The sequence below is a fragment of the Pinus tabuliformis genome, chromosome 4_2, assembly GCF_031772625.1.
Source record: "Pinus tabuliformis cultivar Carrire ecotype Pingquan chromosome 4_2, CPIR1, whole genome shotgun sequence".
NCBI lineage: Eukaryota > Viridiplantae > Streptophyta > Pinopsida > Pinales > Pinaceae > Pinus > Pinus tabuliformis.
The window spans coordinates 18,806,170-18,878,258 of NC_142304.1; positions in this window are offsets into that span (position 1 = coordinate 18,806,170).

Here is a 72,089-nt window from a genome sequence, read left to right on the forward strand (position 1 = left end):
GGTGACCTTTGAGTGGATGAATGCACTGCCCGGTTGTATGCATGTTGTACATAAGGAAGTTTCTCGTCCCACAAATTGGGATGCTTGCCACAATAGCCCCAAAGTAAATGTATCATATTGCTGTTGAAAACCTCTATTTTCCCATCGGTCTGCGAATGAAATTTCGTGCTCCTCTTCAGCTTGGTGTCCATCATTCTCCATAAACTCGTCAAAAACTCTCAAAGGAAATAAGAGTCTCGATCAGACACAATGGATGTGGGCAACCCAAAGTGGACCCATACAAATTGGAAGAAGAGATGGGTAATATGCTCTATAATGATATGCATTTTACAAGCCATTAAGACACACATTTTGCTAAATCGATCCACAACGACATACAAATAGTCATGACCTCTCCTAGACAAAGGAAAATCGCCAACAAAATCCATTAACACACTTTCCCATGGATGACTTGGAACAAGGATTGGTTTGTAGAACCCCAATTTTCTATTAGTGGTCTTGCAAATTGAACACAACACACATCCCTCTATATATCGAGTCACAATATTTTTCATGTGAGGCCAAAAATAAAACCTCTTGAAATGACACAAAGTTTTCCCTACACCAAAATGACCTAACACAAGAGAGGTATGTGCCTCTCGGATTACATGTATTCTTTCATTGGTGGGGATACAAAGTTTACCAAGGTGGTACAACAATTTTCCTTGCAAATGGTAATAGTCTATATGCCATCCACGAGTAAGGTTTGCATAAATCTCCTTAAAATATTCATCATCAATATACTTTTCATCATACTAGGTAAGGCCAAAACAGGTGCAGTACTAATCTTCTCTTTCAGTGTATCAAAGGCTTTCTATTGCTTTCCTCCCCACTGAAAGGTTTGCTTCACACTTGTCAATGCATGCAAGGGGGATGCAATGACAGAGAAGTTGGAAATCAATCTTCTCCAGTATTGTACTGCACCCAAAAAGCTACGAACCTCTGTAACATTGGTGGGTTTAGGCCACTTCACAATTACATCAACTTTAGAAGGATCTATTTTTAACTATCAACCTCCAACAATTTGACCCAAATAAACCAAAGAGGTCGTACCAAATTCACACTTGGACATTTTAACATACAATTTTTATTTTTGTAAAACATCAAGCACCATTTTAGCATGAATCACATGATATTCCCATGTTCTATTGGAAACAAGAATGTAATCAAGATACACAAGTACAAAATCATCAAGAAAAAGCCTGAAAATATCATTCATCACCCTCATGAATGTGGCCAGAGCATTGCGTAGTCCAAATGGAATCATCAGCCATTCAAACAACCCTTGTTTTTTCTTGAATGCAGTCTTCCATACATCCTGTTCCGCAATCCTGACCTGATGATAGCCAGTGCGCAGGTCTAGTTTTGTGAAATAGAAAACATTTTTCAATTGATCTAATAAATCACCAATGCGAGAGAGAGGGTATTGATTCTTCACCATTATTTTGTTGATTTCCTTGTAGTCCATGCACATCCTCCATGTTCCATCCTTCTTTGGCACCAACACAATAGGTAAACTGCACAGAGAAGAACTTGGCCTTATGACCCCTTGGTTCAGTAATTCCTGCACCTGCTTCTTTATCTCCTCCATCTCAATGGCTAACAACCTGTACAAACCAATATTGCGTAAAGGACAATCCTACTGCAAGTTAATTTCATATTGGATCTCAAGCTTTGGAGGCAACCCACTTGGTTCCTGAAAAATCCCATTATAGTTAGAAACAAGTTCATATAATTATTTTTATGAGTGGGATCACAACCTTGGAAATATTCAAATGTCTTCGCATATTTTTCTCTCACAACCTTGAGCATCCACCCTTTGCTGGAATTGGTCAATCTCTTCATCAAACATGCACTTACAAGACTGACACTGATCTTGGCACAATGAGCTCTAATAATGTATTCCACCTCATCTTTCGTGAGATGATACTTGTTTTAATGGAAAAAGAAAACTGCTTTCCTGTCATACAAATATGGACTCCCTAATACAATTGCACAAATATCCAAAGGTAGAACATCAAGGTCAACTTCATCTACTAGTTTGGATGCAATCACAAATCTAGCTCTACATTGCTTGTTTACATGTGGTGGAGCTCACTATCATTGGACTCCCATTGAAAAAAAACATAGAGGAAAAATAAAAACTTACCTGCATAATGATGGAATTACTCAACCCTCTAGAGAGAACCCTAGCTGCCAACATTGCACCAAAGTAACTATGCCACAATAGGATGTGAATCACTTTGTTCCACCATGGTTCCACCTTGTACCAAGGTCCCAAGACTCCCCCTATAGAACCTTCTCCAGCACCAGCACAACACTCTACTTCCAAAGCTCAAAACCACCCATAGTATATTAGCCCCAATGACTGTGGTGTGGCTAAGGGAGAAGTTCACCCTATGCATCAGATACACTACCACCCACCATAACCACCTCCATCATTTCCCAAAACGCACAATTGAAGACTTGAACCGAGCAGACGATGATTATAATCCAAATATCCTTCATAATGTTCACCAAGAGCGCGCTAGGTGAATTGATCCCATCATACGATTTAAGCATTGATGATGCATATTAGAGCATTAACACCCCTAACTTGCTCCTCCCTTTCACCGATTATCACCCATCGGGATAAACCTTGTTAATTTTTAATATGTTATTCAACTTTCAATTTTTTTAAAATAAGATTATTTTTAAAATTCATTAAATCAATAAAATACCTTCAATGCTATATTTATTTCTACCTAAATTTATAAGTACAAAACATAGCATGAAGATCCATAGTCTTTCCTTAAAATGTGAGCCAATATATTTTTTGGTCACAAATAAATTAATGAAAATCTTGTTTATATTATGTCTAAATTTTTATCTGTATTAAAAATAAAACTCATAAAAAAATTTCATACCAGCATGAAAATATGACCAATTATCTTCTAAGTGATTTTTATACCTAGAATATTGCACTCCACACTTACCATTATTGCCTCCATGCCAACTGCTAAAGAATTGTGGATATTTTAAAGTAGGTTGCAACCTTAGCCAAGTATGCCCAATGCTTTCTAATTAAAACTTTTCCGTTAATTAGAATAATATTAGACAATTATAAATTATCTTCTATTGTTTATCTTTTCTAAAATTCTTTTCGCAATTTAAGTTTATGTTACTAAGAAGGGAACAAATTAGTTGTTTTGGATTTTTTAATTCGTAGCAAAGAAATATGCAATTTTATAACACAATGTTTACTAATTTGATTTTCCCTAAAATTGATAAAAATTATATTTTTTTATTCCTCGTAATAATCCTACCTTTTTAGACATTTATACTATGTTGTAATGAAGACCTAATCTTTTAAGACATTTACACTATGCTGTAAGGAAGGAAGGCATTTGATTTTAAGAGTTAATTTAAATTAAAAAAAATGATTTATCACTTTGTATCTCTTAAAAAATGATTTATCACTTTGTATCTCTTAAAAAAAATGATTTATCACTTTGTATCTCTTAAAATGAGTCACTAATGAGTTTTCTTAATGAATTCCTCAAATAATATTAGTCTTAGAGTAAATTTTTAATCAGAAACATAGCAAAATAATATAATTTTTAAAAACCTTCTTCCTTTTCCTTTAAAAATATATATCTTTTTTCTAAGAAACCAATCACTATGAAACCTAGAGTTTCGGGCCTTCCCATATAAACTTATTTTTTAATTTTCTCAGTTTATATATAATTTTCTATGATACTCGTTTTTTTTTTTTTTTTTTCTAGAATTATTTTTGCTTTAGAAAAGTCCATACAGCGCCAATTCCTGCCGATAATAGTGGTGAATGGTTATAATTAAATCGCCATTTTTCAAAATCCTATGAGCAAAGGATGACATGTTCTCCATAATATTAAATTTAATTTCTTAAAGCAAACAATGTCATGAGTAATAAAGAAATGTATTTAGTACTATATGCAAAATATATCTTCATAATATATTTCCTCATGAGTTTGGGGTTTATGCCTTTTGTTCAAATTATCTAACAACCAAATAAATATTATAAAATGTCTTAGTGTCTTATGTTGATTAAAACTAAATATTATTGAATGTATTAGGTTAATTAAAATGGTTAAAGATTAAATGAATTATATATTTTTTTATAATTTTTTAATAAATATGAAAATTAAATTAAAGTTTTTTTTTATTTAATATTTTAAAAATAAAATAAAATAGGCTAGCAATATAATAAGGTATTTTTGTGAGAGTGGTAAGAGTAAATGTTTATTTGATTATGAATTAGTTATTTTAGGTGATGTGGTTTTCTTTAAATAATGATGATAAGTCAATCTACATTTTTTTAAAAACCATAATAGGGAAATATTATATTAAAAATGTGTTGTAGCAAAAATACAAAATATTTACAAAATGATTCTTCTAATGAATCTAAAGTAAAGAGAGAAATGGAGGTACAATACTAAAGAGTTTGGTATATAATATAAATATTACATTTCACGATTTCTTGCAAGCATCCTACTTTGTAGAGATGTCTAAACATGTAATAGTGTTAAAAACATAACTAACAAAATGCATGTTGGCTATTGACCTCTTCTTGACCAACATCTAATGCTTGAACAACATTTAATGGGGTGAGTTTTGTTACTCAATGCCCATGGGTCCCATTGGGTGATAAATTATCTACTCTTCCTTTAACTCCATTTGCACGTCCTCCAATGCTTAAACGTTGTGTTGAATCCTTTCACCAAAAATTCCTCTAAAATGGTCAACAAATGAAATTCCATAAGTTAAACACATAGAGAGAAATTGCTTGTCGAATACACTATTGGAAACCAACAAACTAATGGCTAAAGAGCACCTTTTTGTTGAGCTAAATACAAAATATTGAAAGCAAGACATTAGAGCCGAGACATTGAAACCAAGGCTTTGAGACTAGGATCATGATGCAAAAACCAAAGTGCAAAGATCATGTCAAAAGGCTTGATAAAATTCTTTGAATCACCTTCAAAATCTATAGCGGTAGAATCAATATTCTAGACAAGTGACTCCATATTGAAGAAAGGTTTTACTTAGAGAATGAAGATTGGCTTGTTGCCAAAGTATAGGTGTAATAGTCTCCGAAACCCAACTACTCCATTATCCTACAATGTTGATGGAAATCCTTGAGATCACATTTAATAGGCATCATTGAGGTAAGAGCTCACATGTTGTAGTGATGGGGTACTAATCCTTCAAAGTCCCATCACAATGGGAGGTGTTTAATATGCTTGGAGAGGATTCATGTGAGAGTAAATGCATGTTCATTGTGTTATTCCATGCTTTAATAACTTTAGGGTATAAAACAAATTACTTCTCCCATGTTTTCTATAATTCCCCAATGCTTAGAGTGGTGGTTTTCTTTGCTATACTTTCTAAGTTGTGGATATGCTTCAAATGATAGAGTGAAATTTTGAGATGGGTGTTTGCCTCCTTTTTGGTTCAAGAAATGATCACTACAAACTTGTTATTCGATGGAGTTATTTTTCCTAGCATCATTTTAATAACAACAATGGAGATCTCACATTAACTTTTTTTTTAGACAAGGGAACTAACAACCTCTCCGGATATATACAATAGCCCGCAAGCCACATATATCATAAACTCATAGTTTAGCCTAGGACCAAGACATCCGAAGACCATGGGAACTAGAGCCGAGATCCCAGACTCCAACGAGATGCCTATCCTTCCAGCCTTACTATGATAGGCCATGTCTCGAAAGACTTAAACCCAGAGAGATGGAATGGAAAAACACCATCCCTACTACTCAAACTAAGCCATTAACGAAGATTTGACATTAACTTCTTCAACAAAAATAAAACTTTCCAAAAACACATAAACTTCTACTTAATTATTAAAAATTTGTCAAAACCCTAAACATAAATTAATTTGCATTTCTTTTAAAATGACAAAAAATCTCATCATACCTATTACTCAAATAAATCAACTTACATTAACTAATAACAATTAAAAATAATAAATTTAATATAATTAACTAAATTATAAAAAATCCTAATATTTATTAGAAAAACCACAAATGCAAACAAACAAACAAAAAAATACAATGAGGTCCTCTATTTCCTAATGTAGTTAATGCATGCTTCCAAGTCTCTCTCTTTAATATATGCTTTGAAAACTTCGAAGCAATATCAAAATCCGTGGAATGCTAATGCTATCATTTATTATAGCATTGCATTGTGTTTCAAGCCACATTAATCCCTTTTCCAACCATTCCTTCTATCGGGGACAACACATTCAAATTATATTATAAGTTAATTCAAAGAAAGTCAATGTGTAAGAACTTACTTTTATATTACATACGTATGTATAAAAGTTCATGTGTTGGGGATGAGGCATATATTTCAGTTTGAGTGGAATTATTAGAAGGTAATTATGGAAATTATGTGTTACATATTATTGAGTGAGTTTAATGGTTAAGAGTATGTATTTTTTTTTAAAAGATTATAGATTTAAAACTAGAGAGGTAGAGTATGTATGCATTGATAAATTAAGGAGTCAAATCTCTGCGTGGAAGTGGGTCCCTTGTCCCACAAACAAGAGGTCTTATACACTAATTTAATGTCTCGCTTGGCTCCTTGTCTCACAAACAAAAAAGTCTCATACACTAATTTAATATCTAACTTGACCATAACCTTAAAATTAGATGATGATAATAATAATAATTTGTACTCTCTACATTACCAACTCTCTTTTTCTAATCAAATAATTAAAAAATATTTTATATTGTTTAATTTATATAAATTAAATTTAAATCCATAAATTAATCAATATTATTATTATACTATATTTGACTCAGTTATCTAACTTTAATTTGACTTCTCTTGAAATTGTTTAGTTTCAATTTTTAGATGTGGTTTCCTTGTGCCCTTCTAATTTGCATTCTCTACATTGCCAACTCCCTTTTCTTAAATCAAATAATCAAATAATATTTTATATTGTTTAATTTGAATTTAGTTTATATAAATTAAATTTGAATTCAAAAAATTAATCAAGATTATTATTATATTATATTTGATTCGGTTATCTAACTTTAATTTGACTTTTCCTGACACTATATAGTTTCAATTTCAATTTCTTTAAATTTGACTTCCCCTCAAACTATATAGTTTCAATTTTACTTTCTTTAAATTAATTTAAAGGGAGACGAAGATGGGTCCCCTTCTAGTAATTTGCATTCTCTACATTGCCAACTTCTTTTTCTTAAATCAAATAATTAAAAATGTTTTATATGATTTAATTTGAGTTTAGCTTATATAAATTAGATTTAAATTTATTAAATTAATCAATATTATTATTATAGTATATTTTATTTTAATTTGATTTATCTTGAAATTATTTAGTTTCAATTTTATTTTCCTTAAATTAATTTAAAGAGATGTAGATATAGATTCTTTGTCTTACAAACAAAGTAGTTTCATAAATTAACTTGGTGTCTACTTAACCATAACTTTAAAATTAAATAAAATAATAATAATTTACATTCTCTATATTACCAACTCCTTTTTCTTAAATCAAATAATTAAATGATATTTTATATTATTTAATTTAAATTTAATTTATATAAATTAATCAATATTAATAGTATATTATACTTATGATTTAAATATTTTTAATTCAAACTTGTTCCTTTTTTGGGATTTAAATTTATAATTAAAAATATTTTTTTTATTTATTGAAAAAGGTGGAAATACTTTAGTAGGAAGATCTCAATCATTACTCCTATGGTTAGAGTGTTTTAAAATATATTGTATATCAAGATTTTAAATGAACATTTGAGTAAACGTATAATAAACAGTAAAATATAAAATAAGTTGAAAAAGAATGAAGAGAAAAAGATAAAATAAGTTGAAAAAGAATGAAGAGAAAAAGTGGAACCAGATTAGTTTTTTCAATATTTAAAAATACTTAAATAGATTACATAGAAAATATTAATAATAAATTACTTGAGTGAAACTTGATTAAACTAAACTCAATTTGAATTGACTATGACACATAGCAAACAATGGAATTAAATGTAATGACATCTAGCTCATAATAAAATTAATATCTCAACATCCCTTCTTAATCTCAACTGTTACATGTGGTGGCACTTACAATGCCTAATTGTTCTCTTTGAAATTCCAATACATTTTTTCCCAATGGCTTTGTGAAAATATATGCAAGCTGATCTTTAGAACCACAAAAAACAAGTAATATGTCTCCATCATTGACAAGCTCGCGGATGAAATGAAAACGTGTGTCAATGTGCTTGTTCTTTTTGTGAAAGACATGATTTTTTTATCAAGAAATTGTAGAACTGTTATCACAGTAAATAAGAGTTGGATCTTTTTGAACATCTGAGAGATCTTTCAATAATCTTCTCAGCCACATTGCTTGACAAGTTGTTGAATTTGTAGCTACATACTCTGCCTTTGCATAAGATATTGAAACAATTGATTGTTTCTTGATGTCCATGAGATCATATTGGTTCCAAGACGAAAAGTATACCCTAAGGTGCTTTTTTTATCATCTAAACTACCTGCATAATCATTGTCTATATAACCTGAAAGTGAACAATTTTCAGAATGTGTATAGAACAAACCATAGTCTAGGATCCCTACAATATATCTTAACGTCCTTTTTACAACCTTCCATTGAGAAATCTTAGGTGATCGCATAAACATAGAGACAAAACTAGCAGCAAACATGATATCAAGTGTAGTTGTAGTGAGATACAATAAACTACCAACTAGACTTTTATACAATGTGGGATCAACTGGTGGTGCTACATATTCTTTGCTCAACTTGGTGCCTTGAGAAATTGGTGTATTAGTTGGTTTGCAATTGGTCATTCTAAACTTTTGGATGATGTTAGTGGCATATTTTTGTTGACCAACAAAAATGTCATTAGCAGATTGGTGAATTTCAATGTCTAAGAAGTATTTCATGACCCCTAGATCAGTCATATCAAACTGTGTTTGCATTACTGCTTTGAAGTCATCTAAATTCATATTTCTTGTATAAAGAAGATCATCTATGTAAAGGCATACATTAAGAAGTTTACCTTCATGAGTTTTGGTATATAAAGTTGACTCATGGTTGGTTCTACAAAAACCACTTTTGATGAGATACGTGTCGATGCAACTGTACCAAGCTCTTGGAGCTTGTTTCAAGCCATACAAGGCTTTATTCAATCTATATACCTTATGCTCTTGTCCTAGAACTTCAAAACTGTAGAAATTCCTTGTAGATTCAAACTGCAGATTGTAATGTGCTAAAACAATTGACTTGAATCTAATCTACTCATCAGCGGAAACAATAAACGATCGATGAAATCACAAATCATACAAGAGAAAGAATTCAATCACACATAACAAAGCGATTTTTTGGGGAAAGCCACAACTAAAAACCATGCTATCTATATATTTCATTAATCAGAAAATATGAGAAGATTACAATGCTCAGAGCAACCTCTGCACTATCTCTATCTATCCCACTTCTTCTCAGACAATCTCAAGCCAATACTTAGCCAATTCTGCTACCTGCTAAGCTCCTATTTCCTTGCACAGTTCCCTTGGGAATTAGCCCATATTTAACTAGGAAATTCCACAATTATGAATTGCGCAATCCTCATATTCCTTCCTCTAATTGCATGCACCAACTGTACAATTTGGATGATTATACAACTAATAGTACATTGTCCCTTCACCCCAATCGCAATTGGGTAACTCTCAAATCTGACATGCATGAGTTATTCATGAGTGAATCATCAGTTAACTCGTTGAACACATGAAGCAACACCCCACTGTCTGACCTCCTACTAGTTCCTCCATTAGTTGGAACTAGTTTAACTCACTTTAACTCAATTAAACTAAATTAATTAATTACAACTCAAAATAAACTCAACCAGGGCTCCTATAAAGTAGGAGACACTCTACATGACTCAAGTTAGACGCTCAACTCGAATTAATTGTGCCAACTAAGTCAATTAACTTAGTTAACTATTACAAGTTGTCATGAGATGTGGAATTTAAATTTAATTCCTAATTTAAATCAAGGAAAAAATTAAATTAGGATTTTATTGTTGCATGTTCAGCACTCCCTCTCGACAAGAAAGAGATTTTCTACTACCCCAATCCTTCCTCTGTGAAACTCGAATTTGCATCTTGACAATTTCTTTCTCAAAATATTTGCATCATGCTCCTCTGTAGGAATGTACCCCATCAACATGATTCTCCTCCAAACAGAATCTCGTAGTGGTGATACCAGATGTCGATATGCTTGGACTGATCATGAAAAACTGGATTCTCGGAGAGTTTGATACAACTCAAATTATCATAGTAAATCACTGTAGGATCCATCTTCTGACCAAATAACCCAACAAGGATCTTCCTCATCCAGATATCCTCACAAGTTGCTTGACTAGCAGCCATGTATTCTACTTCTATTGAGCTGGGTGCAACTGATCTCTACTTCTTGTTGTACCAAGAAATAACTACTGACCTAATATTGAAGATTCCCTTATGTACTCTTCATGTCAGATGGACTTCTTGCCCAATCTACATCTGTGGAGCCTTGAAGCTTCACTCCATCTATCCGTTTATACCTAAGACCAAACTAAGTGGTGCCTATGAGGTATCTCAACACATGTTTAGTTGCCTTCCAATAAAGTTTGGTTTGCTTAACAATGGCTTGACTAAGTTGGTTAACTACAAAACACATGTCTTGTCGTGTGTTCACCAATTACATAAGTGAACCCACAAGTTGTCTATAAATAGTAGCCTCCACTACTTCACCTGAAGTAGCATCTCCATTCCTCCAATAACCTGCTAGAAGAGTCTCCATTGGTTTGTTTCTCTCCATGTGAAACTTCTTCAATATCTCGTTGGCATACTTTCCCTGAGAGACAAACAGTTCCTCATCTCCTTACCATACTCCATACCAAAAAAGTAATGCATGAACCCTAGGTACTTCATCTCGAATTCTCTTGGAAGATCCTCTTTGCAATATTCTATCAACTTCTGATCACTCGCTAGAATCAAATCATCAACATATAATACTATAATAAACAATTTACCTTCAACCACAATATGGTAAAGGTTTGTATCTGCTTCACTTTTGGTGAAGCCCAACCCAGTGAAATAGCTGTCAATTCTAGTGTAACAAGCACGAGGTGCTTGTTTTAGTCCATACATTGCTCGTTTGAGTCTGCACACATGCAACTCTTTGTTGAAGGCCTCGAATCCTTCCGGATACTCAATATACACCTCTTCCTCAATCATACCATGAGTAATGTTGTCTTCACATCCATCTGATGTATCTTCCATTCCATCTATGTTGTCAGTGCTAGAATAGATCTTATTGAAGAGTACATTGCTAGTGGAGCAAAGGTCTCATTGTAATCAATTCCCTCCACTTGAGAGAACCCTCTAGCCACAAATTTGGCCTTGTGTTTCTCTACACTCCCACTTGGAACTCACCACTGACTTGTCTGTTAGTCTTAGGGCCACTTCCCAAACATTGTTTCTGATAATGGATTCTTACTTCTCAACCATGGCATCAACCCATACTGGTTGTTGCACTGCTTCTTTGAATGAGGATGGCTCAACCTCTACATTCTTTCTTATTAGAGCCATGTAGCAAGTGTACCGATCTGGTGACCTTTTGTGCTTACGTTGTGATGTGGGTGCTCCCACATTCACTCTAACATCATGCATCAATCTATCAGCCTCTCTGGTGTGCTTCCTTCCATCTCTGCAAGTATATGCATGAGTGGGTGCTTCCAATCTCTGCTCCTCTACATGTGGCTGCTCCACATCATCCTGAGGTTCCTCCTTTAGAGTTTAAAGTTCCTCATCTGCATGTAAATGAAACTCCCTCTCAAGGTAACATCTAATGGCCTTCTCTTCATCAAACTTCACATCTCTATGAACCACTGTCATCCTGTTGGATGGAAGGTACGCCCGATAGTTGTGAGGTGTATCAGTGTACAACACAAGATCCTAAAGAGTGCCACATCAGGTTTCTTACCTGAAAAATCTTCTTCTGGTGTACTCATCTCGACAATTCGATGAGGGCTTATGTTCTACAAATAAATAGTTGTGATGGCATGCTTCAGCCCACAAGTGCAACGGTAGGCCCTCATCATGTAACATCGCCCGTGCAACTCCCACAATACTTTTTTTCTTCCTTTTAGCCACCCCATTTTGTTGTGTGTTATGATGTGCTATTAATTCTCGTCGAATTTCTTCTGATGTACATAAGTTATTGAATTAATTCGACACATATTCTCCATCGTTATTGTTTCTGAGAGATTTAACTTTTCTGCCAGTATCTTTCTTGAAAAGTTCTTTAAATTCACAAAATTTAGCGAACAGTTGATCTTTCTTCTACATGAAGAAAATCCAGCACTTACGAGAAAAATCATCAACAAATATTACTCAATAACTATGCTTGGCCATGGATGTTGTCAAGAATGGTCCACACACATCTAAGTGAACTCTATCAAGGATCGCTTTCTCTCGACTGTCTTTATCATGAACGAAGCTTTGGTGTACTTCCCCAATGTACACCCTTTGCATGTGTCTCTCTGCTCTAATGTACCCTTGGGAAGTCATGTAGAAATTTGTTTCATGATCTTCAAAGCTCTATGATGCAAGTGGCCCAATATTTTATGCCACAACTCACCAATGTATCGGCTTTGCACCTTCTATGCTTTTGTGCTCAAAGAAACACATTCTTCTACATCCAATTTTTGGAGGTTTTTCACCCGAACCTTGATCTGCATCACCTGTCCTGAGGCTATGTGATGAAGGAAATTCTTTCCCTTGTTAAATATCACATCGTAGCCAAAATCCTCCAACATGGCAACTGAAACCAAATTCTTCTTCAAATTCAGAACATACATGACATCTTTTAATTTGAGAGGAGAACCAGAATCCCTATGAAAGGTAAAAAAACCGATGTTAGACACACTATACCTCCCATCATATCCCATCTCGATGTGCATATGGAGGTCCTTCTCCTCCTTCACTGAAGAAATATTTGTTTCCAGTCATATGGAATGAGGCTCCACTATCTAGGTACCACACACTACCCATCACCGATGTCACCATGCAAGCAATGAGGGTGAAATCCAGCTCTAATTTTGAAGCAAGAGTTTCACCTGCTAATCCTCCTAATGGATTCTTACCGACCTTCTTGTGTGGACACTTTGTGGCATAGTGTCCCAGCTCATGACAACGAAAAAATTTAATATTCGACATGTCCTTCTTCTTGAATATGATTTGGAATGGGATGACTTCCCCTTCCCTTTCTTCACCTTTCTAGCTAAGGCACAGTTCTCTTCATCATCATGCTTTGATGAGGATCCTTCTATGGTGTTCCGTCGAATCTCTTCTTGTACCAAGTCATACCACAATCGCTCCCACTCTAGTAGCTTCTCCCTCCCATTACCTGAGTCCTGGTAGTTGTGCCAACTCTTGGGAAGTCCTAGAAGTGTTAGGCTCACTAGATCATCTTCGGCAAACGTAACACCAACACTTCCAAGCTCATCCCAACATTGGGTGAACTTTGTCAAGTACTTCGGTATTGAGTTGCCCTTCTCCATCTTGATCTTTTTGAGCTTGTCCTTCAGTTCCAACTTCATGTGGTCAATGTTGTTTTGAAATATTTTTTTCAAGGCCTTCCACATTGCAAATTGAGTTTCTTACCATGGAGGTTCGAGACAATATGATCTTGAACTCTTTCTAGGATAATCCTTCTCGCCTTTGCCACACATTTTCTCCACTCTGTAAGATCTTGAGCATCAACTTACTTAGGGATATCTTTGTTTATGAATTCCTTAAGCTCATTATCTTCCAACATTGCCTCCATCTTGTCCTTCCAAGCAATATAGTTCAAACTACCCTCAAAGGCATATTCGAGTCTCAATCCATAGAATGACATCCTGTTGGCTCTGAAGTATGATACTGCAAATTCGATTTCTCCTGCAAAAGACAAACTTGTATTCTCCTCTTCTATAGTGATTTCAACTCTTATACCTTGTAGAATTTCCATGTAGATTCAAACTGCAGATTGTAATATGCTAAAAGAATTGACTTGAATCTACTCTACTCATCAGTGGAAACAATAAAAAATCAATGAAATCATGAAGCATACAAGAGAAATAATTCAATCACACATAACATAATGATTTTCTGGGGAAAGCCGCAGCTAAAAACCCCTACTATTTGTATATTGCATTAATCAGAAAATATGAGAAGATTGCAATGCTTTTCTAAATCCCGAGAAACCTCTTCACTATCTCTATATATCTCATTGCTTCTTAGACAAACTCAAACCAATACTTAGCCAATTCTATTGCTTGCCAAGCTCTTATTTCCTTGCGTGGTTCCCTTGGGAATTAGCCCATATTTAATTGGGAAATTCCACAATTATGAATTGCGTAATCCTCATACGCCTCCCTTTGATTGCATGCACCACCTGTACAATTCAGATGAATATACAACTAATAGTACACTATCCTTGAACTCCAATCTCAACTGGGTAACTCTTAGATCTGACATGCATGAGTTATTTATGTGTGATCATTAGTTAATTGTTTGAACACATGAAGCAACACCCCATTGTCTGACCTCCTTCTAGTTCCTCCATCAGTTGGAACTAGTTTAATTGACTTTAACTCAGTTAAACTAAATTAATTAATTACAACTCAAAATAAACTCAACCAAGGCTCCTATAAAGTAGGAGACACTCTAAATGACTCAAGTTGGACCCTAAACTCAAATTAACTGAGCCAACTAAGTCAAATTAACTTAGTTAACTATTACAAGGTGTCATGAGATGTGGAATTACAATTTAATTCCTAATTTAATTCAAGGAAAAAATTAAATTAGGATTTTCTTGTTTCATTTTCAACAAAAACCAGGAGGTTTCTCTACATAAAATTATTCCTGCACTATACCATTTAAGAAAGAAAATTTTGCATCAAGTTGATAGACCTTCCATTTGTGTTGACTATTGTGGATAAAATAGTTCTAACAACTTCTAATATTGCTACTAGAGCAAAGGCTTCACCATAATTGACACCAAATTGTTGTGAGAATCCTTTGGCAACCAGCCTTGCCTTATGTTTCTCAATTTCTCCTTTTTCATTCAGCTTAGTATTATATACCCATTTTACACCGATTTTGGTCTTGTCTCTTGGGAGATCAGCAAATTCCCAAGTTGGGTTCTTCTCTATGGCAGTAATTTCTTGGTTCATTGCGTCAACCAAATTGTTTTCTTTAATTTCTTCTTCAAAATGGGTTCATTGAGATGAAAGAAAGGAAAACATATTATGTTGATCAAACTCATGCTTATGCTCATATATTTCTCTGACGCTTCTTGCTTTCTGATTGTATTATGAAGATGTTGAATCACTATTGGATTCATTGCTTGAAGATGTATCATTTTAACAGTGGTATCACTCTTCTTGAACCTGCAATCTTGGTAGTTGTGGTGGATAAAAAGGTTGATTTGAAGCTTCATCAACATGATCAGACCAAAATTTATTTTCAAAAAATTTAACGTCTATGCTTGAAACAAACTTCTTGGTAACTAGATTGTAAAGTATATAGCCCTTTCATTGCTCACTATTGATCTAGATCTTTTACTTCAAAGATGCATACAAAATTTCATTTAAAAGAGCATGTAACCAAGAGACATAAACACATAAAAGAAGCAGAATACAATAGCAACCATGAGATCAAAGGCACAAAAACAACTTGATAACGAAGTTCACCCAATGTGGGGAGGAATCTTTCATTAATTGACAGGAAAATAAAATTACAATCAATTAGAAAATGACACCTTATACCTCCATTCCCGGGGATGGTTTGAAAATGCAAATCTTTGTTGTAGAAATGGACAACACTATTGAATTCGTGGCGCAAAATCGTGTCAAATGACTATAAAGTCGGCCCTATTCTCATTCAGTCAAAATATGGCCGCCGAGAATCTCAAATATTTCCTCCCGAGGGTTGATTGGACTTCGGATGCCTAGTTGATGAAATGGATTGCACCATTATGTTCTTGGCAGAAAATCGAGTTAAATGAGTATAAAATCGACCTATTTCCGCTCTGGTATATTCTAAAGCTCTAAGGAATCTAAAGATTCCATGCAAAATTCTATGGAATATTCCTAAAATATTCCCTCTCGAAATCCATGCCCAGGGACACATGGTTCCAACTCTTATTAGTGCTCGGTTCCGCTCCTACATGCACTCGACAGTTCTCCTCCTCCCTAAGCTCAACAACGAAAATGCATTTATATACCATGTGGTGAACATAGGTTGTATCAACCATGTGGGTGGTCTAATAGTGGCACGTCCAGGTTCGTGGCCAGAGGCCACAGGTTCAAACCCACGGCCCACCGGTCATTGCTTGTTTTTATATGTAAATACATTCATTGTTTGGCATGACACCTAATCGTTGATTATATATTAATATGTTGACTGCCCGTCTGTTAACCACTTGTTGGCAGTTTAAACTGTCGATCTAATATTAACGTTGCCCTCCGTCGGCTCGGTTGGTCGGGTTGACCACTGGTCAACCATCCAACTATTTGTTTAATATTTTTCTGATTTTCGCCCTTACGGGTTTTTTTCCTGTCGAAAATTTTTGAAGAGTCATTGGAAAAATTAAGTAATTGACAAATTCACCTATGTTGGCCTCCAAACCAATCCAATTTTTCGCCTCCTTAGCAAAAACTGGCATGCTGATTGGGCTGCCATGTGGCACACTCTGATTGGCCCGTACAGCTTATTGGGCAGCTCATTGGGTCGATGACATCAGCTGACACATGTGGCTCCATGATGGGTGTTCCTCCAACCATATGCCATGTCACCCTACTGATGTCAGCAATCGTACGGATGACATCAACATCCATACTACTGATGTCAACATGCCCAGTGGCACTATGGGCCCTACCTACAAAATTTTAGTTGTTTCAGAAAACTTCACCAAGCCATAAATTTCACATACGGTTTCCATTTGAGGTGTAGTTCACGTCGTTGGATTCAAAATGAAGAGCTCTTCAATTTGATATGGTTTCGCTAAATTCCGAGGACTTCCAAAATTTGGCCTTCTAAGATCTTCCTGGATCATCCCTCCCCACTAATGAGCTTTTAGGACGCCAAAAGATTTTTAGTCAAATGGAAAGTGAGGGAATTTCTTCCTCACTTTCTACTTTTCAATCCAACAGGCCTTACTCAGATGAATTCCCTTGAAACCAATACAAAGGTACTCCACGTCTCCCTGTCATGAAGTCCTAGTTCTCTTGTCAAAAATGATATCCTAAAGTAGTTTTTCCAAGTATTCTAGTGCAAAGTTGTCCACTATAGGAACCTATCCAACATCGTCGGTGTCCATAATCAAAGGTGGCTCATAAAGATTCAAGTTTTCAATGTTTACCATTGAGTACATCTACATGTATGCTAGAAAATCGAGACGAAAATTATTGTCTCCAATCTTCTCTAATATGGTGAATGGGCCATATCGGATTGGTCTCAAGTTTCAACTTCTTTCCTTCCCCTTTCATTTTGTCTTTGCTTATGTGGAGCCACACCTTGTCTCCAACCTGGAATTGGTGATCAACCCGATGCTTGTCATGTGGATCTTTGAATTGAGCTCGACTTTTCTCCAATTTCTCTACACTTCCTAGTGAATCATCTGAATTCACTAAATGCACTTTTATTCTCTGTCCCTTTCATCTTTCTCACTGGAATCTTTATCTCTCCCAATGACCATGTCTAAGGGATCCTTTGGAAAATATCCAAAGCATGTCTTGAACGGTGAGCTCTAAGTGGATGAATGCATTGCCTAGTTGTATGCATGTTGTAGATAAGGAAGTTTCTCGTCCCACAACTTGGGATGCTTTCCACAATAGCCCCAAAGTAAATGTATCATATTGCAGTTGACAACCTCTATTTGGCTATTGCTCTGCGGATGAAATTATGTGCTCCTCTCCAGCTTGGTGTCCATCATTCTCCACAAACTCGTCCAAAACTCTCAAAGGAAACGAGAGTCTCGATCACACACGACGGATGTGGGCAACCCAAAGTGGACCCATACAAATTGAAAAAAGAGATGGGCAATCTGCTCTATAGTGATATGCTTTTTACAAGCCATTACGACACACATTTTTCTAAATTGATCCACAACGAAATACAAATAGTCATGACATCTCCTAGGCAAAGGAAAACCGCCAACAAAATCCATTGACACACTTTCCCATGGATGACATGGAAAAAGGATTGGTTTTTAGAGCCCTTATTTTCTATTAGTGTGCTTGCAAACTGAACACCTCACACATCCCTTTATATATCGAGTCACAATAATTTTTCATATGAGGCAAAAAATAGAACCTCTTGAAATGACACAAAGTCTTCCCTACACCAAAACGACCTGACACAAGAGAGGTATGTGCCTCTTTGATTACATGTATTCTTTCATTAGTGGGGATACAAAGTTTGCCAAGGTGGTACAACAATTTTCCCTACAAATGGTAATAGTCTACCTGCAATCCATGAGTAAGGTTTGCCTAAATCTCCTTAAAATATTCATCATCAACATACTTTTCAACATAATAGGTAAGGCCAAAACGGGTGCGGTACTAATATTCTCTTTCGGTGTATCAATGGCTTTCTGTTGCTTTCCTCCCCACTGAAAGGTTTTCTTCACACTTGTCAATGCATGCAAGGGGGAAGCAATGACAGAGAAGTTGGAAATGAATCTTCTCCAGTATTGGACTGCACCACAAAAGCTACGAACCTCTGTAACATTGGTGGGTTTAGGCCACTTCACAATTACATCAACTTTAGAAGGATCTATTTTTAACTATCAACCTCCAACAATGTGACCCAAGTAAACCAAAGAGGTCATACCAAATTCACACTTGGACATTTTAACATACAATTTTTATTTTTGTAAAATTTCAAGCACATTTTTAGCATGACTCACATGATATTCCCTTGTTCTACTGAAAACAAGAATGTAATCAAGATACACAAGTACAAAATCATCAAGAAAAGGCTTGAAAATATCATTCATCCCCATCATGAACGTGGTTGGTGCATTGCATAGTTTGAATGGCATCACCAGTCATTCAAAGAACCCATGTTTTTTCTTGAATGCAATCTTCCATACAACTTGTTCCTCAATCCTAACATGATGATAGCCACTGCGCAAGTCCAGTTTTGTGAAATAGAAAACAATTTTCAATTGATCTAATAAATCATCAATGCGAGGGAGAGGGTACTGATTCTTCATTGTTATTTTGTTGAGTTCCCTGTGCTCCAGCACATCCTCCATGTTCCATCCTTCTTTGGCACCAACACAAGAGGTGAACCGCATGGAGAAGAACTTGGCCTTATGACCCTTTGGTTCAGCAATTCATGCACCTGCTTCTTTATCTCCTCCATCTCAATGGATGAAAACCTGTACATTACCAATATTGGGTAAAGGATAATCCTACTGCAAGTGAATTTCATATGGGATCTCAGGCTTTGGAGGAAACCCACTTGGTTCCTGAAAAATCCCATTATAGTAGAAACAATTTCATATAATTATTTTTTATGAGTGGGATCACAACCTTGGAAAGATTCAAATGTCTCCACATATTTTTCTCTCACAACCATGAGCATGCACCCTTTTCTAGAATTGATCAATCTCTTCATCTGACCTGCACTTACAAGACTGACACTGATCTTGGCATGATGAGCTCTAACAATGTATTCCACCTCATATTTCGTGAGATGATACTTGTTTTCATGGCAAAAGAAAATTTCTTTCCTGTCATACAAATATGGACTCCCTAATACAATGCCACAAATATCCAAAGGTACAACATCAAGGTCAACCTCATCTACTAGTTTGGATGCAATCACAAATCTAGCTCTACATTGCTTGGTTACATGTAATTTGGCTTTGTCACACACCCAACCAAGAGGGTAGGGTTTCAGATGAGGCTTGGTCTCTAACCCTAATTTCTTAACCAAGGATTCTCAAATAAAAAAAATTTGTGAGCCTGGATCAAAGAAGGCTTCCACTTTAGTATGTTTCATCACAACTCTAATGTGGAGAAATTCAAACATCTTTCGTTCATTAAAAAGAGTCTCATTTGAAGAACTTGTACTTATATGAAATTCATAATTTTAATTAGCATGAAGATAAAGGGTACTTTGTATTCCCACTATTTTGATTTGTCTCGTCACCTGATTCAGATCAAAGGTCCTGTTGTACGGTTGCCACCGTCTTTTGCTTGCTTTTACCACAAAATATCTTTGGCTCCAACTCTAGATGCAACTTCCAACAATGTTCATCATCATGGCATTCCTTCTTTAAATGCGTGCAAGATGGCTTTTCTCCTTCTTCCTTCTTGGTTGTAGCTGCCTTCTTGTCCTTTCCCTTGCCTTTTCCCTTGAACTTGCCATTATGAGGTTTGAAAGATGATTTATTGGGTTGATCTTCTTTGTCATTCTTGCCCCTGCTTTCAAGGTGAATGGCCTTCACACTGGCCACATCAATAGTAGTAGGCTCAAATAAAAACAAAGAATTCCTGAGTTAACTATGTAAAGCAACAATATACTTTGCTATAATTTCTGGTGAGTCAAGTGAAATGCCCAAATTTAAAGCTTGTTTTATAAATTCTTCTGTGAAGCTTTATACATTTTGACCCTTTCCTTGTCTCAAATATTTCCATTCCATTAAATCCTTTTGTCGATAACCCAAAGGATAAAACTAATATTTCAATGTAGAAACAAAATTGGACCAAGAAGAAAGGAGATTACCCAAGTTTTTGCTACCTTTCTGCAACTTGCTCTCCCACCAAATGAGAGCGGTGCCACTCAACCGAAGAGATGCTAATTGGATCTTGGCCTCATCTTCCTCAATCTGTTGAATCTGGCAATAAACCTCGATCTATCTAATCCAATTGTTTAATTTCTCTGCATTACATTCTCCATTATATGTGGGCAAATCAAAATTTACATCTAGCTTAAAAAATGGCTTCTTAGATGCATTCCTATGATGCCTGTTAGAATGATGAGAAGAGGAAGAAGAAGAATTGTCACTGGTAGATGGAGAGGGAGGGGGCTCTTCTCCTCCACCTCCATGGTTTACTGAGGCATGATCATTGAGCTCTTTCTTATTAGGCTTAATTTTCTTCTCACATTCTGCAAAGAACTTGTCAATTTTCTCTTCCATGGTGAAGAAAATCTTGCGTTAATTTCACTGTTCCTCCATTCACACTTCCTCATCTGCCATGTTACATCTTCATGTTGCACTCCCCGCTTCAGGATCAAAGGATTTGATTTTTCCTTCTCCTCTTTAGAGCTTGTTCCTGGTTAACATTCACTCATGCAACTCACATCAAGAAGACCTTCTCTGATACCAAACTTGATCCAGATCTTTTATTTCAAGGATGCATACCAAATTTCATTTAAAAGATCATGTAACCAAGAGACATAAACACATAAAAGAAGCGGAATACAAAAGCAACCATGAGATCAAAGGAACAAAAAAACTTGATAACAAAGTTCACCTAGTGTGGGCTATGTCTCCAGGCCCTGGTCAATGTGGGGAGGCCTCTTTCATTAATTGGCAGCGAAATCAAATTACAATAAATTACAAAATGACACCTTATACCCCCATTTCAAACTTGATCCATATATTTTACTCAAGGATGCATAAATAATTTCATTTAAAAGAGCATGTAACTAAGAGACATAAACACATAAAAGAAGCGGAATACAAAAGAAACCATTAGATAAAAGGCACAAAAACAACTTGATAATGGAGTTCACCCATTGTGGGCTACGTCTTTGGGCCTTTCTCAATGTGGGAAGACCTCTTTCATTAATTGGCAGTAAAATCAAGTTATAATCAATTACAAAATGACACCTTATACCTCCACTTCTGGGGATGGTCTGAAAATGCAAACCTATTGGTGGCGCAAAATCATGTCAAATGACTATAAAGTCGACCCTGATCTAGTTCGGTCAAAATCTGTCCCCCAAGAATCTCAAAGATTCCCTCTCGAGGATTTACTGAAGTTTGGATGCCCAACCGACGAAACAGATTGCACCACTACATTCCTGGCGGAAAATCGAGTCAAATGAGTATAAACTTGGTCTATTTCCGCTCTGGCGAATTCTGAGGCTCTAAAGAATCTAAATATTCCTTGAAAGATTCTCTAGAATATTCCTCAAAAGTTCCCTCTCAAAATTTGTGCCTAAGGGTACACGATTTGGCTCTCATTGGTGCTCGGTTCTGCTCTTGCATACACTCAGCGACTCTCCTCCACCTGAGCTCGGCGACAGAAATGCATTTATATATCATGCGGTGAACATAGATTGTATCAAACACGTGGGTGGTCTAACGATGGCACGTCTGGGTCCGTGGCTCGAGGCCACGGTTTCAAACCCGTGGCCCACCGTTCGCTGGTTGTTTTTATATGTAAATACATTCGTCGTTTGGCATGACACCTAGCCGCCTCTTATATATTAATATGTTGACCGCTCATCCATTAACCATCCATTGGTCATTTAAATTGCCGATATAATATTATTGTTGCCCTCTCGTATGCCCAGTTGGCCGGGTTGATCATCAGCCAGATGACCAACTACTTTTTTAATATTTTTTTAATTTTATCCCTCATAGGTTTTTTTCTAGCACCAAAATTTTTTGAGGGGTCATTGGACAAATTAGGTCAGTGACAAATTCACCTCTACTGGCTGCTAGAATGGTCCAATTTGTCACGTCCTTAGCGAAAAATGACATGCTCACTGGGCTGCCATGTGACACACTCTAATTTTCCCATGCGGAAGACCAGGCCGATGACATTAGTTGACACGTGTCGCTTTGTGATTAGATGTCCTCCGACCATATGCCACATCACCCTGCTGACATCAACAGTCGTACAAATGACGTCAGTGTTCATACTGCTGACATCAGCATGCCCAGTGGCAATGTGAACCCTGCCTGCAAAATTTTTAACAATTTTGGAAAAACTTATGCGATCCATAACTTTCACATATGATGTCCATTTGAGGTGTTGTTCATGCCGTTGGATTCAGAATGACGAGCTCTTTGATTTGAGATTGGTTTCACTGAATTCCAAGGACTTAAAAATTTGGCCTTCTAGGATCTTCCTTGATTAACTATAGCCTATAAAAATACATCTTTCACTTTAATCATCAGGATTCTATCTTAGTTTCTAAGGAACATGTGCAAATTCTACTGATCCAAAAATTCTAAAGCGAGATATATTTACCTTTTTACCACCCCATGCTTCCTAAGGTATTGTATCTTGGAGACTCGTTGTTGGTGATTTGTTGAGAACATACATTGTTATCGAAACTGCTTCAACCCAATAGTTGTTTGAAAACTTCTTCTCACGAAGAATACATTTGGCCATGTTCATGATTGATTGATTTTTCCTTTCTGCTACTCCATTATGCTGTGGAGTATATCTTGTTGTGTTCAACATGATGATTCCTTGTTGTTGACAAAAAGATTTGAAGTCATTGGACCTGTATTCTCCTCCTATGTCTGACCCGAGAACTTTTAAAGGTTTTCCACTCTACTTTTCTGCTTCTGCTTTGAATTCTTTGAATCTTGAGAATGTATCTGATTTATTTTTTAGAAAATAAACCCATATCTTCCTGCTATAATCATCAATGAAGGTTAGAAAATAAATACTACCACCAATGGACTCTGTCTGCATTGGGCCACATATATCTATATGGAATAGCTCTAAAGGTTCTTTTGGTCTAGAGGAAGATGTGGGAACGTTGTATCTTTTATGCTTGGAGAGAAGACAAATTTCACAATTACAATCCTTTTCATTCATAACAAGGAGACCAATGACCATTGAATATTTCTGAAGTAGACTTAGAGTCTTGAATGGGATATGTCCATACCTAGAATGTCATAGTTGAGACTCATCTATTCTTGACACATTATGGGCAAAAGACTGTGAGATATTTCGACTTTTAAGAGTTAATGGAAACATCCTATTTTTGGTTTCTTCAACCTTTTCTATTAGTCTTCTATTGGGAGGTTTGTCATAGATATTACATCATAACCATGTTCCATTAATTGACCTACATTAATGAGGTTATGCTTTAGATGTGGAACATAATAAAAATTAGGCTTGTATTTAGGCTGATTTTATTTTGTAAGAACAAGGACAATACCTTTCCCTTAAGCTTTAATATAGGAATGATCTCCAAGAGTAATTTTTGATGTTATGGAATAATCAAGATAAGAAAGCAGATTTTTGTTACTTGTCATATGATTGTTGTAACCACTATCCAACAACCACAGGTCCTCGCTATGAGTGTCTTAAAAAAGATGGCAAGAAATAAACATTGTCTCAGAGGATTCTCCATCATTGTTGGAGAGATGGACACTTCCTCTTTGTTGATCTAACTGTTCTTTTCTGCATTCATGTTCATAATGACCAAATTTCTTGCAGTAATAACATTGAACATTAGAGTTGCTCCATGTTCTGCTTCTCTACGTTTGGTTTTTTGAAGGTCTCCATTGCTTTGTTGCATGACGATGTTCTAATCTTCCTCTGCCTAGCTTGTTGTCATGTCTATATCCTCTGCCTTTGTCTCTGCCAAGAGAGAGATGTGCTTTAAAGGCTTATTCCATGGAATCGCCTTCCAAGTTGAGTCTTGTTTCGTGTGCCAAAAGTGACCCATTCAACTATTCTACTCAGAGAGTTGTAAAAATTTGGATTCTAGAATGGTTGTTACAATCATGTCATATTTCTTGGGCAGATTTTGAAGGACTTTTTCAACAATCTTATGATCTGTAATGGTTTCACCAATTACTTTGATCTGATTGAATATTCCCATGACTCTAGGCATGCACTGATCCACATTCTCTGTATCAGTCATCTTTAGGGTTTCGAACTGAGCTCTCAATGTCTGCAATTTAACAGTTTTCACTATATCATTACCTTGATACACATCTTTCAAAATATCCCAAGCTTCTTTTGTTGTTGATGCGTCGGTTATCTTGTCGAAGATAGAGTCATCGATTGAGTTTTATATCCAACATTTGGCTCTGTGCTCTTTCTTTCTTAGTTTTGCAGCGTAATTCCTCTAATTATTGCTCATGGTTGCTAATTGTTCTTGGGTTGTCTCTACATAACCGTTCGACAGTGTATCCCAACATTCTTTGACTTGTAACAATGTCTTCATTCGTAAAGACCAAATTCACAATTTTTGCCAAACAATATCAATGTTTGTGGCAAAGCAATGGAAGAAGCCATATTTTTTTGAATGCAGATGTGCACACTTTTCTACAATCTTCTTTCCAAAAAAATATTTTCCACACACTTCTTTCTTTATAATAAATTCAAGTTTTTTTCAACAAAAGCTTTGAATACAAAACTTTTTGATTTTAATAACCAACCTTCTTTCCTTTTAAAATAACTTTTGAATAATTCCCTTTTATAAATCTTAAATAAAAACCTTTTGGAAAAAAAAAAAAAAAAAAACAAAATCCACTAGATAAATTTTTTGACAAAGTAACTCAAATCCTTTTTTAAAAATGATTTTGAAATATGAAAAGAGCGCTTTATAAAACACTTTTGGAATAATCCTTTCAACATGAATACCAAGAATGGAAAACACTGTATAGCGTGAACTTTTTAAATGGAGGCTCCGTCGATCTTTGTTTGCACAGTTCTGAACACAAGTTTTGTGTGCAATTTTGCGCACGCCTTCAACTCGCAAGGTGCGTCAATCTCAATTTTTTCACAATTCGTTAATTTTTTCACAATTCTGCGCACATTTTTTTATTATCAGTGGTGTGAAAGTTATGCACTTCGTTTTTTTCACAGGTGCGAAAGTGATGCACTCTTCTTCATTTTTTTTTTCAAAAGTGCGAAATTCAAGATGCTTTCACACTTTTTTGGGCTTCTTATTTATAAACTCAGACGACATATTGCGTTTTCTAGAGACTTATGCAACTTGGGGCTTTGATACTATGACAAAGAATGAAGAGAAAATGTGGAGCATAGATTACTCTTCTCAATATTCAAAATCGTTAAATAGATTACATAGAAAACATCAACAATAAATGATTCGAGTGAAACCTGACTAAATTGAACTAAATCTGAATTGAATATGACACCTAACAAACATTGGAGCAGAAAATGAGATTAATATCTCAACATAAGTTAAATAAAAAAAATAAAAGTAAGTGTCAAAAAGACAATAAAATATTTTTGTATTAATAAATGTGTCTATTTTGAAATAGTGTTTTCATAATTTTAATTTAATTATTAAAATTATTAGGTGGATGGTACAGAATTAAATTCGACAAAATTTTCTAGAATATTTTTAGTAATATTCACAAATTAAGGTTGAGGTTTATCTTCAAAATACTTATGAGCTTTTCCCCCGAATGGGGTGATAGAGTGGATAATCAATGTAATAGTGAAAGTCAAGGGCAATATTTTTAGTAATATTCACAAATCAAGGTTGAGATTTATCTTCAAAATTATGAGCTTTTTCCCCGATCAGGGTGACAGAGTGGGTAATCAATGTAATAATGGATGTCAGGGGCTAGGAGGTGAGAGGACTGCCTACCACTGCCCACACGCTTATACCGCAGGGCGTGGTGGCGTCCCGCATGTCTGCAGCGATGTCAAAAGGGAGAAGTGGCATTTGGTACGCAGGTAAGAGAAGAGGTGGTAAGGATGGTTGCGTAAGGTGGATGGGATGGCAGGTAGGTAAGGAAAAGTATGAGAGGGAGCGTAGAGAAGGGAGGATGGATAGATTGCAAGGCAGCGGGAGAACGAGAGCGGAGGACCAGCCATACTCACATTCAACAAGCAGGCATAGCAACCACGGGTACGTTAACTGTTTTCTTTTTGTAATTAGTAAAGGAAAGTCCAGCATGCCGGGTGGGGGAAGAGAATTGTGCCTTGTCAGGAAGGAAATACCATGGGGAGAGATTACGCTAAGCAGAAAGAGAAAAAACAGTGAGGAAGAGTGGCCCTTTAGCTCTTCGTTGTTGTTAGTCAGGCTTGAGGGCATAAAAGCTAATAGGGAGTGGCACATTTTGCTTAGGGAAAAGGCTAGCGAGGCTAGAGAGGATTTTATCCGGGTAGAATGGAGGATTGAGGGTCTGACGAAGTTCTTCAGGCCGAATTTTTGGGTAGATAGGGGGAGATATGGCAACAGAGAAGAGCAAGCCTGGGAGGGGTAGCTGGGCAGGAAGCTAAGCAAGGAATGGGTGGCATGCAGAGGTGGTAGCACTGCGAGGGTAGGGAGTGGCGATGGCATGCAAGGCAGGGGGAGGGAGGAGAGTCTCAACGCAAAGCTCCCTTTGCACGCTTTACCGGGGTCGAACAGGGAATGGGTTAGCTTGAGGGACCTCAATGCAGGAGGAAGGGACAGTGGAGGAGTGACCGAGACCATGCTGGGTCTAACCGAGGGGCAAGACGGGTTGAGCAGGGAGAAGGTGAAGCCCACCCCTATTTCACCTGAATGCCTGGGAGCAACAGAGTGCGGGCAAAGGGGAGTCAGTGACGGAGAACAAAAACTCCACGAGACAATTGGCATTTAGACTGGTAATGGTTTTATTATCCTAACATTGAATTGTGATCACTGTGAACAGGTAGTAGACAACTGTGACATGGCGCGTCCAGCCAGAGGAAGAGGCTGCGGAGGACGAGGAAAATCTGGTCCTCATTCAAAGGACCCGGGAACCACGGAACAGAGGAAAGGGAGAAGATCCATAGACAAGACTGTCAGGGAGGCAGCGAAAGCATATAAGGAAGGAACAGATGCAGGGATCCACAAAATTATAGAAGAAATGGAGGACCGAATTATGGAAGAGGACTCCGAGGATGAAATGGAGGAATGGAAAGAACACATTCCAGATCCTGGGAACACCAGAGGGAGACTATCCCAATTCAAACAGACCTTGCATCTGTATTGGCTCATGAAAAGATTGGTAGGAAAAGCAATGGAACAAGTGTCCATGGGGATGGCTCTGATCATTAGAGACATGCCAGACTACAAAAAGGACCTGCAAACTATCCAGTTCCAGCTCTGCAAGCAGGACATTAGACTGGATCGTATCCAGCGACACATTCCATGCATTATCGAAATGACACCAGCACTTGGAGATTCAGCTGAAGATCCAGCGACAGTTGAGTCAGAACCGGAAGACCTCAAAGAATAGCTGAGCACAATGATAAAGCTCAAGTTTTTTTGTTTTTTAGCGGCTAGCTTTCTTTTACATGCATGCTTATGATATCTAAGACTATAGACTGGTTCTTAAATAGTTATGTATATATTGCTTGGGTAGAAACAATGATAGCTTATCATTTCTGAATGGCTTACAATATGCATTGGTGGCCAACAGACTTGGTTTCCCATTGGGTAAGTTGAGGCCACCTATTAACTGTATGTGGTTTCAATTTGTTTATATATAAATAGAAAAAGAGGATCTACCTAAGCTTACAAAAAAAAAATACTTATGAGCTTTTGCCTTTTTATTTGTATTGATTAATTAAAAATAAAGGTGATATGAATGAGTGTCATATGAAATCAATTATGGTTTTTTTGGCGCGTGGGATTGATAAACAATGGTATTATAACAATGCCTATCCATGAATTAAAAATCTCCATAATAAAGTGAGGTAAATATCTATGGTTAAGAATCTTGTTACCAAATGTACATATGTTTAACTTATATATTAATTATTTTTATCAATAATAATAGTAATAGAAGTTACGGTTTAGTTAAATTTTATGATTGATAATCTTATTTTATATATATATATTTTTAAATGCATATATGTGTAACTTATATATTAATTCTTTTTAATAATAATAATAAAGAAATTATAGTTTTTTTTTTTTCATAATGGTTTTAATTTTAATAATGTGATATGTAATTTTGATATTTATTATGGATTGATGATTACAGATTTACTAGCAAGGTTACAACTATCAAGCTTCAAGATTTTATATGGAAGAAAATTCCATGAGATGGTATTGACTACATGAATTTTGTATATATGGAAGAAAATTCCATCAGAGAAGAGGGCACTATTTTACTCCCTTAACATTGGACTCTCAGTTATTTAGACTTTTTGTGGTATTATAACTGAACTTAATTTCTATTGTTTATATGTTAAGATATGATCCTTGAGACACTTCTGAAACATATGGTCATAGTTTATAAGTTTCAGTTTTTCACTTAGTATGATATGGGGATAATTGAAGTATGTAATTTTGATATCATTTTGGAAAATGTACTCGTACTTATATAAACTAGTGTTTTTTCATCTGAGAAAAACAAAAAAAGCTTCAGGATTTTGGATGTCCCTGGATTCTTGATGGCGTCAATCCATTTTCACAAAAAAAAAACAAACAATTCAAACATTCCCACGATTGGATTTCTTAAATATTTATTGCAAGAAATTTCCCATCCAAAGAAAATTATTTCCAAGGCAGTTATTATTTACTTCAATTACTTGTAAATCATATACTCTTTTGCTAAGCTACATGTTAAATGAAGTGAATTAATTTTGTACTAAGTTTGATCTTAATGAAGCAAAGGATCTCCATGAACCAAATGAAATAGTCTCTATAGAATATTTTAACATCATAAAGCGTTATGCTTAATTGAATTCTTTTTCAATGATTGTAGGATGATATACTAAACCATGTAATCATTGCCCACGTAAAATTTTTTCCCCGCTTTTGCATTTGATTACCAGGGAGACTTTGAATTTAACATTATCTTCAACATTTTTTGCTCAGTTGCAGGAGCCACGTCATCTTCATTAGGAAATGGATGATGATTGCAATAAACTAATTAAAAAAACCATGGCTTTCTGATATTGGAAGCCATGGCAACAATGGAATTGAGAAACCTAGAGTCGTGTGTGAGGTTCAAGTTTGATGTGATATATGTATATATGTGTGTGTGTGTGTGTGGAACACAAGAAATCGATGTATATTTGAAGGAATTCCAATCAACATAGCCAAAATTTTCCTTAGGATTATCTCCAAGATGTCTCTCATAGGTACACCTGACAAATGCAAAGATCTTTCCTATCGCCATATTCCTCTAGTTATTCTTTTCCATGCAGGTTATTTCAACGGAGAAGCACGACATGAAAATTTTGGATGCAGCCCCTGACTCAGAATTAATGAATCACATCAGTACAAGCTATCATGGAATGGTGGCCTAGGCACAAATACAAGGGCATAAATTATGGCCCTATGGGGTCTACTATGGTTTTCCTACAAAATTTGAGTGGAAAATCTTCATATTTATGGTGACTCAAATACCATCATTGATGGAGTCACGGGTCTTACTGCTTCAAAACCCCCTCACTTGTTTGGTTGGATGGAACAGATAAAACAGATCAAGCCATCTCTCCTAGGTATTACTTTCTGGCACATCTATCATGAATACAACATGGTGACATACTCTATTTCTAATGATGTCCTCAATGGAGAACATGGGATTATGCAGTAGAAGTTCATTGTGGACAACAAAACTAAGGCAGTGGGTGTTATACAACTTCCTTAGATCTGGACAGTCATACTGTTTTTCACTTGTTTTTTGTGGATAAGATACTATGTTTGTATTTCAATATTTTCCCCTATACTATTTTTGAACTATATGGATGTCTCTCTAGTTTCAACTTAGGATAATGGCATGGTATAATGGTTTTTTTCTGACCATAGAGAAGCGTACCCTTGCTCTGCCATAAATTATGAGAAATTATTATTACTATTTTTATGTACTAGATTTTCATCATTAGTACTAATTCCAATATTTATTTCCTCTCATCTCTATATATATATATATATATATATATATATATATGAAAGTAAGTAAATTCATTAAATTAATGAAAATACTTTCCATACTCTATTTATTTCTATTGAAATTTACAACTGAAAAACTTAACTTAAAGATCAATAGTCTCGCTCCTGTCAATGAAAACAGGGTGGCCCCTAAAGCACATTCCTAACCAAAAAATAATAACATAATCAATGGGACCAACAAGAAACCCTCTCTGTTACTGCAACGGACCCCAACCAAGAGGAAGGGCTCTACTGCCAACAATGAAGCAATCAAATCCATCAGACTCTCCCTGTGTTCCCCAATATGCAATAGGAATATCTAGGATTCCAATATATCTCCTAGCTCGGTGGACAGAGATTTATTGGCTCTGGATGGCAACCCAAGTTTGGGGCTAGAACCTTTATCCATAAGAAAAAATATATTTCAAAATGAGGACATGGTTGAGGACAAAGGAAAGGACAAAGCACAGTCAATCAGCAGTAGGAAAAAAGTCTCCAAATACAAGAATATTACTCCATATGGTTTGAGCGAAGGAGACCTTAATACTCACTTTTCTGAAGTGGTGGAGGAGACATTGTACCCGTCCTTTGACCCTGGACCTTCTAATATTTCAAATGAATCTCTTGGGACAACATCTGACCGGGACCTTAGAGCATCGATTCCTGTACAATCCACCATCTCATGAAGATCATGTCCCTTAATGTCAGGGGGTTGGGATCTGCCCAAACAATTAGATCCCTCAACCACTACATCAAATCAAAAAACCCTTCAATCGTATTGCTGCAAGAAACCATGGCATCTAAAGAGAAAGCGTTGGAAATATTACTCAAAATTTTTCCAGCCTGGTGTGCATGTGCCATCAATGCAAATGGAAATTCTGGTGGACTCACCTCTATCTGGAATCCATCAACCTTTTCTTTTTAGGCCTATCAAACATGTGCAGGGATTCTTTTGATTGGATATGGATTGGGGTCGAGTCAAAGAATTCGTATCATGAACATATATGCTCCTTACAACAACAAAAAACCTTTTTGGGAAAAACTTGATTTATCTGGAATTTTTGATGTTCGGTCGATTCTTTTTGTTGGAGATTTAAACTTCATGTTGAATTCAAGGGAGATTTGGGGACACAATGCTGCATCAGTCCCTTTTGCAAATTATATTGCTAATCTCTTGTAGAGAAAAACACTCATCGATTTTGTACCTTTCCCTTTTTGCCCCACGTGGCGTAATGGTCGGATTGGGGATGAGGGCTTTGCTAAGCGGCTGGACCGTTTCTTGGTGGATTTAATTTGGTATCATAAGATGATTCAGCCATAGTCTTGGACTTTCCACACTGGCATCTCTGACCATGCAACAATTGTACTGGAATGGAATTATGATCAGGAACAACACAAGATCCCTTTCAAATTCAATTATGCATGGTTGAGCAATCCTCAGTTTCAGGGTCTGGTCAATGCCTCTTGGTCTTCTCCGATCCTTGTGGCTATCGATAATCCGGTGTCTCAGGTTTAGTTTAAGCTCAAAAGGCTGAAATCTGAAGTCAAATTCTAGATTGACAATCGGAAAATCAAAATCAAACAGGAATTAATGGAAATTGAGAAAGAAATATAATTATTGATGGATTTGATCGTCCCTGGTTTCTTTTATGAACACCAACAAAAATCTATCCTATCATTGATGCTAAGAAAGGACAAACTTCTCAGAGTCCAAGAAGAGGAATGGTGTCAAAAAAGCAGGTTGGTCTGGATCAAGAGTGGAGACAAAAATACAAAATTTTTCCACCAGGCTGCTATAAAGCAGAAGCATCAAAATTCCGTTTGGGCTAAAAAAATCTGAGGATGGGTCAATTCTCACATCCATCAAGGACATAAAATAGGTGGCATTCAAACATTTTAGGCCCCATTTTAAAGCAACATATGGTGACTTCATGGCAGCAAAAATGGAGTTTCTAAAGGTATTATCCCAGATGGTCAGTGATCAGGACATTGAAAGGATGGACGAACCCATATTGAAGGAGGAATTGTTGCAAACCTTGAAAGAAATGACTAAGGACAAGAGTCTTGGGCCAATGGCTTGTGGACCTTTTTATTTTTTTCTACGAGCTGATGGGTCCAGAGTTGGTCAGCATGGGACAATCAATCAAGAATTTTGGGCACATTCTAGGAGAATTCAAGATGCTGTAGCAATTGCTCAAGAAACCTTGCACTCAATCAAATCCAGAAAATTAAATTCATGCCTCATGAAAATTGATCTAATTCGGACATATGACTATGTGGACTAGGAATTTTTATTAATGATCTTATACAAAGTTGGTTTCCCTCATAGACATGTTCAGTGGATCAAAGCATGCTTCTCTTCAGTTGCTATGGTTGTCCTTATTAATGGTGAACCTACCCATTTCTTCAAAATATATAGGGGACTCCGTCAAGGTTGTGCGTTGTCCCCTTTTCTCTTCATATTGGTTATGGAAGCCCTCAGCAGGGGTATAAAGGCCAAAATGGAGGCTGGTGACATTTCCGGATGTAAATTAAATAGAAATTGTTCTTTGTCCCACATTTTATTTGTGGATGACATCCTATGTGCAGGGGAGGCAACACTTGATGAATGGGCATCTTTCCATTTGGTCCTTGAAAAATTTGGACATGCATCTGGTCTGCTAATTAACAAACATAAGTCTGAAATTTTCTTTGATAATGTTGATTTGGAATAGATTTGCCAGATTGCTGCTCTTTTTGGGGTAAAAATCAGCCCCATGTTAGTGGGTCTCAAGTACTTGGGCTGCCATCTCAAACCTGGTAATTATCGCATTACTGACTGGACTTGGCTATTAGATAAAGTTGAAAAGAAGTTGACATGTTGGGATCACAAGTGGCTCTCGATTGGGGGCAGGGTCACCATGATCAAAGTTGTTCTACAAAGTATCCCGGTCTACTGGATGCATCTATTCTATATTCCCCAAGCAATCATTAACAAGATTGATGCTCTTATCTCCAAATTCCTTTGGTCTGGAACTGGACCCGATTGCAAGATCCATCTCACTCACCTAAACATGATTTCTAGGCCCATTCAGTTGGGCAGATGGGGTATTCAAGACTCTTAGAGGTTTAACATTGCTCTTCTAGCATCCAATATGTGGAGGGCCTTAAAAGAAAGAGGCATTCGATAGAGAATAATTTTCAACAAATATCTTCCCTATCCTGGGTTGGAGGAATGGGTGGTTGCAGGTGTGTCAATCAATCCCCGTTCATCTATCATCTAGAGAAGATTCAAACATGTGATTCTGTGGTTTTGTAGTAATCTTCGCTGGTTGTTGGGTAATGGCCAGAGCATTTACGTTGGGATGGATGCTATAAAGGGCCTTTCCGGTCCACATATTCTCTTTGTCCACTGTATTCACTTTTTAAATTAGCAAGGAATCTTCACACTTGACAATCTGGCTAGGGTGTAGCCCTTCCCCCTGGCCTCTCCCTCTTGGCCTCATGCTTGGCATTTGGGCCTCCCTCAGCATTTGGAAGGGGAATGGGAGTCTTACCGCTATCTTCTATGTCAAGTTGGGATCACTCTATCACAGAACAAAGACCTTTTGGTATGGGGCGGTCGGATACTAAATGGCCGAATCTTTGTCAAAGAAGTATATTCTTACATTTCCTCCTCCATTCACTCTTTACCTTATTCTGATTGGTCTGCTAGCATGTGGGGTTGGGACACTCCATTGAAGATCAAATGTTTTGCTTGGCTTACAGTCTATAACCGCATTCTCACCTGGGATATCTTGTTGAAGAAGGGTTTCATTGGCCCTGGCAAGTGCATTCTATGAAAATCAACTTCTGAGGACTGCTCCCACTTATTTTTACATTGTCCCTTTGCTTTTGCTATTTGGCTAGAGGTTTCTCTTTTGTTGGGTGTTTCTGTCACTCGAGATGACTCTTCAATTATGGCATGCCTTATGACTTGGGCTCAAAATGCACCTGCTTATAGGTCTGTTCCATTATATGTACTATTGGGGATATGGAGGGCTCGAAATGATCTTATCTTTGAAGGAAAATTCTCTGACTCATATCAGGTTGCCTTAAAAATTGTTGCCTTCTTCATGGAAATTGGTCCTTGGCTGCCAAAGGCCTCCTCCTATTCTATTTCCATGTTTGATCTGTCTGGCATATTTCCCATATGTTTTTTTGATGGGGCTGCCTCGGGAGGCATATGTGGCTGTGGTGCTTTCCTGAGAATTGACCCCTCTTCACATTATAGGTTTTGCTGGTCTGGTGGCAGGGGAGACAACATTAGGGCCGAGATGATTGCTTTATGGGGTGCCTTACAATGTTCCTTATGGTTGGGCATTGAGCGGATTTCAATCTTTGGGGATTCCCTTACTTTGATTCAATGGATTTCGGGCCACTCCACCCTTGGGGTCTCCTCCCTTTGCAATTGGATGATCCATATCAGGGATCTAAAGGCAGCCTTTTCTGACATCTCCTTCTAGCATATCTTCCGTGAACATAATCTCGTTGCTGATGCCCTCTCCAAGCAGGGTCTGTCTCTTTCTCCTAGTTTTTTTTCCCATTTTGAGTACTTTGCTGCTGGTTCGTTATGTGGGCAGGGCTTTTTCGAATTTTCATAGGTGGTTTTTGGCAGGTTTTTTCTATCTCTCGTGGCCTCTCCTAGGCCTGTTGTATGGTTCAATGTCTATCTTTGTTTTCCTTTCTGGTTTTGATGCCATCTAAGTATGCTTGCTGCCATGCTCTCCGAGGGCTGTTATGTTTTGTTTTTTGGATGGATTTTGCTCTTCAAAGCTCATTGTTGAGTAGCACTAATGAACTGTATTTGATCTAAGCAGATGTAAAACTCTTCCTTATTTTTAATGAAGAATGGTTCTGTTTTTTTCCTCTGAAAAAGATCCAAGTCTCTCCTTAGAATATGAGAAACATACCCTTAACCACCAGCGAAAACATATCTTGTTTATATTATGTCCAAATTTTCATCTTAATTGGGACTAAAAACTAATATATATTTTTCATAAAAACCATGCATGAAAATATAACCAATTATCTTCGAATGATTTTATCCATAAATATTAGGATAGACTCATAAATCCACACTTACAAATGTTGCCCCCATGCCAACTACTAAAGAATATTTTAAAGCAAGTTCCAACCTTCCCAAGTATACGTGGAGTTATTTATAATTAGCGTTTCTCCATTAAGTAGGGGTATTATTAGTTAATTATATTTTTTTTTCATGATTAACTATAGTGGTATTTTTTATTGTTTATTTTTTTTATGAACGAAAAAGAATGGTGGCATGACTTTGGATTTTTTTTGAATTAATATTTTGGGTTTTTTATTATAATCTTATTATTTTTAGACATTTATATTGATTCTTAAAAGAATTAATTTATCATTTTGTATTTTTTAAAGATATTTTTATTAATATATATATATATATATATATATATATATATATATTAATGTTTTATATATAGAATTTATTGGAGAAATTCTAATGGAACAAGTAAACTAATGGCTAAAAAACACCCTTTGTTGAGTTAAATATCCTTTGTTGAGTTAAATGTAACATATTGAAAGCAAAACATTAGAGCCAAGACATTGCAACCAAGGCTTTGAGACTAGGAGCATGATGCAAAAACCAAAATGCAAAGAACATCCAAAAGGCATGATAAGATTCTTTGAATCATCTTTGAAAACTGGAGAAATAGAATCAATATTCTAGACAAGTGACTCTATGATCGAGAAAGTTTTTACTTGGAGATTGAAGATTGGCTTTTTTGCCAAAGCATAGGTGCAATGGTCTCCCAAACCCAACTACTCCATTAGCTTACAATCTTGATGGAAATCCTTGAGACCACATTTAATAGGTATAATTGAGGTAAGAGATCATATGTTGTAGTGATGGGGTATTAATCCTTCGAAATTCCACCACAATAGGAGGTGTTTAATATGCTTGGAGAGGATTCATGTGAGTTTAATATGCTTGAAGATGATTCTTGTGAGACTAAACAAATGTTCAATGTGTTCGTCCATGTCTTAATAACACGAGGGGATAAAACATATGTCTTCTCTCCATTTTTTTTATATTTCCCCATTTCTTAGAGTGGTTATTTTCTTTGCCATACTTTTTAAGTTGTGGATATGCTTCACATGATAGAGTGAAATTTTGAGATGGGTGCTTAGCTCCTTTTTGGCTCAAGAAATGGTCGCTACAAACTTGCTATCCAATAGAGTTATTTTCCCTAACATCACTTTAATAACCACCCTAGAGATCTAACATTAATCTCATTAATTTCCTTCCCAAAATCCTAGTTTGTATTACTTTTAAAATCACAAAAAAGCCCTTTTGAACTTATTACCTTAATAAATCAACCTTCATTGAATAGTAACAATTATTTTCAATATCAATTAATTAAATTACACCAAATATTTTATTACTTATTTAAAAAAAAAAATCAAATAGTTGTAGGTCTACAAGACTACTTTTTTGCCTTGAAAATCATGAAAATTCCACAATATTTTGATAAATTCCGGCACAGATTTTTGTAAATCTAGGTTAAAATTGTTAAACTTCAAGATTTTGGGTGTCCCAGAGGTTTTTGATGGTGTTGAATGCATTGCCACTTTCAAAAACATGATTTAAACACTCCTACAAAATTTATTGATTTTTTTTGCGGAAGCAAAAAATTGATCATTCAAACAATTCCTCTGCCTCAATAAACTTATCCAATTAAATATATGAAGAGTTACTCTATTTCTTAATATAATTAACCGATGCTTCCAAAACACTCTCCTTGATATATTCTTCCAAAAACTTGGAAACAATCTCACGGATCTAATGTTATAATTTATTATACCATTGAATTGTGTTTCAAAGTACATTGATCACTTTTCCCACCATTCCTTCTATGGGGATAACACATTTCAGTAATGTACAATTTCACTTATCTTATAAGTTAAGCTTAATGTACCATTTCAGTTATAATTAATTTCTATAGAGATAACACATTTCAGTGATGTACAATTTCACTTATCTTATAAGTTAAAATTGATATACCATTTCCCTTATAATAAAATTAACTTTAGTGTACCATTTCACTTATATTTTAAGTTAACTTTAGTGCACCATTTCACCTATATTATAAGTTAACCCTAGTGTACCATTTCACTTATATTTTAAATTAACTTTAGTGCACCATTTCACTTATATTATAAGTTAACCTTAGTGTACCATTTCACTTATATTATATATCAATTAAAAGAAATATATATAAAAAAGCAAACAAGCGCACACACCGTACAAAGTAACTACGAAAACCATGTGCCATACAAAGTGGTTTGGTAAATAGACTGCTTACATTCGTCAAAGTAAACCATTATGTATATAGATTAGCCATATACTCGCATTCTGTACATTGCCCACTCCCTTTTCTTAAATCAAATAATTGTATAATGTTTTATATGATTTATTTGAGTTTAGTTTATATAAATTAAATATGAATTCATTAAGTTAATCCATATTATTATTATAATATTATATTTAATTTAATTTGGTTATCTCATTTTAATTTTACTTCTCTTAGAGCTATTTAGTGTCAATTTTACTTCCTTTAAATTAATTTAAAGGAGGCGTAGATACCTTGAGCTCTTTCAAATTTATGATTTCTATCTCTTTCAATTCAAACCTGTCGTATTAAGAAAGGGGAAATATTTTAATGTGAAGATCTTATCATTAGTCATATTGCAAGAGGTTTTAAAAATAAAAGTGTGTATCAAGATGTGAAATGACATTTTGAGAAGATAAATAAGAAAAAATAAAATATTAAAAATAAATTTACAACAAAGTATTTTTATATGGATAGATACTTGAATTTAAGTTTATGTGATTTATAATTAGTTTTTAAGATTTTTTTTTAAATGATAATCATATTAAAATTTATTTGTTTGAACCAATAAGTGTGGTTCATTATGACAAGATAGATGTGTCAATTTTGGAGTAAGATTTCACAATTTTAATTTAATTATTAATAATTATATTATTACCATCTAATTTTAAGGTCAAGTGTGGTTCATCATCATGATAAGGTAGATGTGTCAATTTTAGAATAGGATTTCACAATTTTAATTTAATTATTAATAATTATATTATTATTATCTAATTTTAAGGTCATGGCCAAGTCAGACATCACATTGGTGTATGGGACCCCTTGTTTGTGTGACAAGGGACTCGCCTCTTCCCAGTGATTTGACTACTAAGTCTATAAAGGCATACATACTCTACCCCAATGGTTTTGAACCTGTAACCTCTTAGGAGGAAACACATGCTCTTAACTATAAAGTGGATGGTATGGATTTGACCTCCATAAAATATTTACAATATTTTTAGTAGTATTCACAAATTAAAGGTTGAGATTATTTCCAAAGTATTTATGCACATTTTCCTTTTTAATTAAACTCATTAAAAAAAATTATGTGAACGAGTTTTATGCCCTTTTCCTTTTAATTAAATTGATTAATTAAAAAATGATATGAACAAGTGTTATGTGAAATGAGTCATGGTTTTTTAGAAGTGTAGTATTGATAAGCAATAATATTATAACAAAGTTTATTTACAAATTAAGAATCTCATAATAAAGTAGGTAATTCACCATTATTAAAAATGTTGTTATATGCTTGTTCAAATGCACTTGTTTAACTTATATATTAACACCTATTAATCCATTTTAGTAATAATAATAATAATAATAATAATAATAAAATAATTTAGTTAATTTTGTCAACAGTTGCACATGGAAGACATGAATTGGCAAACAACACAAGAGGAGCTCACAGGTGCGGATCACCAGGAGCTCCTACAAGCAAATACACCGCTTAGGCTTCACATTAAACTCCAATAATAAATAGATACACTTAGTTAGGGATAGTAAATCAAATCCCTGAATGATAGGAACTGAATGTCCAAGAAAAGCACAATCATAACTATGTAACAATAATTACCTAATCTCCATTAATTCTAACACTCCCCCTTAATGGAGAAAGGGTTCTTAAACACACCTAATATGTCCCTAAACAAATCAAACTTTAGTCTTCCCAGAGGCTTAGTAAATATATCAACCATATTATCACAAGAATTACAATATTCAACACAAATCTCTTTGGATTGCACCTTTTCCCTGACAAAATGAAATTGAGTGTCTATGTGCTTAGTGTTTTTATGAAACACAGGATTGTAGGCTAGTTTGATGGAACTTTGATTATTACAATTGATAATCGTAGCTTCTGTCTATTCTTCTCCTGCATCTTGGAGAAGTCTGCGCAACCACACTGCCTCACATGCTGCTGCACACATAGCTTTATATTCTGCTTCTGCTAAGGATAAGGCTACAGTATGTTGCTTCTTGCTGCACCCAGAGATGACCCCGGACCCAATGCTGAAGGTGTAGCCTGTAATTGATCTTCTATCATCTAAATTTCCCACCCAGTCAGAGTCTGTATAGTCTGTCAAATTAATATCAAATGAGTCAGATACAAAATACCAAAGTCTGAAGTTCCTTGCAGATACCTCAGTACTCCTTTCGTTGCAATCCAATGGTTCTCATGAGGTCGAGTCATGAACTGACTCAAAACACTCACTACATAAGCTAGATCTAGTCTCATTGTAGTCAAATAGATAAGACTACCAACCAACTGTCTGTACAATGTTGCATCTGCATATTTCGAACCATCATCCACTTGAAGTTTGTTGTTCTGCTATAAAGGCACAAATGCAGCCTTGCACTCATCCATTTTAAATTTAGTCAACAAATTCTTAGCATACTTACCCCGGGACAAGAAAGTTTGGTTTGAATCTCTCCAAACTTCTAGACCCAAACAATAATGCATTTCTCCAAGGTCCTTCATCTCAAATTTTTGTGATAACTGCTGCTTGATTTCTTCAATGAGATTGTCTGCACTCTTTGTCATGATAAGATCATCTACATATAAAGAAATCAACACTATCTATCCCTCATCATTAAACACAATATACAAATTAGGATCATTTTTGCTCCGTTTATAACCGTGCATGAGGAAAAATGAATTAATTTTTTCATACCAGGATCTAGGAGTCTGCTTTAAACCATATAAAGCTTTCTTTAATCTACATACTAAGTGCTCTTCTCTCTTCTTAACAAACCCATTAGGCTGCACTAAGTATACTTATTCTTTTAGATCGCCATTTAAGAAAGCAAATTTAACATCTAATTGATGTATTTTCCAATGATGCTTAGTGGCCAAAGCAATAATTAGTCTAACGGTATTTAGTTTTGCAACAGGGGAAAATGTTTCCTCAAAATCAATACCTTCTTTCTGGGAATACCCCTTTGCAACCAACCTTGCTTTATGCTTATCAATAGACCCATCTGCGTTAAATTTCAACTTAAATAACCATATGCAACCTATGGGTTGTTTACCATGAGGAAGCTTTACTAGATCCCAAGTATTGTTTTTAATAATAGATTCATATTCCTCCTTCATTGCTTCCTTCCATTTAGAACTCTTACTAGCTTCATAAAAATTAGAAGGTTCTGCAATGTTTAACATATCAGTCATGAGCGCGCAATCCCTATATCGAGCTAGTAACTGTTTTGGCCTGCATGATATCTTGAGTAGTGGGGGCTCAACTATTCTACTGTGTTCTTCTCTTTTTGGACTAAACTCGATTTCTTCCTCTTTATCCTGTTGCTGTTGCTGTTGATGTTGTTGATTGATCCCTGTTTCACTATCCTCATCTGAAAGTAAGGGTACATGCCATTCTTCATTATTTTGAATAGGATTTCCATCATCAACCTGTTCATGGAATACTACGTCTCTACTAACAAACACCTTGTGGGTAGAAGGATCAAACATTTTATAAGCTTTATACTCACTGCAGTATCCAATGAAGGTACATTTAATGGCTTTTGAATCTAACTTCTTCCTGTTCTCTTTGGGAAGATGCGCAAAATCTTTACAACCAAATACTCTAAGGTGACTTACTGCACGCTTGAAGCCAAACAACGCTTCAAAAGGAGTTTTATAATCAAGACTTTTAGTGGGACTCCTATTCTTCAAATATACTGCAGTATTGACAGCTTCTGCCCAAAAACCATTAGTTAGATTCTTACCTTTCAACATAAAGTGAGCACACTCGACCAATGTTCTGTTTTTCCTCTTAGCTACTCCATTATGTTGAGGAGTGTAAGGTGTTGTAAACTACTGTTGTATCCCATGCTCTTTGCAGTATTTGATGAAAACCCCTTTCTTCAATTCTCCGCCTTGATCTAATCGAAGAATCCTAATGAACTTTCCTATCTACTTCTCAATCATGTTTTTGAATTGCTTGAAATACTCAAAAGCATGACTCTTTTGTTTAAGAAAATATACCCATGTGAGTCTTGTACAATCATCAACAAAGATTAAAAAGTAGTAGGCCCCACCTAACGATCTTGTCTACATAGGGCCACATACATTAGTGTGTACAAGTTTGAGTACATCCCTCTGTTTCCTATCTTTAACAGCAAGAAATTCATCTCTATGTTGTTTACCAAATGCACATGCTTCACAACCAATATGAAATTTTTTCAAAACAGGGAGACCATCTACCATACCTTTGTTCTGCAATAGAAGAAGGTCACTGAAATTGATGTGCCCAAGTCGCTGATGCCACAAATTTTCATCAGACTTATCCGATGACATCAATGCTTGCTATGGTGTACTCTTCACATTCAGTTTGTAGAGTCCTCCTATAGGAATACCTGTAGCAATAGGCTTCATCTGGTCCAGCAAGTCTTTAATAATACACTGAGATTTAAAGAATTCTACCTTGATATCCTGATCTGTAATCTTTGATATGGAAATCAGATTCTTCTTAACACCAAGAACATACCACACATCAGATATATTCCTGATCTTTCCATCAGGCAGAGTAACAAGAACATCTCCATGTCCCTTGATCTCATACCCTCTATTATCTCCAAGGTATACTTTTACTCTAGTGTTGGATTCTCTAAAATTTCTGAACCATTGCTTTTTACCTGTCATATGTGAGAAGGCTCTAGAATCTATGAACCAAATATCTGATTCATCCTCCTCAATAGCTAAAGCAGTCTCAGCCTCAACCATAAACAATTTGACATCCTGATTCTGATCTGCATCTGCATCAGCCAAATGACCTGCATGTCTTCTCTGCTTGTACCTCTTGTAGGAATTTACAGGGTAAGTTCCTCAGAAAGAATACCAAAAGGACACCGCTCACAACCAGATCTCAAATCAATACACCAATATTTTTGACGTGGTTAAAACCCTCAGAGTGCAAGGAGGGAAACAGTCCACGGCCTGTCCCAACGTGGGTACAGACAATTTATTAATCAAAGAATGAAAATTTACATAAGCTTCTCTCATGCACGGATTACCCGAACAATGACCCTCTTGGGATTGCAAGACTTGAAGACCGAGAAAATAGTGTAAGTGTCCTAAGTCTGTCATTTCAAATTTCTTTTTAAGGCTGGACTTCACATGGTTTATAAGGTTGGGATCACTACCAGTAAGAATAAGATCATCAACATAAAGAACAAGGATGATAAGAGAGTTGCCCACTTTCTTGGTGTAGACAGTATTGTCAGAATGACACCTAGAAAAGCCAGATTCTAAAAGAAAGCTATCCATTTTGGCATACCAAGCCCGAGGAGCTTGTTTGAGGCCATAAAGGGATTTCTTAAGTCGACAAACGAGGCTGGAGTCTGTTTGTATGAAGCCAATGGGTTGTTCCATATAGATTTCTTCCTGCAAGTCCCCATGCAAGAAGGCAGATTTAACATCCATTTGATGGACTTCCCATTTTAAAGAGGCAGCAAGGGAAAGAACAAGGCGGATAGAGTTCATTTTGGCAACTGGAGAGAAGGTTTCAGTGTAGTCAATGCCTTCAACCTGTGAAAAGCCCTTAGCAACTAGACGAGCCTTATGTTTATCAACTTTCCCATCTGGTCCATACTTGGTTCTGTAAACCCATTTGCATCTAACAAGTTTGCGTCCCTTTGGTAGAGGAACAAGATCCCATGTATCATTTGTCATCAATGAATGATATTCTTCATTCATAGCTGCTTCCCAATGTGGATGGCCTGAAGCTTCTGCAAAAGTGTCAGGATCATGATTTACTGGAGCTTGAGCCAGTAAAGAAGAGGCTCTTTCAAACTGAGAACGTGTACGTCGCTGATCTGTAGGATCACCGGCAAGATCACCTGCTGCATCCCGAGTAGCACGGACCCATCTTGGAAGTTGAGGATCCTGAGAAGGTGGGGGAGGATTATCATCCTCGCTTTCATCATTAGAAGAAGAAATGTTTTCAAAGATAGAAGAGATAGGAAGAGGTGGCACATCCGCCGGACTAGGCTCGCAGGCCGATTTATTTTCATCAAATTTTACATCTCTTCTAATGATAACATTTTTGGACTTAAATGGAATAAGTCTATAACCTTTTACATCTTCAGAATATCCAACAAAAGTACATTTCTCACTCTTAGGTTCTAAAGCTTTATGCTTTTCATCTGGAATATGGGCCCATGCTTCACTTCCAAACACACGAAAGTGACTTACATCTGGTTTAATGGAACTCCAAGCTTCTTCTGGAGTGATATTCTCTAGAACCTTAGTAGGAGTGCGATTGATTATATAATTTGCACAATTAATTGCTTCGGCCCAAAAACTAAGACTGAGTCCTTTAGATTGCAGCATACAATTAGCCATTTCCTTTAAGGTGCGATTTTTCCTTTCAGCTACACCATTTTGTTGTGGAGTGTATGGAACAGTATGTTGCATTTAAATTCCATTTTCGGTGCAAAAGTTGATGAATGCGTTTTTAACATATTCTCCACCATTATCAGTTCTTAGCTTAAGAATTTGATGTCCAGATTGTTTTTCAACAAATGCTTTGAAGGCCAAAAAAGTGCTAAATACTTCGCTCTTGAGTTTTAAGAAGTATACCCAAGTGCGTCTAGAGAAATCATCAATGAAAGTTAAGAAGTACTTGCAGCCAGAGAATGAAGCAACAGGAAGAGGACCACATAAATCACTGTGCACAAGCTGTAAAGGGGCTAAGGCGTGCCAAGAGGCACGTTTGTCAAAACTGTCCCGATGATGTTTTCCGAGTACACATCCGGAACAAACACCATCTTTGCAAGATACCATAGGAAGACCTGTCACCATATTTTCTTTACATAGATGCTGAAGGGAGCGATAGTTTAAGTGACCAAACCGCTCATGCCAAAGTTTGCTCACTTCATCATTATGAGCAACAAACACTGAGGGAAGATGGGATGACCCAAAGTTGTGAAACTTATACAACCTTTTGGAATCATCAGCAAGACCAGTAGCTAGAATCTGTTTAGGATCTTTTAGATCCTTGATTACAACATCATGAGGTGAAAATTCAACAATTTTACCTTCACCTGAATGAGTTATCTGATAGACAGATAGAAGGTTGCAGGATAAGTTTGGAACACATAATACATCATTGAACTGACCATTGTCTAGATGAACAGTTCCAGTCCCTACAACATTAAGAGATCTATCATCACCAACATATATATTTTTGGTGTTACAATCATTTAAAGAAGAAAACATGGCTTGGTTTTTGGCCATGTGACAAGAGGCTCCAGAATCAATGAGCCACTCATGAGAATGAGAAGAAGAAGAAGATACATTTAATGCATAACCAGACTGAGATGATTGACGATGACATGCAGAAAGTGCCGTTCCGGAAGTTGAAGTTGAAGTAGGCTCCAGATGGATGTTATGTTTCTTCATTGCGGCTTCCAAGGCTTCCATCTTCTTAAAGCATTTAGATTCTAAGTGGCCATCTCGATTACAAAAGTTACAATGTCTGTCAGTCCTCTTCCATTTGTTTTTATTGGTCTTGTCATTTTGCTGAAATGATCTTTCATCTTGAGGCTGAGTTGGTTTAGGACCATTCCTTTGAGGATAAGACTTCTTAGGATTCTTTGAATTTGGTTGCTGCTGGGCGGCTAACGCTTTCGAGGAAGAGTTTCCAAGATTAAGAAGACCAAGGTGTAAGAGTTTTTCTTGTTCTCTTATTAAGGAATCACAAAAGGAGTCAAAGGAAGGGGGTTTGTAGTCTTTGCCTTGACAAATGAAAGCTTCCCTTGTAGAATGGAAAGTGGAAACAAATACAGAGTAGGCTGGTCCCAACTTAGTAAGGATGGAATAAATAAGGTTACCATCTTCTTTCTTAACTTTAACACCTTCCAAGAGATATCTAAGGGTCTTGAATTTGGACAAGAAATCTTCAATGCAAGAAAAATTATTAGGATCCAAAGTAAGCAGCTCATTCTCAAGTTGATGGGCTCTAATTTCATTTTTAATCCCAAAAACTTTAGCAAGTTTTTCTAATGCTTCATGAGGAGTTTCAATTTCTGCAATGTGGAATCTAAGATCAGGAGAAACAGACATTCCTATCAAACCACGTGCTTGATCTTGTCTATTTTCCCATTTTTCGGTCTTGTCTTCATCTTTGGGTTTCTTCTCTTGGTCTGTGGCTATTCTGAAGAGACCTTTACTTCTAAGTAAATCTCCCATGTAGGCTACCCATTGGAAGTAGTTAGTGCTGTCAAGAATGACTTGGCATGGACTTTCCATTTTTTGAAAAAAACCTGAAGCTGAAGATGCTGAAAGTAAGTGGTCCAATGGATAGATCTCGAAAAAATAGGCGGTTTTAAAAAAAACGGCTCTGAAAAAGGCTTCCGGATGAAGAAGATATGGCTTTTTGAAAAACAATTGTTGACGTTGCCGGCAAAGTGCGCGAATGTGCGGGAATGAAAAAATCCGCCCCCACAAAATGGAGACTTGAACCCAAGACCTCTACTCTCTTAAAAAGTCTTTGAACCAATTGATCTATACAAAATATTTGAGAGAGAGAGAGAGAGAGAGAGAGAGAGGGGGGGGGGGGGCCTCGATTTGCGTGCTTGCCTTGGGAAGGCTCTTTTCCCCTACAAAACACAAAACACAAAACCCAACACGAATATGCAAAGAAAAACGAACCTTACGGCTCAAAGTTAGCTTTAGCCAAAAAACTAGAATTTTAAAAAAAAAATCTCAAAGTTAGCTTTTAACCGAAAAACTAAATATTTTTCTCAATGTTTCTGATTTTCCAAGATCACACTAAGGTGCAGGGAAAAGAGCATACGCATGAGAAAAATCCTTTCTTTCTGTTTCTGATTTGCCCAGATCGCACAGAGTCGCAGGGCAAAGAGCATACGCAGAAATGAAAGGTATAGATCCGGGAAAAAAAAAAGGCTAAATAAACCGAAACCGAAATAAGCAGAGAGAAAATGACAGTAAATTGCAAAAAAAAACACTGTATACCTCCCGATCTGAAAAATGACGCAGCTAGGGCTACCGGAAACCTTTTCGCGTGAAACGAAAGGGGTTCCTCACTGAAACAGATGCTCCGAACGCAACAGAGCAGTCCTCTCGGCCCGAAAGCAGTCAGAAACAGCAGATCTAGGAAACGACAGCCGCATGCAGTTCTGCCGGCTTCAGATTTGGATCACCAACGGACGCGGCCCTCAAATAGCTTTGATACCATGTAGGAATTTACAGGGTAAGTTCCTCAGAAAGAATACCAAAAGGACACCGCTCACAACCAGATCTCAAATCAATACACCAATATTTTTGACGTGGTTAAAACCCTCAGAGTGCAAGGAGGGAAACAGTCCACGGCCTGTCCCAACGTGGGTACAGACAATTTATTAATCAAAGAATGAAAATTTACATAAGCTTCTCTCATGCACGGATTACCCGAACAATGACCCTCCATGCGCTTTAAATAGAACTCATGGACCAATCGGGTGTCAAGCCACGGATCAAGTGTCGGTAATACCGAGGTGAGAGTGAACCGTCGGATCACTACATATCGTGACCGTCGGATTGTAAGTTATAAAATGTACAACGGTAAAGAAACACACTTTACCTAACTCTAACCTAACTCTATGCTAGACCAAGTTGAACTTAACTATATCCTATGTGTCGGAATATCCTAACACCTCTCCCCATCTGCCTTTTTCTTATGGAAAAATTTAGCAATATGGCCTATCTTACTACAGTAAAATCATTTAGGAGCAGAGTCATGTTTATGCGAGGTCATACCTTGTGGTGTCCTTTTTTGTGATGTGCTGCCTTTCTTGTGATCAACCACCGCTCTCCCTTAAGCTTGAACTTGGTCATCAATGCAAGATCTGGATTTTGAGGTTTGAGAGACAACCTCCTTTCTTCTTCTTGTAGCAAAATCCCAGTGAGCTCTTTAAAGCGTGGAGGCTTTTCTCTTGCATTCAATCCAGTTATAAACATCTGATAATCATCCGTCATGCCGTTCATAGTAATCGTCGCCAGATCATCATTTGCCATGGTCTAACCGATATCAGTTAGTTTATCTTTAACTTCCTTTATCTGGGATATGAATGAAGAAACAGACTCATTCTCCTCCATCTTGATTGAGAGAATCTTCTTCCTGAGGTACAAAGTTCGACTGATGTTCTTAATCTCATACATCTCTTTGAGAATCTTCCAGATATTATTCACTGTCTTGCAATCCCGAATGTGAGGGATGATGCAATCTTTGACTGATAACTTGAGAAGAACCTTCGCCTTCATCTCCCTTTTCTCCCAGTCTTGAATTGTTGTATTTGATCCACCAGTTGTAGTAGTAGGCTTGACCTCATCACCGGTGGCAATGTCAAAGGCATTCTGTCCCTCAAGCATAGTTTGAAGCTTAAATTTCCAATTTGTGTAATTGGAACCATAAAGCTTATTACTCTCATTAAGATAAGCTTCAGCGATTTGATTATTCATCTTGAATGAATAAAATCTTCAACAATTTAAGCAACCCTCAAATGTTAAAAAAAAACCCTGATCACTGAGAATTTCCTTCGCAAAAACAATTGCCCTAAATGATAATAATTCCTCAAATTTCAAAGGAACTCCAGATATTTTTTTTTAAATATCACTCCAATTTCTCTTAAAAGAAAAAAATATGCACCCCCTTTCTTTTTATTTAAATAAGAAGCCCTCCAATTAAAAAAATAATCCACGGATTTTTTTTTTTTTTTTAATTAAAGCTTTGAAAAAACTTCAATTAAAAAAAATAATTATCTGAACGATAGGTCTAGTTGGCAGGTTTGGCAATCAGCTTCCAAGCCAGCCCACGCAACAAGGTTGGGCGAGCTCCTTTCTGCCTCACAGCCTTCCCTCGAGCTTCTCTAATTAAACGCAGGTCCAACGGGCCTCCTCCAATCACACGACCTCCTGAATGTTGCTGCAACCTTCTCCTTGCAGCTCCTACCTCCTTGACGCAAGCCTCCTACAGGCTGGTGCGAGTTCCTTTCACTCTAGCAGACTCTTATGACACACAATTTTTTTGTTGTTTAATCTCACTCCTTTTTGGCGATCAACCACAAGTCGTCCACCACATAGCTATGACAGAGCCTCCTTGGCTTCACCACCACACAGGTCCAGAGGCACGCCTGGCTGCACACATCCACCACGTAGTCCTCTCACGCAACCCCCTTCAACGCAGCAACTGGGGAGATTCGGCCTCCACGTAGCTACGCAACTTCCAAGACAACACACAGTTTCCAAGCCACCTACGCAGCCAGCAAAAACAATCATCGCTGCTTTTCACTTTGGATTCGCGACTAGTCGCCGATGTACACCTGAATCCTGCGATGATGCAACAAATAAAAATGAGCATAGTCTTGAAGAGTATCAGCGTGATTACTCTTCAGTCCCCATGCGACGATGTCGTGTTCCTCAACTCAGCGTACATGCGTTTCCTTCGTGCAGCTCTGATACCATGTCAACAGTTGCACATGGAAGACATGAATTGGCAAACAACACAAGAGGAGTTCACAGGTGCGGATCACTAGGAGCTCCTACAAGCAAATACGCCGCTTAGGCTTCACATTAAACTCCAATATAAAAAGATACACTTAGTTAGGTATAGTAAATCAAATCCGTGAATGATAGGAACTGAATGTCCAAGAAAAACACAATCATAACTATGTAACAATAATTACCTAATCTCCATTAGTTCTAACAAATCCTTATAATTGTTTTAAGTTTAATAACAGGAGATATCATGAAGTGTTTAGATATTTATTAATGAAAGGAAGTTACAAATATTTACTGGCCATTTAATTTATATAATTGTACTAGTTATCATTTACATCAATTAATTGTAAATTATATATTTTTTTTTGTTAAATCATATATGCCAAATAAAGTGAATTGAGTTTAAATATATGATACTAATTTTTTGGAAATCTAATTACCACCCTTAAATTTCGGAATGTTAATTGCTATTAAATTTTGAAGTATAGTGAATCTATTTACACCATTAAAAAAACTATTCAGACATTTTTAATTTCATAAATTTTAGAAAGAAAAAAAACATTTGTATCGAGTTCAGTCTCCCTGAAGCAAAGGATCTCCATGGATCAGATGAAATAGTCACATCATGAAGCGTTATACTTCACTTATTTTTTTTTTAAATGAGTGTGGATGATAGAGTAAACCGTGTAATCGTTGTCCACGTGAAAACTTTTTCCCCGAGTTTTGCATTTGATTACCATGTATACATAGAATTTGACATTGTTTTCTGCTCAATTGCAGGAGCCATGTTATCTTTACCAGGGAATGAACCGTAGGAAATGGATGCCGGCTGCAATTAACTAATTAAAGAAAACCTTGGGAGCAGATCTTAGCTTTCTGATACTGGAAGCCATGGCAACAGTGGAATTGAGAAACCCGGAGCGTTGTTTGAGGTTCAAGATTGATGGTGTGCGATGCGATATACATGAATTTAGACAAACAAGGGTTTGAAGTTCATTGCGATAAAACCAAGGAACTCGGCATTTTCTTTCTTTCTATCTTATATTTCAACAAAACCAAGGTGGCGTGCTCAGCCTTCCTCGATCTTATCTTCAACTCCCTCGTCTGAAGGTACGGCCGACAACAAGAACGCCATCGCGCTGAAGCAAACCCTAATATAATGCCATGCAGGGCTTCCCACTCGTGCAACAGATCCGTGAAAGGCGGAATCCAGCCTGTGCCTCAAATTTTTTTGAGGGCACACTCCGGGGTTCGAGTCCAACGTCGCTTTCCGAGGAACTTGACCTTGTGTTTTTATATTCCAACCATCCAACGCAGGTGCCATACCGTTCTTCATTGCAAGAGGGCAATCAACAACTCCTCTCAGGCCCATTAAGGGGAGGGGGGCCTTTAGGGTTTAATTTCTCTGTTATAGATTTTCAGAATCGGTTGATTTTCAGAGAGAGGCAATCTGTGGAATGTTTTTATTTCTCTAAATAATTATATTAAATATTTGAGATGGGTCAGATCAGTTTTTCGCCAGCCTGCACCATGACATCAAAGGAAGTTAGACAGCACACGGGCTTTAGCAAGCGATGTGTTGCTGTGGCCAGAGAACAGAGGGCTCGATTATATATTATACGCCGCTGTGTCATCATGCTTCTCTGTGTTCATGGAGGAGACTGAAAAACTGCTGAATCTTATCATTCAGTCAGAAACTTCTAGAGATATGTAGATCTGTTAGAATAGCTGGAGTCCAAGTATTTCTAATGATAGCAAGCAAGCAATCTATGTTTCAGTTCTGCTGGATATTTCTCACTAGTTTTGGAGGTGACACAGGTATGTATATATCAAAGACCTTTGCAGTTTAAGGCAAGTAGCTGCAGAGGGTGGGTCACTGGTTGAGATTGGGCATCACTGGTTTCTTACATCAATAGTAATAAGGTGTGTTCACTCTAGGACCGAGAAATGGATGGGTGTGGTTTGAAGGCCGGTGGTTGTATTGCCAAGGATGGTTTCCTGTTTTTTGCCATCACTCCTGAGGGAGGGATAGGTTTGACAATACGATCATTTAGGACTTAGATTTTTTTTAACCAAACCTCTGGTTCTTGGGCTTAGAGATTTGGTTGCTCACCAACTTCTTTTTTGGCACAGTGATGTGTTGCTGGTTATCAAAGGGATTGTAATTATGTATTTGCCTCTTTGATATGAGAAATAGGGCTGTTTCACCAATATGGCATAAATAAAATTGGTATTATCCATATAATTCGTAGATATGGACAATAGAGCTGTTTCTGCCTGTTGTTTCTAGGTTTACATAGATATTATCTTTCTCAGCAAAGTAAGATTTCCTTAAGAAAAAACGCTGTGAAAACTTTGAATTTGGTAATAGAGTTTGTGTCGCGGAAGGATATATCTCTTTTCAAAGACAAGTGTTTGAAAATTTTCAGGGTATTTTGGTTTTACTGATAGGGATGACAGAGTTAGTTTCCTTTTCAATGAATGATTGGCATTTAAGGATTTAGAACGTCTAATCGGTTTAGAAGGTGCTGTGAAACTAAAACTTATTAGCAAAACAAATGTATAGCGGCTTCCTTCATATTTATATTACTTAATAGAAATTATATAAAACATGTCAATTTTCTAAAATTGCACAAGTATGACTAAGCACCAACTGAATTCCAACATAGATAAAGCCACTGTCTTGTAATCCAAAAGTAATTTGGATTAGCATGAAAAGCATCTACTTATTGTTTCTCTGAGTCTTTCCATTCTCTTTTTGGAATACTTGAGGTAGCTTTCCGTCGAAATAACTTCTCAAATACTCCTGAAATTTCTGTCATTCATTCTTCTCCATCATGGTTATGAAAACGATACGATGCATTAGTATAATTGTCCTTATATTTGATATTGATGGTTATTTTTTCATGGCAGTGAGTTAAAGTTTCATGGTTGCATCTGTTTTTAAAAGTTTTAGATTAAAATACGTCCATTTGCATGGCAGTTTTCTATCCTCGATCAACTAAGTTAAAGTTTCAATAGATTTTTAAGTCTTGATAATGAAGAATTTTACATAAAAAGGTTTTAATAATCAATAAGTCTTTATATATATATCTATATATATGTATGTGAGATTAAAATTACTTAAACTAAATAATAATAATAAATCAATTATTTTTCTTAGTAAATAATAATATAACAAGTCCATATTTATAAAAAGTTTGGATAATAAATAAGTTTATATGCTTGACTTTATATATATTTCTTGGAAAGGAATTTATTTTTCTAAGTAAATAATAATATAACAAGTCCATATTTATAAAAAGTCTGGATAATAAATAAGTTTATATGCTTAAATTTATATTTATATATTTATATATATATATATATATATATATATATTATAGAACGGAAGCTTTTATATTAATCAAGAAAACATGTTTACGTTGGTGATTTCCACAGGAGATTGTTTAGTTTTTCTTTCACCATTTACAACCCATAACGGAACACTAATATCAACAAAGAAACTAAAAGAGCCAAGTTTTAACATAACCATGTGCCTAGGCCATCTGCAAGATAGATACCCAGTTCCATCGCTTACTCACTCTTAGCAAAAATAGAGATTACTACAAGGTCACTGACAATGCTAAGAGATTGGAAAAGCACAGCAGTACACATACCCAAAAAAGAACCTATATATGATTACTAAACATACCGAGAATCAAGTTTTTCCTGGCAAAACCTATGATTACGAAACTTTCCTTTTTAAACTCCCCGGAAGAGAACACATTATAATTCTCACTTTCCTTTTTAAACTCCCCGGAAGAGAACACATTATAATTCTCAGCTTGCTTATTTTTTAGGACCAATCTCACCAAGGTTTACATTCGCTGATACAAAGTCAAGTGAATTTAAAAATTGTTTCTTCCTACTGTAACAAAGACCAGGGCCAGGAATGGTGTTTGAAACATCTTCAATTAGCTCTGAATTTGAATGGGGTTATCCTTCCATCTTGTCTTGAGATTCCAACTCCCAGATTTCCTTTCTCAATTCTGGCAGAATAACATAACTTTATCAAGATCATTCAAACTGAGGAATAATAATAAACTCATTATTTTCGCAAACATTCAAAATAACTTCAAGAAAGTTAATTCTTAATTATTCAGAAGCTATTAATTATATCTTTGGGTAATATATTATTGAGATTCACATTATTTAACAACTTGAGAAAAGTTAATTCTTAATTATGAAGTAAGTTATGAATTATATTTTTGCGGGATATGGTATTGACTTTCACGTTATCTTTTATAATAATAAACTAATTATTTTGGCAAACCTTCAAAATAACTTAAAGAAAGTTAATTCTTAACCATGAAGGAAGCTATTAATTATATGTTTGCAATATATTATTGAGATTCACATTTTTTTATAAGTGGGTGAATCTTGAAAATCACTCTTACCTTGTGGTTGAGAGGCCAAGACTCAAGGGCATTTAAGCCGTGATTCACAGGCCACGAGTCAGGAGCATCTTTTTGGTATCGGCGAGACTAGAACCGGCGACCTTTTGCATACGGAGCGCCTTAACAGCGCGCTCCTTCACCGACTGTTCTATATCTCTTTGATATTATTGAGATTCACATTATTTAACAACCTGGGCAGAGTTTATTCTTAATTATGAAGTAAGTTATTGAATTATATTTTTCCGTGGTATGGTATTGAATATATTATTGAGATTCACATTATTTAACAACCTGGGCAAAGTTAATTCTTAATTATGACGTAAGTTATTGAATTATATTTTTCCGTGGTATGGTATTGATATTTACATTATTAATTTTAAGGGAAAAAACAAATATCTTTTATTAATAAAGAGGATTTTCATTCACATTATTATTTTTTTTAACAGAAAAATGAATATCCTTCATTAGTAAAGAGGGGTTTACATAAATCTAAGGAAAAGAGAGTAACATTGGCAGCATACTTCTCTCGAAATACATGGGAGAAAAAGGCATGGCATCGAAATGATGAACGATTTTATGAGCATCAAAATGGTTTAGAGATGATCTGAGAAGCCAGGGAGAGCAGCTCTGATACATTAATACAAAAGGTAACATGATCCATCACGTAGAGAGTCTCAACATTGATCTTGAGCCGATCTGAGACTTCCTCCAAAATAGCAATTGTGAATGGGCAAGCCAAAAACAAGTGCAAACAATCTTCAAAAGCATATCTGCAAAGATTGCATCCTCCCGGACCCTGGAAGCTTCTCTTCATCAGATTCTCCCAAGTGAGAATGTGTTTGTGGAGAATCAACCAGGTAAAACACTTAAGTTTGAAAGGGACATCCCACTTCCACATGAGCTTTGTCGAATCAGCAAATGGGCTAGGTTGGTTATTCCCATAAATGTAAGAGTATACCTCTTTGACATAAATGTTACCAGCAACTGCACGCCCTTCCCATGCGAGCATGTTCGGCCTGTTGGAAAGAGAAATCCGCGCCTTACACAACTTTTTGCAATAAGATTCCGATTTGAAATCAAACTTCGTTGAAAGACCAATCTCCCATGAGGAAAAGGAGAGTGTTAAGGGGTTTTGAGCATTCAAATTAGCTAAGTTGTAGACACCATGTTGGTTCAAAGAATGGATTATTCGAGGCAATAGAATGTGTCTCCATTCAGGCCCTTAATCGAATCCAAGTCAATAAACACCTTACCTCCATTGCCCACCTTTCAACTGAAGTTTCCACAAAGGCAAGGCTTGGCCAACATCATGCTATGCCAAATGTAAGATGTTCTACTTTTAGTGGGAGCCCCTACAACAACTCAATCCTCCAAGTAAAAATGTTGAAGATATTTCCCTTGTATTATCTCTTGCTAAATTGCATGTTCATTAAAGGTCCTCCACAAATTCTTAGAAAGCAAGGCCAGATTAAATCGTTTGGTGTCCTTCAAAATCCAACCGCCCAAATCAGATGGTCTAGCAAGAGAGTCGAGCCGAATTAGGTTACGTTTCTTGGAATTTCCTACTTCGGACCAAAGAAACTTAGCATTGATGGCGTCGATTTTTCTGGTGAACGCTGATGGGAGAAGGAATAAATGCATCCAAAAAACTGAAATCCCTTGCAAGACCGAATTAATCATAGTCACGTTGCCTTTCATAGTAATCCATGTGTGGTCCCAAAGGGTGAATTTTTCAAAAATTTGTTAATCAACCAACTCCAGTCCAGGATTTCATATTTGTTTAGCTTTAAGAAAAAACCCAAATACTTAAAGCCACCCGACGTAGATTCAGATTTTAACCCAAAGAGAGATGTTAACTGTTGAATTATTGTTGACTCTGCCCCATCCGAGATGATTTCTGATTTATCTTTGTTGAGATGAGTCCAGAAGCCCTACCAAATTTAGTGATTGATTACCTGGTAGAACACCTCCCCTTCTGAAATCTCGGCTTCTCCAAAACAGAGGACGTCATCCACAAATAGGAGGTGTGTGGTAGAAGTGTTATTAGTGACCTTGCAACTTGAAATTGTGCCGGACACCTTAGTTTCCCTTAGACCTCTGCTGAGAGCATCGATTATCAAAATAAAAAGAAGGGGGAAGGGCACATCCTTGCCGCAGCCCCTAGAAATCTTAAAGAAGTCGGATGGCACACCATTGATAAAGATAGCCAAGGATGCTGACGTAACACAATCCATTTTCCATTTGACATGTCTGTGAGGAAATCCATTTTTGAGGAGGATCATTCGGAGAAAATCCCAATTAACCCTGTCATAAGCCCTCATAAGGTCAATTTTCATCAAACATGCTTTAAGGTTGTGGGATTTGATTGAATGTATGCTTTCCTGCGCTATGGTCACAACATCCCGGATTTTTCTATCTAGAAGGAAGCCAAACTACTCTAGGTTGATATGCGGTGAAAGGATATTTTTAACGATGTTAGTTATGAGCTTGGATATCAATTTATAGACTGAGTTACATAGAGAGATAGGTATAAAATCAGAAGAATGTGATTTTTTTTAGGCATGAGTGTAAGGAAAGTTGTATTAATGGCACCTGATATGTGGCATGCACAACGTGGTTCTTCCACCATTTGAAGTAGCTCTGAACCCATAATATCGAAGAAGGAGAAGAAGAAATCGAACGGCCATCCATCTAGACCTGGGATCTTGTCTTTCACTATCTCTTTCAAAGTGTATAGGAGTTCCTTTTTAAGATAGGACAATCCATGAGCCTTATATCTTCATCGTTGACCACTTGGAGAAATAAATTTGCTAGCTCCATTTTCTCTGTTATGTTGTCCCCCGCTAGCCCCTTGAATGATAAAAATTGAATATATGAACTATATATTAACTGGTTTTCCAGGTGAGATATCTAGAGAGTGTACAAACACTCATACAAGCTCTATTACATTGAGTCAAATGAGTCTCAAATATATAGGTTTTCACACTAGTGGGATGGTTTCAACCACTCCCTAGATATTAGGATCTGAGGTCTAAGATTGGAGTTTCAATCCTATCATCATCATAACAATAATCTAAGTTTAGCTTTCTCCATTACTTGCGACACTCCCCCTTAATGGAAAAAGGGTACTAAACAATAACATATGCCTGTTGGTCTAATCTCAGCTAGGCTTACAATTAAAACATGAAAAACTTGGTAACAAAGTTTTCATCTTAGTCTTCTTGCTTGAGAGTCCATGCTTGTTCATCTTGAGTCGAGGTTTCATCTTTACTTTCTTCGCCATGAGGTAGTGATATATCTTCACCTCATTTCTTTCCCAGTGATGGAAAGCTTGAATTCTTATTCTTTCCCTTCTCAAGATTATGACAGGCTGGATAAAAGAATTTTCCCTCTCACTATTTCCATTGTCAACCATTTGAAAGTCAGCTATGATGTCTTCATCATTCATTGATGTAACGTCTTCACACACATAAATATTAATGAGATCATCACAATTTAAATTCTCTCTAGCTTTGTCTTCTTTTGCCACGTCTTTGCAATCAGCTTTATGTAGTTCGTCCAATTGATCTTCAACACTTTGTTCCCCTCTACACCCTTCCTGAAGATCAGCTCGTGTGTCTTCAATCTCAGGATCTTGCACAACAGACTGTGCCTCGTGATTCTCGTGGTCATCAACAGAACCACATTGTTTTTCTGAAATTTCTTCTGACTTGAACATACTACCCATGTTAATTCCAAATGTTCACATGAGAAAAAGATCATCATCAGAATAAAAAACAACTAAAAATATAGACATGTTGTTAAAGTCCAGCGTATCTCACTTTATCTTGCTTCAAGATTTCTTTTCGATTCCACACAGTCCTCTAACGAGCTCCAACAACCTCGTTACTACGCAGGCGGGAAACTTCTCCCTTTGGCAGCGCTTCAATTGTAGAACCTTGTAGACTGTGGCTTTTGTGCCACGTAGGTCTTAGTGCCCTTGGCTCTAGTGACGAGCAACAAAACGACCTCTCACAAGCTGGAAACGCTATCAATATCTAATCCTGATGTATGTAATTAGCAATTTATGATAACATATATTTCTGAAGATAGGTTCAAATCAGCAACGACTTTAACATTTTCATTGTGGCATAAAATAACTTAGAAGAAAAAATTTACCCAATCGGTTTTTAGATCTCAATTGATTTTCAGATCTCCACAACCTGCAACTTAAGTTTCTCAAACAATAAAAAATTTCCAAATCTGCTAGACGACGCTGACAGCAATACTTGATCGTTGCTATTCAAATGTTATGCAACCTCCGACGATTTTGCAGCCTTCTGCACGCCTCCACGGAATTCCCCGCTATAGCCAAAACAGATCCACGTTGCTGCCAATCTCCAATTTTAAATTCCATGCAGCTTCCATGCACCAACAACTTTATAATTCACTTCTCAAACGTGCAAAAAATGCCTTCATCGAACATGCAACCCACCACAAGAAACAAAAAGACGCGTAGTTTATTTTTCGTTTCCACAATTGGTGTGATTTACCAACGCAGACTCGCGCAGTTTGTCGCCCTTATACAACACAGATTCACGTCGTTCTAACCACACCCGCGCCGAAATGTTAAAATAAAATGTGCGGGAACTGTTATAGTGGGATTGTCGCATTTGTGCACCTAAAACTTGTGACGATTTCGGCTCAGTCGCGAACTTCACTCAGCGTACATGATCGACAACCATGTAACTCTGATACCATGAATAAAATTGAATATATAAACTATATATTAACTGGCTCTCCAGGTGAGATACTTGGAGAGTGTATAAACACTCATGCAAGCCCTATTATATTGATTCAAATAAGCCTAAAATATATAGGCTTTCACACTAATGGGATTGTAAGGTCCTTGGAGCTGCGGTGCGGTTGGGCGCCGGGTGATCGTGCACGGGCGCGCGACGGGCGTGTGATGGTGCGTCGGGCGGGTGCGACGAACCGGGCGTGCGGAGAAAATGCGACGAAACTTTGCGACGAATATGCGACAATGATAGAAGTGCGATAGCACTTATATGGCAATTGGAGCGTGGAGCGCTTGGCTTAAAGCCGACTTGCGATGGCGGGCAGGCCGACTTAGAAGTGGGCGTTGAACGTTGCGAAGGGGTGTGTAAACGAAGATATGGTGGTCGGCTGGGCGAGCCACCACCACACTTGCGATGTGTATATATATGAGTGCGATGGAGCTCATTTCAATCATCCAACTTCGCACTTCATCTTCGCTCTTGGAAGAGAGTCTTTAGTGCGCAGTTTTGAGGAGGATGAGCGCATAGCTCATGTGCTGCTCTAGTGAGTCGCACTTGGTGAGAGCGCTCTTGGTGAGAGGTAGATGCGTTGGGCAAGATGTGCCTGGGTGTATTGTGTGGAGGTGTTTGTGCGACGACTTGGCGTGGGTGTCTTGGCGACTCGGGTGAGCGCCTGCCCACCGTGCAAGTGTGCACGAAGGTGAGACAAAGGTTGGAACCGGAGGTCGTTGAGTTGGGCAGGCGGTACTACGTGTTGTGCACACGAGTTGGGCGTTTGTCAAGAGTTGGCAAGCGGGACTGCGTGTGGGCAAGGATACATGGTTTGGGTGTTTGCGACCAAACAAAGGGCGAACCGGCAAAGATGTGCGACGAGGTGAGCGACGGGTTGGTGGGTCTTGCAGCGACCGTGCGGAGGTGCCGACAAGCTGGGCAACCGAGTTTGCTGAAGTTGTGAAAATTTGGCTAAGTGTAAATTTGGGGTTTCCCAAGGACTTAGCGTGTACATTGTAAAAATGATGATTATATAATATATTGATTCGGGCAGACTCACATTACGGGGAGTTGCCCCTCCCCTTTATACTGTTGCAATTGTTGATGTTCTTGTTATAATTGCTATGGATAATGAATGAGTATGGGCTTCATTAAGTATAAAAGATAATTGCATGTTTACTTGGTTGCAAAACACAAGCTAAGTAATGTTAAAGTGAAGTAGGCATAGTCCATGAATGTTAGTATTGGTGAAAAGAAAGCATTTGGTGGTGCCGCACCTTGCTACAAGCGGTTGGAAGACTACCGCAGGTGTAGGGGCGTGACAGGTGGTATCAGAGCAGGCTGATTCAGGGTTGAAGAAGCTTGACATTTGGTGACAATGGAAGCAGGTACTTGCAGGTGAAGGAAGCTAGTTTCACATACAAGTGGAACAAGGGCCGGTTCATGGTTGCAGGGAACTTGGTGAAGCTGGTGAATGGTGAAACAGGTTTAGCAGGGGTGAAGCTTAGTGCTTGGGCCAAGCTGAACGACAAGACATGGAAGGTTTGGAAGAATGCGAAGGGAAGCTCTTGCTTACCTTATACAGGTTGAAGAGGTTGAAAGAAGAGAATCCCCGGATTCGAAAGGAACTTGAAGTCTTGGAAAAGAATGTTGAAGATGAACTTCTTCAACTTGGTTGGACAATGGGGCAAGATGAAGTTGTAGATTGTGCTATCAAGGAAGAGGAAGCCGTGATGTTTGAAGATGTTGTATACATGACAACGATGGAGGATGAACTTGAGACTGATCAAGTTGGACCAGGATTGTGCAGTTTGCAGACATGGATGAATGAGGAAGAGCCTCATGATGATGATGAAGGGCAAGGATTGTTGATTGTTGCAAGACTTGTTGGGGTTGTTTGTGACCTTATGGTAGAAGGTACAAAGGCCCTTGACAAGGGAGGAACATGATGATATTGTGGAGGAATGGGTCGTGCTTTAGCCATATGGAAGATTGGCTAAGTGCCCGACATGACTCATGGACAGATTGAAGGGCACACACTTGAGGTATGATGATGATGCTTGGGTGGACTTCTCATGGCCGAGACCAAGAGATAGTATTGGTGGACACTTTGGTGGAGGAGCTATGATGGAGGGACCCATGATGATGATCATATGGTTGGGTGATCGAGTTCACTAGACCGAAGATTAGAGACTTGGATGAGGATGACCGATTGTTGTGATGGGCCTACGTGGTTGGACTACATGGACAACATAGTCATGGACATCAGGTTGGAGACATGGAGCATGGCAGTCTTATGTAGGGACATTATGCGGGAGCACTTGTAGAGGTGTCACTTATGGGCATCCAATGAGGAGTGCTAAGGCAAGGATGTTGTGCAGGTGGATTTGTTGATATGACATGGAGATGTTTTACTTATGAGCCGATGGATAGGTTGTGCACTTACGTACAATGAGACCATGGACTTGGGTGGAGTTGTGAGCAGATTATGGAGCTCATGATGACATGAGGTTGTGACTTTTAGGGACTTCATATATGGTGGACTTAGAGGATCTGATGCATTGAGGAGCTGAGGTCAGAGACTTTGATGCAGTATGGGATACATATTTTCAAAGTACATGTATGGGCATGGCTTGGTAGAGTGACTTGATGTGGATGATCGATATGAGACACTTTGAAGTGATGGAGTTACAACGATGATGATGCCTTGGTGGCAAACACTTGGGCATGGGTTGAGACTCAACTACTTTGAACAGCATGTTGCAGATGAGATGAGGACTACTTCATGGACCTGAGCATGGCTTACACTTATATGGAGATGGATTCTTGATCGAGTTGAGGATATGGCAGGATGTTTTGAGAAACAATTGATGGTGGCATGAGGATGTGCATTCTCATGATTGAGCGTGACAGTTGGACTGGCCATCCGACTAGTTCAAACATGAGGGGGCTCAATGTGCAGAGATGTGTTAGCATTGTGTTGGAATATCATGGCAGCAGTTCACATGGTGAGGTCGACATGGGATGTTGCAGTGGGCATGTGGCTTGGATGGAGGGACCAGCCTTCCATGGTGGAGTAGCATGTGGAGATTGTGACAGGGTGATCGATGATCATGGATTGAGATGATCTCTGATGGATGACATACCGATGAGGTGTATACCTTGGTATGGTGATCTTGGTGACAGATGGTTACCGAGGCGAGACATGGTGGAGACAGTGGTTCTACATATGATGCAGTGATAGTTGCAGTATGTGGAGGAGTTGACATCATGGATGATCTTGGTGGATGGCTACTAGGATGGTATGTTGTCGAGGACGAGAACGATTTCAGGTGGAGGAGGATGTAAGGTCCTTGGAGCTGCGGTGTGGTAGGGTGCCGGGTGACCGTGCACGGGCGCGCGACGGGCGTGCGATGGTGCGATGGGCGGGTGCGACGAATCGGGTGTGCGGAGAAAATGCGATGAAACTTTGCGACGAACATGCGATAATGATAGAAGTGTGATAGCACTTATATGGCGATTGGAGCGTGGAGCGCTTGGCTTAAAGCCGACTTGCGATGGCGGGCAGGCCGACTTAGAAGTGGGCGTTGCACGTTGCGAAGGGGTGTGTAAACGAAGATATGGTGGTTGGCTGGGCGAGCCACCACCGCACTTGCGATGTGTATATATATATGAGTGCGATGGAGCTCATTTCAATCATTCAACTTCGCACTTCATCTTCGCTCTTGGAAGAGAGTCTCTAGTGCGCAGTTTTGAGGAGGATGAGTGCATAGCTCATGCGCTCCTCTAGTGAGTCGCACTTGGTGAGAGTGCTCTTGGTGAATGAAGCTTTATCCAATCAAGTGAAGGTTGACGGTCTCTAACCAAGGAAGAGAAAAGATAACATCTCCTTGAGCCCCAGAGGTAGATGTGTTGGGCAAGACATGCCCGGGTGTATTGTGCGGAGGTGTTTGTGCGACGACTTGGCGTGGGTGTCTTGGCAACTTGGGTGAGCGCCCGCCCACCGTGCAAGTGTGCACGAAGGTGAGATGAAGGTTGGAACCGGAGGTCGTTGAGTTGGGCAGGCGGTACTACGTGTTGTGCACACGATTTGGGTGTTTGTCAAGAGTTGGCAAGCGGGACTGTGTGTGGGCAGGGATACACGGTTTGGACGTTTGCGACCAAACGAAGGGCGAACCGGCGAAGACGTGCGACGAGGTGAACGACGGGTTGGTGAGTCGTGCGGCGACCATGCGGAGGTGCCGATGAGCTGGGCAACCGAGTTTGCCGAAGTTGTGAAAATTTGGCTAAGTGTAAATTTGGGGTTTCCCAAGGACTTAGCGTGTACATTGTAAAAATGATGATTATATAATATATTGATTCGGGCATACTCACATTACGGGGAGTTGCCCCTCCCCTTTATACTGTTGCAATTGTTGATGTTCTTGTTATAATTGCTATGGATAATGAATGAGTATGGGTTTCATTAAGTATAAAGGATAATTGCATATTTACTTGGTTGCAAAACACAAGCTAAGTAATGTTAAAGTGAAGTAGGCGTAGTCCATGAATGTTAGTATTGGTGAAAAGAAAGCACTAGGTGGTGCCGCACCTTGCTACAAGCGGTTGGAAGACTACCGCAGGTGTAGGGGCGTGACATGGATGGTTTCAACCACTCCCTACATATTAAGATCTGAAGTCTAAGATTAGAGTCTTAATCCTATCATCATCATCATAACAATAATCAAGTTTAGCTTTCTCCATTACTTCCTTCCAACATTGAATTGCTGGCTAAAATATCTGAAAGCCACATTCTTAATGTCCTTAAATGAGGTGATTAACCTTCCATCATCATCTCGAATGTACCAAATAGAATGAGTAGCCTTTCTTTTTTATGCTACTCTATGAAAATTCTGGTATTGTTGTCTCCTCCTTTAATCCAAGCCATCCTCCTCTTTAGTCGCCACTCCTCTTCCTGAAATTTTAGGATTTTATTCTTCCTTCGCACCATATCCAAATTGGCTTTCTTAGTTTGCTTAAAGAAGTATTCTGAATTTGAAAGGCCCATGAGAGAAGCAATTTTATTTTCAAAGTGCACAAAGGTCCCTCTTTTGTTCTTCCTTACATGTATTAGTCCAGGCACGAACCATCAACTTGAGCCTCTTTAGTTTAAGACAGAGCGTCTCCATTTGCCTAATATTAGCGGGCAATATAGGCTGACACTGGGAAATACGAACCAATTCAATTAAATCTGGCTCATTTATCAACATGTGATTGAATTTGAAGGGCAGGGAAATCAGATCCCCTGCCCAACTCCATTCCAAAAGAATAGCATCGTGGCCGAAGGCTTCAGAGAAGAAAGATGTGGACTCAAGTCTTTTCATTCTCAAAAGCAGAGAGGAGTGGACAAAGAACCGATCAAGTCTTTTCGCAATTCCTTCAGTTCCAGAACACCCATTTTTCCAAGTTGGACAAATAGGGTTTGGGGTAATGTCCATAAGCAACTTAGGATTGAAAAGGTCCTTAAAATAGGCAGATAACGGATCCATCCTGGTCTTTTGGTCCTTGAATTCCCCAGCTACTATGAGATGTCACTATTTAGATCCCCAGCTATTATGAGATGTTGAATGTCGAGGATGCCACAGTCATCAATTTTATCCCAGAACGCTTTCGTGTCAACATAGGGAGCATAAATGTTAAAAATTCGGATATAATGACTTGTTCCATTACAATTTCCTGTTGGATTTAGAGACGTCTAATTACAAATATTAAGTTGGACATACGTGCATTGTGATTATAATGTCAAATACTGTCAGCGAGATTACATTTATGTAATGATTAAAATATGCCAAATAATGTGATTAATTAAATCATGGCATTATACGTATTTAAATAAGGATTTGGATACAAATACATATAGAATAATATTAAACAATTATAATTGTTAATGGACCGATTATAATTGATTAAAATAATAGCAGTAATAAATTTGAGCTGAATAAGGAAATCAGAATCTATTCTGATTGATTGATTGATTTCAAAATCTGAAATTTCAGATTTCTTGACAGACTTGTTTCAGCTAAATTTCAGCTGCCCTAGGATTGGGGTTTTGCACTGCTATAAAAGGGCTGAGTCTCCAAGGCTTGCAATCATCTCAGAAAAATTGTCTGCTCCATTGAAGACTAGATACTCTGTCATTTGGGATAGCCAGAGAAAAGGATTGCAAGTTCTTGGAAGGATTCAAGAGCCAATAACTCAAGTCAAGACCAGGAGCCTTTGAGGATGGAAAGTAAGTTCCGCTGTGCATTAATTTCAATTTCTTACAAAGGAGTAGATCTTGGTTGGGGTTTAAAGTAATTAGGAAAACTCACAAATTAAATCTAACAATTGGTATCGGAGCTCCCTTATGTAAGAATCCGTGCTTGATTTTTGGAGATTAGCTGATTTTGTTTCGTATGTGAAGTTGTGAACTCTCATAACAATTTTAATCCAAATGCTCACGCAGAAGAGGATCGAATATGCAGACATATAACTGGAGAAATTAGATGGTTTATGTTTCAGCTCTTATTTCTCCTTTCACTTATGGTTTTCGATTTCTTGCATCTCGTTTTATATATGGCCAGTGCGAAATCGAAGTTGGAATTCGAATCTTGCATAACACGATATTGTTCAGAGATTTATTTTTCGATTCCTTCTCTACCCTTGTTTTAATTGCAGGTTAATTTCAAATCTCCCTTCATTTAAAGAGAATTTGGTTCACCAGTTTGTGTTTCGGTTGAGATGTATTGTAAATTTACAGTGGTTGGGATTGACTATTTTGGTTTCTCCGAACTATAATTTTTGTTAATAATTTTACCAATACAAATATATTGTTGAAAATCAGTCTCCCAAACAATGAACCTACTTTAAGCAATCTGTTGTATAAAATGTTGCCTTCTGGTTGGTAGTCAGTTGGAAGAAATAGAAAAATAGTCACGGGATTGTTTTAAAGATGAGCTAGGGAATGGCATGAAAAACATGTTATTCCTAATTTGTTGAACAGTTAATAAGCAACTTTATGATTTTGATTCTAAGTTGGTGTGGTTCCGCATTCAAAGGAAACCCTCCAGAATTGCTGTAGATGCCTGTTGCTCTAACTTGGCTCGGGGCGTCTTTGCTAGCAGCCAAGGTTCTAATAACCTGTGGAGTCTTTAAATTGCTGTCAAGCACATTTATCTAATTTAGTACATGTATGTCTATCAGTGTTTACAAACAATAAAAACCCACCAGCGCCCTGTAAGGTTGGCTCTATCCATATGTGCATCAACTCTGGCCATTTTTATGTCTGAATTTTATTCAAATAGAATGTACATGTATATTTCTGTTTATTGGAATAAATTCTTATCATCGAGAAGAGTAATTGTAAGTAATTGTAAGTGATTGTAATTTAGGTTATAATAATTATAATTACTATAATTACTATAATTACTATATGCTATATTTAGGCTAATTATTAGGATTTAGATATTATTTAAAATTGGTATTAACACCAATTAAAGGGTATAATACTGAATTCTAAATTGATCACAATAATGCTAATTATGGCATAAAAATTTGTATTAACGTTAATTACTGATATAATACCAAATTCGGATTTTATCACAATAATGCTAATTATGGCATAAAATTTGTATTAACGTTAATTATTGATATAATACTAAATTCGGATTTGATCACAATGATGCTAATCATGGCAACCATAAAATTATTTAGTATTCTCTAAATAAATTATTTAGTATTCTCTAAATAAATTATTGAAGCATTTCTAAAAGGTAATCATTGTAGAAACTGCTAAAGTTTTACTAAAATCTAATAATTATTTTGATGAATATAGTTGACATATTAAATTTAAAAGTGTTATAAGATACTGTATTCTATATAGGACGAGTAGATTCTATAGGTACGTCCTAGATTAGGTTTTAGACATAATTTTGGAATCTAACTAAAGACGATGTTTGGTATACATGTGTTGTTTTTCGCATGAGTCAAACATTGATGTTCGCAAACGAACCGCTCTCTGTAAGACAATTGCAAGGATGACTCATGACAAGTTGAAGTAACGTGCTGGCAATGGACGTGGGTGTTAGCTTTCCCAAAGGAGGGTTGGCGCCTGCTAAGTTGTTTGGTGCATAAGGGTTGCCTGAAGGTAATGATTGCACCCAAAGGTGTTTCATTACTGAATGGTGTTTTTGGCTAAAGTTTTAATGGAGCAAATAGTTTTGCACATGCCTTTAGATAGATTTTAGAATTATGATTAAGGATCAAATCGTGACACATCGTATCTAAATTATTTCCTTGTTCTTGAATTTTTCAGATCCAAACATAATGTCAAGTCTGAGTCAGATTAAGCCCCTCATGGGGAACAATTTCAAACAGTGGGAGGAAAAGCTGAAATTAGTCTTAGGGATCATGCAATTGGACACAGCACTGAGATTTGATCGCCCCAAGCCTAATAAAGAGAGTGAGGTAACTCCTCAAGAGAAGGCTGATATTGTTAGATGGGAGCATTCAGATCGCATGTGCATAATGGTGATGAAGCAAACGATCCATGAGACCTTTCGAGGCATCATACCTGATACAGAGACAGGCGCTGTTGCATACCTTAAGGCCCTTGAAGAAAAATTCACAAAGAGTAAAAAGACTGATGTTAGTACACTCTTTGTGAAGTTGGCAACAATAAAATACAAGGGAAAAGAAGGGGTTAGAGAGCATGTTATTGAGATGACAAGACTTCAACGTGCCTTGAAAGGGCATAATTATGACATCTCTGATGAGGTTCTCATTGAATTCATTTTTCTGTCTCTCCCGTCTAACTTTAGTCAATTCAAGATGACTTATAATTGTCAAAAAGAGACGTGGACATTACCTGAGTTTGAGGCTCGGTTGGTGCAGGAGGAAGAGAGACAGAAAATGACTAAGGAAGAAGTGCTCATGTAGTAACATCTAATCCTAAGGGTAAAGGCAAGAAGCGCAAGTTTACTGCCAAGGAAAAGGGACCTACCAAGGTAGCTGCAAACAATGCCGCGCAGAAAAGCAAGAAGGAAGATACACCTGCGAAAGCAGGAGAAAGGAACTGTTTTTTCTGCAAAGCGCCAGGACATACAAAGAAATTCTGCACCAACTATCATGCATGGTTGGCAAAGAAAGGTATGTCTCTTGCTTTGGTTTGTTCTGAAGTTAATTTAAGTTCTGTATCTAGATATACTTGGTGGATAGATTCAGGTGCAACGACTAACATCAGTATGTCGATGCAGGGTTGCCTAAGCCATCGCAAGCCAAGTGAGGCAGAGCGCTACGTTTACGTAGGAAATGGCAATAAAGTAGAAGTGGAAAGCATAGGAAAATTTAGATTATTATGTAAGACAGGATTTTATTTAAGTTTTGATGCTTTAGTGGTTCCATCTTTCAGAAGGAACCTAATTTCTATATCTTATTTGGACAAAATTGGTTATGTATGTTCATTTGGTAATGGAAATTTCAGTTTGTGTCAAGATTCTAAGCTTCTTGCTTCTGGTATCCTGTCTTCTTATGATAATCTTTATTTTCTAGATATAGACACTTCACATTCAGAGGCACTGCATATAGATAATAGAAAACGTAAATTAACTTGTGAGAAATCTGCAACATTATGGCACAAGCGATTAGGACATATCTCTATGAAAAGGATAGAACGTCTTGTGTCTAATGATATTCTCCAACCTTTAGATTTTACAAACTTAAGTGATTGTGTAAATTGTATAAAGGGAAAACAAACTAATAAACGTAAGTATGATGCAAAAAGGTGTAATGATGTCTTAGAATTAATTCATACGGATATCTGTGGTCCTTTTCCAAAGGCTACAAGAAATGGTGACCGTTACTTTATCACATTCATAGATGATTATTCAAGATATGGTCATATTTACTTAATAAAAGAAAAGGCGGAAGCATTAGACGTGTTCATAAAGTTCAAAACGGAAGTTGAGTTACAACTTAACAAACGTATAAAGTCCATTCGTTCTGATCGTGGTGGTGAATACTACGGTCGTTATGATGGATCAGGAGAACAGCGTCAAGGTCCCTTTGCAAAATACTTAGAGGAATGCGGAATTGTGCCTCAGTATACGTTGCCAGGTTCGCCTGCAATGAATGGTGTTGCTGAGCGACGAAATCGCACCCTTAAAGACATGGTGAGAAGTATGATTGCTCGTACAACTCTACCTGAGAATTTGTGGGGAGAAGCCTTAAAGACTGCAGCATACATACTTAACAGAGTGCCTACTAAAGCAGCTAACAAGACCCCTTACGAGTTATGGGTTGGGCGCAAGCCTAGCTTGAATCATTTGAGAGTTTGGGGATGTCCATGTGAAGCTAGGCCTTACAAGCCAAGCAAAAAGAAACTGGACGAAAGAACCGTTAGTTGTTACTTTATAGGCTATTCTGAACGATCTAGGGGGTTCAAATTCTATAATCCAACAGAACATACAGTTTTCGAGTCAGGAAGTGCAAATTTTTTGAGGATAATGAGTTTGTGGGGGGAGATATGACAAAAGATAGTATTTTTGAAGAAGAAGAGACGAATGCGAATGAGACTATGGACCGAAGTCCTAGTTTTGTTCAAATTCCGATTGCGTTTAGAAATACATCTTTTGACAATGTGCAAACTTCATCATCCCAAACAACTCAGTTAGAAACTCAACAGGGAATAGAGAACACAAATGGACCTGAACCCAACCCAAACCCTCACATTGACATGAAAAATGTTGATGGCCTAGGGCCTGTGGGAGATTCAGAAGTTGGTAATGATGTTCTTCCTCCTGTTGAAGATCAAGTTGTAAATGAACCTCAAGAAAATCTAGAGCCTGTGCCAATTAGGAGATCTACTAGAGAGAAAAGATCTGCACAATCAAAGGATTATGCATATCTTCAAGAACATGAGTTTGACATTGGCATGTTTGAAAATGATCCTGTTAATATCAAACAAGCTGTGGAAAGCTCTAACTCTCAAATGTGGATTAATGCCATGAATGAAGAGATGAAATCTATGTATGACAATGACGTTTGGGATATCGTTCCGTTGCCTAAAGACAAGAAACCCGTTGGTTGCAAATGGATATTTAAGACTAAGCGGGATTCTAAAGGCAATGTTGAAAAATGCAAGGCACGTCTTGTTGCGAAAGGTTTCACACAGAAAGAAGGCATTGATTATAAAGAGACTTTCTCTCCAGTTTCATCGAAAGACTCTTTAAGGATTATATTGGCGCTTGTAGCACATTATGATTTAGAACTTCATCAGATGGATGTAAAGACGGCGTTTCTCAATGGTGACATTGATGAAACGATCTATATGAAGCAGCCAGAAAACTTTGTATCAGGTGATGCAGGGTCTATGGTTTGCAGACTTAAGAAATCTATCTATGGGCTAAAACAAGCATCTCGACAATGGTATTATAAGTTTCACCAAGTTATTAGCTCATTTGGTTTTGAGTCTAACATAGTAGATGAATGTATATACCTTAAGTTCTGTGGGAGTAAATTTATTTTCTTGGTTTTATATGTAGATGACATATTGCTTGCCAGTAACGATAAGGACATGTTGCATCAAACTAAGAATTTTTTATTTAAGAACTTTGAAATGAAAGATCTTGGTGATGCATCATTTGTTCTAGGGATTGAAATACTTAGAGATAGATCTCAAGGTATTCTGAGGTTATCCCAGAGGAACTATATCGATAAGATTCTAACAAGATTTGGCATGCAAAACAGCAAACCAGGAGATACCCCTATATCAAAAGGAGATAAGTTTAGTCTGAAACAATGTCCCCAAACTGACTTAGATAAAAAACCTCATGAAAGATATTCCCTATGCCTCAGCCGTGGGTAGCATCATGTATGCACAAGTATGCACGCGTCCGGATATTGCGTTCATTACCGGAATGCTAGGGAGATATTTGAGTAACCCAGGTATGGAACACTGGAAGGCAGCCAAGCGAGTGTTGAGATACCTAAAGAGAACAAGGGACTATATGCTCACGTATCGGAGATCGGAACAGCTCGAGGTCATTGGATACACCGATTCTGATTTTGGAGGATGTGTCGACAGCATGAAGTCAACATCAGGATACATCTTTATGATGGCAGGTGGTGCTGTGTCATGGAAGAGCGCTAAACAGTCATTGGTAGCCTCCTCCACTATGGCAGCTGAATTTGTTGCATGTTTTGAAGCATCTAATCATGGCGTATGGCTGAAGAACTTCGTCACAAGTCTGAAAATTGTGGATTCTATTCAGAAACCACTCAAATTATTATGTGACAACAATTCAGCAGTGTTATACGCAACCAACAACCGAAGTTCGTCAAAGTCGAAGTACATTGACATTAAGTTTTTGGTTGTAAAAGAGAGAGTGCAGAATAATGAATTATGTATAAAACACATAGGTACAGACTCCATGATTGCGGATCCTCTTACTAAAGGATTACCACCCAAGAAGTTTCACCAACATGTTGCTTGTATGGGTGTAATATCTGTTTAGGATAATTAGAAAAATGTGGGAGTCTGAATATGTTTTAAGTTCTGTTTTTTGATGTTCTATGTAATGCAATTGTAAACAATTTTGATGATATATACAAGTTGCATTCAGTTTCAGTTTCATTATTTCTTTCTTTAAAGTTTAAATTTTTTGGCCTCATAAAGTAAAGTAAAGGTGACTCAATTAGAAATAGGCACGTCTAATCACACTTGCGTGAAATTTCTAAACTATATGTCCAAATCAGATTCATGTCATTCAGTTATGTTGGCAGCGTGATTTATGTCAGTTTAGTTGCGAATAAATGTGACAAATGCCGCTTAAGTCCTTTGTTAGCATAATTGATGGACGAAATTGTTTAAGAAATACGATAAGTAAAGACAGAAAAGTTGCATGCAATAAAGTTAAGGATATATAATCAAAAGGTTGCACTTGTCCATGTGGGAGATTGTTGGATTT